This window comes from Tachypleus tridentatus, chromosome 13 (assembly GCF_004210375.1).
Source record: "Tachypleus tridentatus isolate NWPU-2018 chromosome 13, ASM421037v1, whole genome shotgun sequence".
Taxonomy (NCBI): Eukaryota; Metazoa; Arthropoda; class Merostomata; order Xiphosura; family Limulidae; genus Tachypleus; species Tachypleus tridentatus.
This window is the reverse complement of record NC_134837.1, coordinates 130,365,129-130,437,217: the sequence shown is the minus strand read 5'-3', so window position 1 is coordinate 130,437,217 and position 72,089 is coordinate 130,365,129. Positions and strand designations below refer to the sequence as shown.

At 31.8% G+C, this 72,089-nt stretch overlaps 1 protein-coding gene across 1 annotated transcript; it reads right to left on the bottom strand.

Annotated features, from left to right (window-relative positions):
• Nucleotides 1–33,898: 33,898 nt before the first annotated feature.
• LOC143239247 (cytochrome P450 2J6-like) lies at nucleotides 33,899–50,638 on the bottom strand. Its single transcript, XM_076480155.1, has 8 exons — nucleotides 50,181–50,638; nucleotides 49,265–49,392; nucleotides 47,551–47,657; nucleotides 42,995–43,296; nucleotides 42,541–42,659; nucleotides 40,520–40,775; nucleotides 37,945–38,131; nucleotides 33,899–34,851 (listed from the first exon to the last, which is right to left on the bottom strand). The coding sequence occupies exons 1-8, from the start codon at nucleotides 50,411–50,413 to the stop codon at nucleotides 34,672–34,674; spliced, it is 1,512 nt and encodes a 503-aa protein (XP_076336270.1). The 5' UTR covers nucleotides 50,414–50,638; the 3' UTR covers nucleotides 33,899–34,671.
• Nucleotides 50,639–72,089: the final 21,451 nt, after the last annotated feature.

Sequence of the window (72,089 nt, the reverse complement as noted above, 5' to 3'; positions counted from 1 at the left end):
TATATCTTGTTTTTTTATTTTATTTGGCATTCTTTTGGGTAAGATAGTAAGATGTTAATTATTATTTAAAAAATATAAAAAAAATCATTAACCATTGTAACCACGTATTACATTTTTATTATGAAACCATTTGTTTACAAACATAATAAACTTTCATATTAAACTTAAGTTGCTGAAAGTGGCATAAAAGGAAAACATTGTAATTATATTTTTTTCTTTTATAATAGTTTCTAATTTGATTATTATAATAAATAACCGTGGTTTTAATAAATTATCTGTTTATTTTTGTGAATTTTTACTTATTACAGCTTCACCTTACTGTTTTCTGATATAAGTTTAGACTAGTAAAATTTAACATTTCAGTTTATGTACTGTAAGTATATCTGTTATTCATTAGAGTAATAAACAGTATCTTGTTTACATCACTATTAATATTAATATTAATAGGTACATCACTATTAGCCAATTCCTTACAGGAAATAATGTAGAGGGAAGAGAAGATTTATTTCTGCTTTAAATTACACATATTTAAGCACTATGACAACAGACATTATACAGAGTTTATTATACACAAACAATTTTTATTTATTCTACTCATAGGTGCTCATTCTACTACTATGAGCAGAATATCGATTTTCTTATTTTATCATTGTGTTAGTGCTACAGATTTTTTTATGTAAAATAAGTCACCTTTATTATATTTCGTTGTTCATAAACTAATTGCTCTACAACTATATTTATTTAACAGAATCAACAGTAAAACGACCACGAGACTAACTCAAGTGATTTTGGTGTTAGCTTCAGACTCTGGAAGTAAATATTCGTTTGATAAAATATTTAGAAATAAACGTTTAGTAAATATACTTGTTAAGAATCATTATATTCATGCACAGAAAAATTGTTTAAAAATCTTATTTTAAGTAAATAAAAATAATTAAGCTAAAAGTTTTCTTTAAGCAAAAGTTCAAGAGAAAATTCATTCAGCATCAAGATTATACAGTTGGTAAAGGTTCAAGATCCTGCTCTTCTACAGTAGAACTGACGTTCTTGTTGTCAATCCTTTTAACTTCACCTCCAGATCTGTGTAATCAGTACGAAATTAAATCGTTAGAACTTATCTTAAGAATAAAATATTCTGATAAACGAACAACTCAGTGTTTTTTGTATTTGTTTAAAAAGTTACACCGAAGACATTCTGACATAGATGTGTTAAACAACTAAGTCACTTTTATAAAACACCTGAGAAAGAATGAACGTTATTATTCTACGAAATCTAACTCAATCTGTATGTTAGCTGTTTCCAATTTATTAATATATTATATTTTTTATACATTTCTCTTATTTCTTTTTTTGTATTTGGAACAACCAATAGGATGAGCGAAAGTTATTTTTATTATTTTACTTATGAGAAACACACCTTAGTAGATGCTAGTTTAATGACTTCATCAAGATTTAAAAACTGTAATAGTGAAATACAACCAACCACCAATTATAAAAACAATCACTGTAAATATTTACAGCCTATCACATTTTGATAAATCTTTCAGTCTTAAACATTTAAATAGATACTTTTAAAAGAAAGAAATAATGAAATAATAACGAAGAAATTAAGAGCGGTTATTAAACAGATTTAAAGTTCTCTCTCTTAATTGCATCTTAACTTGTTTACTTAGTTGTTCATATGACGTATAAGGAAATATAAAATGCTAGTTTTGTTTTTTATTGCTGTTTCACCACTAACAATGAGAAAAAGTTTTCAGATAATTCTCATGCAGTGATTATTATTGATGCAAAATCTACAGTAATTGGTAGTTGTTAGTCATGGATGAAATGAGAGATGGTACAAAATTATCTTTCCTATTTTAAAATTTCAATAACCAAGGAAATACGACCTTAGAGTTTTCAATATCTTGTAAACCAACTATGTTTATTTCTCTGTGTTTTTACGACGGTTAGCACAGTTGTTCAGTAATATATCAACAATGGAAGAAAAGTTTTGTTTGTCTTGCAGAAACCAATAAAGTGACTATGGTGCAGTGTAATTACAAACATCTGTAAGTGAAATAAGTGTGGGTATATTAAAGATATCGTATATCGCTCACCTCTAGCAAAAATCACGGGGATAAAGATCAGAAAAACGGATGTTATCAATATTCTACTGTTGCAGTGAACGTGGACGGAAATGGAATATTGCTAAGTCGTGGTGAGAACCACTAATGACGCACATAATTTCAAGTCTACTGAGATGTCAATAATAACTGTTTACGCTAGGATACAAGATGTTAAAACTGACATTGTTGTATTTCTCTGGTTAGTTAATTACTGCATTAAAAGAAGGAAAATATACTTTTCGGCTACCATGTATTTTATATTGTAACATGATATTTTCTGTCTAAATTAAATTATTTTTAAAGCATAATCTGATAAATTTTAATTATTAATGCTTTCCTTGATACGAAGGATCTATCTGTTGAAAAAAGTAAATTCCTAAAATTATAGAAGAAAAAAAGAAATACAAATGAGTCTCAATTATTTGAGTAATGTAATATGTATACCCTTAAGTTTTGTTTGAACAAGATTTAAATATGATTTTGTGATACATCTCTCAACAGTTTTCAATTTTCAATTATGTTTATTGTGTTGTATTTCACAATAATAGACTGAACGAGAAAATATTACCAGATAGGCGATGTAAGGAGCACAAATCGATGTTACACAGGCAATGGTGGCACTATTTCCCATTCAAAGAGCTCTGAGAAGGATTGGATATAGTTCTGCTGCTTGCTGATACATGGCAACAAATGCACCAATACAACTAAATTTACCTATGATGGTCAGAGCTGTTGCAGCGATAGGCAACTTTATGATGAAGAGAAAACAAAATTGTAACTTTTCTTTGAAATGGATAAAAACTGATGCATAAAACAAAGTTTACTTATACTTTCATAGAATAAATTGTGTACTTTCAAATGAAATGAAATTTCCAAATATTAGAAACTGTGAAGATTAACTGACCTTCGTTACTTAATAGAGAAGCCAAATCATAATGTTGGTGTTCGTTTTTTTGTTTAACTCACCGGATATTTGGAGTTCTATGAGCTCTTTAACTTTAATTAATGATTTTGACTAAATCACTATATTGACAGAAATTCAAGCACCCTTGTTGAATTATAAGCAGTAACAATTAACATAAAGAGACTTAAATTACTCAATAGCAATTTTTTTTTTATTAAGATTTGGCCAAATGTTAGGCCAAAGTTAAACTGTAATTAACACATTCTGTTTATTGTCCGAAACATTTATCAGTGCAGGAACCTGAAAACATACGAATATATTTATAAGAATGTCAAAATCTCTTTGTTAGATTTCTGATGTGTTTATCCACCGCGTTCAATGCTGAAGTGAAGGTGCGCAAAATGACGGATTTTTCTTCACTTACGCACCTATCATCTTATATCTGAACCGATAATTGTATCATTAACATGCACATTTTGAGTTCAACTTCAATTTGGAATATAATATTTCGTGCTAATTTAGTTATAGATTATTAACTATACATCTACCACGTCACGTATTTAATCTCACACGCAAAGACAATCTAAATATTTCCCTCAGGTAAATCATCATTGCCAGTGAAAGAAAAACAAAAAACATCGTTAATAAGGAAACCGTGATTTAAAAAAATAAACTTTCTTATGCTATTTTCAAAAATCTAACCTAACTTTTTCTTTAAAATATTCCGAATATTTTCTTATCTATCAAAATACGGAATGGGAAGCAGATAGTACAAGGCTTTTCGAAAATACGGAGAAAATGGGGAAAAGCCGACAGTTTAAGTATAATTCTTTGTTTTGTTTTTTGAATTTCGCACAAAGCTACTCGAGGGCTATCTTTGCTAGCCGTCCCTAATTTAGCAGTGTAGGAATAGAGGGAAGGCAACTAGTCATCACCATCCACTGTCAACTCTTGGGCTACTCTTTTACCAACGAATAGTGGGATTGACTGTACATTATAACACTTCCACGGCTGAAAGGGCAAGCATGATTGGTGTGACTTTATTTATAGAGTTGAAGGAAAACAAGGCAAGTGTGTTTTGTCGAAATAAATTATTTAATCACGACGACGGTTTATTTCTGGTGGAAAACTAAATGTTTCGACAGAACACTGATCAGGGGTACAAGATTATAGATTAAAGTCAAAGCTTGACCAGTATATGAGTGTGGAATAAATAAAGCCAGGTGACCTCATTTCTTTTGCATTAAACCTTGATTTTTGTCTTTGTGCTTATCAATAAACATGAAATCACTCAGTTACGGATTGCTTACCGATTACTCATGGCGTGATGTATTTCTGAAATCATATTTGCACTCTTAAAATGGAAAAATAAAGTTCTCCGTGACAAGAAGCAGAGGGGAAACGGAAAATTCTTGACCCCATATGCAAATTTACATGTAAACAGGATAAACATTTCGTGAAGATGGGGGTTGGACACTGTGTAAAAAAAGGTTTTTCCATTATCATATAAGCAGAGGTTCCTTTATCGTAAGATACCTGACATGCTTCGATTCCAAGAGAAATACATCACTTAATTATGCTTATTTGCTATTTATAATCGTTGCTATTTATAAAAAGCAGTTAATACATTTGAAAGAAACACAGGATTTTTATACCGAACTAATTAAGAGGTCAACAGTGGCCGCTCCTTATTTTTAAGTAATAGATTAGAAATGAAAACAGCTGGTTAAGAGTGTCCTCCACAAAATCTTGAGCTTTTTGTGGGAAGCCAGTTATACCTAATTATACCATTTTGTGGCCACGCGATGTGAAACATTTTTCCTGCAACGAACCGCGAACCATCTGAATCACATTTCTTGCACCCTAACCAATTGGCCATGCCCAACTCAAACTACAGCCGAGACTTTCTTTATCATGTAACATTCTGACAAATAACTAAATCAAATTTCAAGTTCTTCGTTATCCAGCATATAAAATGTAATGATGTAAAACTTAAATTAGATTGTGTTTTATATTATTTTAAATCAGATATCTCACATCACTTCAAAACACGAGAAACCCTTGAACTATAGAATTACTATATCCTAGTTTCTTCTTCTTCTTATTAATATATTATTGAATTATGAACCTCTAAATTATGGACCTTCCTTATGAACATAGAGATTATGAATTTATCTGAAGAAACTGAAAAGTGAGATACTGAACAATACACATAGAGGCTAGAAGACCTTATTTAATTATGTTAATGGTTTTAGCAGTTATATTTATTAATAACTTCTAGTTTACGTTAGGAACGATAGCCTTTCTATATCATCGTCTTTAATATATACGTTGTAGGAGTTTTGAAACGACTTTAACAACTGTTATGTTCGATAGAAAATTTACTAAGCTACTAAAATAGTTTTAAGGAACAATTAGTCTAAATAATATATCTTGTTTACTAACCTGTCAGTTCAGTGTTAGCTACACGATAAGATATCGGTGTTCTGAGTGAACTGAGTATTACAGTAATAACAATTAAACTATTGAAGGAGAAAAAAAGACATGATGATAATACAAGAAAACTTGATTCTCATACAGGTAAACTTGATCATGATACATGTAGATTTCATTATGAAATAGGTAGACTTGATTATTAAACAGGTAAACTTGATCCTAAAATGGTAGATTTGATTAAAATATAGGTAGGCATGATTATAATGCAGGTAATCCTGATTATAATATATATAGACTTAATAATAATTGAGGTACACTTGATTATATTATAGGTAGATTGTTCAGAATGAAAATAGACTTGATCGTAATATACGTATACTTGGTCATAATGCAAACTGATTTGATCGTAATACCGATTGACTTGACTGTAATAAGGTAGACTTGATTATATCATAGGTAGACTTGGTCATAATGTTGTTAACTCGCTATTATACTGCTAGACTTTATTATAATATGGGTAGACTTAATAATAATACAGGTAGATTTGATCATAATACAGTTAGACGTGATTATAATATAGGTAGACTAGATAATAATACAGGTAGACTTGATTATAATGTAGCTAGACTTGATTACAATAAAGGTAGACTTCATCGTGATATATTGAGACTTTATTCTAATACAGATAGAGCTGGTCATAATGAACATATATTTGATCGTAATACAGGTGTGTTTGGTCATAACTCAAATAGACTTGTTCATAATACAGGTAGCCTTGATAATAATATAGGTAGACTTTATTACAATACACGTAGACATGATTATAATGTAGGAAGATTTGATTATAATATAAGTAGACTTGATTACAAAAGAGGTATGCTTGATTATAATATAGGTAGACTTCGTCATAATGCAGATAGACTTCCTTCTAATACATGTAGATTTGGTCATAAGGCAGATAGACTTAATTGTAATACAGATAGACTTGATTATATAACAAGTATACATGATCACAATACAGGTATATTTGATTATAATACAGGTAGACGAGATCATAACAGAAATAGGATTGATTATAATATTCGCAGACTTGGTCAAAATATACGTAGATTTGATCATAATACAGAGAGACTAGATTATAATACAAGTAGACTTGATAACAATACTTATAGACTTGGTCATAATACAGGTAGACTTGATTATAATTTAGGCTGACTTGGTTAAAATAAAGGTAGACTTTATTATAATATAAATATACTTCATGATAATACAGGTAGACTTGAATGTAATTGAGACTGACTTGATTACAATATAAATATACATAATTATAACCAAGGGTAAACTTGATTATAATACTGGAAGAATTCAATATAATTTAGGTAGACTTGATTATTATGTACGTACTCTTGATTATAAAATAGGTAGACCTCATTCTAATAGAGGTATACCTGATTATATTATAGGTTGACTGGTACATAATGCATGCAAACTTGATAATAATACAAATAGACTTGATTATGATATGGTAGATTTCATAACAAAATATTTATACTGGATTAAAGTATAGGTTGATTTAATTATAATACGGGTAGACTTGGAAATAATACAGTTACACTTGATTATAGTGCACGTAGACTTAATAATAATACAGATAAACTTGATAATAATACAGGTAGTCTTGATTATAATACAGGTAGGCATGGTCATTATATCTTTAGACTTTATTATAATACATGTACTCTTGATCATAAGGTAGGGAGACTTGATTATAACATAGGTAGGTTTGATTACTATACAGGTACACTTGATCATAAAAAGGTAGATTTGATTATAATGTACGTAGACTTGATTATAATACAGGCAATCTTGAATATAATACAGGTAGACTTGACTGTAATACAGTAGACATGATTACAATATAGGTAAACTTGTTTATAATAGAGATAGACTTGGTGATAATACAAGCAGATTTGATCATAATACAGATTGTGTTGATTATAATACACGTAAACTTGATTACAATGCATGTACACTTGGGCATAATACAGGTAGACTTGATTATGATATAGGAGGACATGATTGTAATAAAGCTAGGTTTCAATATAATATAGGAAGACTTGATAATAATGGATATAGACAAGGTTATAGTACAGTAGACTTGATTATAATACAGGTAGATGTGGTCATAATGCAGATAGACGTGCTTGTAATACATGTATACTCGGTCATAAAGAAGATAGATTTAACGGTAATACAGGTAGACTTAATTATAGTTTAGGTAGACTTTATTATAATATAGATGGGGTTGATTATAATACAGGTAGAATTTATTATAATGTAGGTAAAGTTCATTATAATACAGGCAAACTTGGTCATAAGGCAGATAACGTGATATAATACAGGTAAATTTTGTCATAATACAATAGGCCTGATTATAATACAGGTTGACTTCATGATAATACACTCAGGCTTGGTCAAAATTCAGGTAGACTTGAATATAATATAGGTAAACTAATTACAATATATAGGTAGACTTGATCATAATACAGGTAGACATTGTTTTAATACAGGTAGACTTGATTATAATATATGTAGATAGACACGATTAAAATACTTGTAGACTTGATAATAATACTGGTAGATTTGATTATTATACAAATAAACTTGATTATATTACAGGTAGACTTGATTATTATACAAATAAACTTGATTATATTACAGGTAGACTTGATTATTATACAAATAAACTTGATTATATTACAGGTAGACTTGATTACAGGTAGATTTGATTATAGTACAGGTAGTTTTGATTATGATATAGGTAGACTGGGTTTAGTATAAATAGGCTTTGTGATAACGCAGGTAAACTTGATAATAATATAGGTAGACATTATTAATCTAAAGGTAGATTTGATTATAATATAGGATACTTGATAATAATAGAGGTATACATGATTATATTATAGGTAGACTTCGTGACAATGCAGACAGACCTGATTGTAATACACATAGACTTGATTATAATTCTTGTACACTTAATTATAATACAGGTAGACTGGATCATAATACAGTTAGATTTGATTATAATGTATGCACACTTGATTACAATATAAGTAGACTAAATTAAAATACAGTTAAACTTTATTGAAATCTAGGTAGACTCGACTATAATCAGCTAAACTTGATTATAATACAGATTGGCTTGATTTTAATACATATAGACCTCGTCATAGTACATATAGATTTGATTATAAAACTGGTAGACTTGATTATAATACCGGTATAATTAATCATAATACAGGTACATTTGATTATAGTATACGTCATAATGAAGATAATCTTGCTTGCAATACATGACTGTAATACAGGTAGATTATATTATAATATAAGTATACTATCTTAATTCAGATAGACTTGATGATAATACGGATAAACTTGATTATAATAAAGGTAGATTAGTGATAATATAGATAGACATGATCATAATATAAATAGACTTGATCCTTTATTATTGGGAGGGATGCTACTTGGATTACCTTGTTATATTCAATCTGTGGTATGAATACGGCGCAGTCCAGATTATGATATAGGTCTGGTGTGGACTTTATGTGTTGTAATGATTGTTTTTCGGGTAACATTGTTTACTTGTGCCTTAAATAAGCCGGAGATATGCAATGTAATTATTTGTGCTCCTGAGGATGCCATGGAAATGATTTGTTCATGAGAGGTTGATTTTTATTGTTGCTTTAAACTTTAGCCAAAAATCTTATTGTATTTCTACAAGTTATTGGGGTATTGTGAAGTCTGAATGGAAATCAAGAATTTAGTAGAAGACGATCACTTGTGGTTTTACTGGTTCAACCCAACTCTCCATTTGTTTGACGATCACTTGTGGTTTTACTGGTTCAATACAACTCTCCATTTGTTGCACCAACGGATTATTACACGAGTCCAATTATATAACAAAAGTGGTTTACAGATAATGACTATGCACATGTCTTATTCTAAATACGTCACTTCAAGATATGTCTTTAGTGTTTATTCGGTTGTTATACGTTATGTTAAAGATAAATAATCGTCAATAACAACATTACTTACATGAGGGGAAGCCATAGAGTCATACAGTGTTGGGTCGTAACACCAACCGTTCCGACATACCTGAGTATGTCTGATAGAAAACTCAAATTCAACAGAGCTGGCAAATCGGTGCTGTAATTTAGGGCGTACGTTTGACAGTGACTTGGCATATCTGAGTCATGTCGATTTTCCGTTGGCTGAATTAATATAATCTTTTGTTAATCACTTAAGTTAGCTTTCACTATTTCAGGAACGTAACACCAATGGTCTGGAACTGACATAATAAAAACCTGGTTATAAGTAACCCAGCTTATAGGAATGAAAAGAGGTAACAAAAAATAAAACAGTTAACGTTTCTGAAAGATTCCACAACTTCCGACTTCCGCAAGAATATCTTCGAATTCCATATTTACTTCTGGTATTTTTTCATTCTCTTTCTCTTTTTCGTTTCTTCCATTTTCGATCTTCCCTTTTTCAGTTTCTGAATGAATTTTATTTGTTGTTCTTTGGCCCTAAAACGACCTTTCCTAATTAAACTCGTAAACTGTTGGCGGGAACTAAGAGCTCATTCTGGAAGTTAAAAGAAACAGAAATTAATATAATCTTCACCAACAGACATATGTCTTCTTGAGTACCTGTGTGATACGTTTCAATAATACAGCTACAACCAACAGTTTGTGTGAATACGAAACGTTTTGAAAGTATTTTGTTTAGAATTGAGCACATAGCAAAGCAATCTCGATTTTGGTGGTGCGAGTCTCAGACACACAGCTGTGCCATTGGGGGGCCATCAAAAGAAGAGTACATATCTACTTGCATTAGTGAGATTAACATATCGGTATGCTTAGTCTTTCTCATTATGTATATATACATATATGTCTAAAGATATGTGTATAAATTGCGTCTACAATGAAGTATGTATTGCCATATTTTCCACTCAGGTTGGTTGTAACCGACTATATAAAGGAACTGTGAAGTTACAATAATTTTTTAAAATTTTAAAGAGACTTAAAAAAACGCTCTCTAAAAGAAATATAGCCATGCGTCTGGTACTTACGTTTATATTTTTGACTCCAATGGTGGGTGACTTGTTGGGCAATAAGATGCAACCGTAAAGAATCGTCAATTAGAACTACTGACCCGCCATCTATTACGTATGTTGCTGTTCTACACAGAATAAAGAGATTGATTGATGTCTCCTCCCATACCCTACATAAAGTTAGTTTAATATCGCGGCTCTAGCCTTAGACTTTACGATTCACACTCTTAATCAGGTATTCCTGGCATTTAGCCACACCAATTCAGAACGTCCACCATATAAATCCGTGAACCGTCCAGAAAGAAATGTGTACACTACATGCATCGTAAAATTTTAAAACTTGATTTTGTTATTTCTTATATATGAATTATATTAACAGTCAAACATAAGTTTTTAAGATGTGGTATCTCTTTATTTAACGTAAAATCAGTGAAAGAAGTTGTACAAGTAACATTTTTACTTTTATTAAAATATTTATGTCCAGTCTAATAACTTTTAACATATTACAATATATACTGGAAGACTTATAAACACTTGAAGGAAAGTACATAAATTTAATTAACTTATAATAACTCATAAAGGACTATTTAGACCAACATATACGATTTACCTTGAAGTTACGAAGTAGTTCTAGGATTGTACAATCAAGTCTTATTTCAATACTGGTATTTCGTATCTGTAAACGTTTTCTTATTAATCTATCTCTAACGTGTATACTGACATCCTTAAAATTTAACTTTTCCACAACGTTTACTAAAATTATAAGTAACTGTAGATAACGATTCCTATTATCATAGACAAAAAAATACATCCTTACTTTTTAAACATTGGTGACATCCTTTTTCTTGTAAGACCCAAATAAACATATTTTTACAATAAATGTGTATTAATCACACTGATGGAGATGTTAGTTCATAAAAGAAATTAGGTGTGACTATAAATGTACATTGGACATAAATAAAATGTTTATTGTATAACATACTATACTGAAATTTACTAGATACCATAGACAGGTTAAGCTATCTCCACAACCAAGCCTGCCATCCGTCCCAAATATAAAGAAACTATATTAACAGTACTTCTAATTTAGAGTTGGTTATGGTCAAACGTTCACATTATCCTGTCTCACGCTGATTGGCTGTTTCATATGACAGGGCAGCTCGAGACCAGGGAATTACATGGTGCCATAGTGCATGAGTTTGTATCATAGAGCATGGAAATGGGCAGATAATGTGTAATCACATAGCTGCAGAAGTGTAAGAGGTGAGATTATCTTTAAAGAGCGTCCAGGAGGTTTGCAATCGTATCACCAGAGGGTATAATAAATTTTGTCAGGTATCTGAGCATGCGATCTTGGTGGGACAACTGAGGATCTATTGGTCCATCTCCTCTTATATCCTATAAACGACATTAATTTTTAAAAAAATCTTTGAGCTAACCTATAACATTCACATACTTATCAAGCTTTTTCCTAAATTCACTTAAATTTACTGCTCCTACAACATCAGAATGCAACCCACTCCAGGAGACAACCACCAAATTAGAAAAAATGAAACAGTCTTAGTTGAAAATGACATCTACCTTTCTACAATTTCCTTTCGTGTCCTTTAGTCTTTGTAGGCTATTATCACTGTTAATTATAAAACAAAATGGTGATGAATGAACGTTACAAATTCCCTTTACGATATTAAACACTTCAATCAGATCCCTCCTAACTCTTCTGTTTTCAAACTCCTCCATCTCAGGCACAATTTTGGTAATCCTTCATTGAACCACTTCCAACAATTTAATGTCTTTCCTAAGGTAAGGCGACAAAGACTGAATATAATATTCCAATTTGATCTAACCAGTGACTTGTACAATGAAACAGTAACGTTTTTAGACTTGTATTTCATAGACAAATCCGAAAATCCTATTTACCCTACAACAAACAACAGGACACTGCTTGGATGGTTTTTGAGACTGAACCAGTAGTACATCAAAACCTTGTTCCTTCATAACACTGTTAAAGTTATTTTCAAATGAAATTATTCTTATAATTCAATTTATGGTAGCCCACATGTATTATATTGCAGTTATTGTAAGTAAAACTCATCTGCAATTTATTTAAATTATCTAAATCCCTTTGAAAATAAGAAGCATCCTATTCACAGCCAGCAATACACAAGATATTAACACTATCTGCAAATTTAAGTAATTTATTGACTATTTCTTTACCTATGTAAAGCCCTGAGGTATCCCATTTGTGACATTAATCAAGTTTGACTGAACTGCATTTGTAAAAAGGCCCTGTTTTATTCATCTACCCACTCTTATATCTATTTACTAATTTATTCCCCCATATATATCGATGTTTTTACAATCCTTTATATCACAACTTACTAAATGCTTTCTAAATATTCAAATACACAAATCTACACACTTACTGTCATCTGCAATTTTACAAAGAATATCAAAAGATTTGTAAATTAAGGTTTTTTAGTGAAATCACGTTGTCTATTTAATATAATTCTAAACTTTCTTAAATTACTTTGCAAAATATCTTGTAAAAAACTTTCCAAAATTTTCACATATTGATGTAAGACTAATGAGTCTGAATTAATTAGAAAATTATTTCACCTCCCTTGGATAAAAGAGTAACATTGGCTAACTTCCAATCTCTGGTGTCTTCTCGCTGTCCAAGGACTGACAAGATATATTAATAAGTGGCTTACATATCCAATTTTTTAAATTCACTGAAAACCGTTGAACAATATTAGCCCCTTCGCTAGTATAGCAGTAAGTTCACGGATTTAAAACGCTAAAATCAGTGGTTCGATTCCCCTCATTGTGTTCAGCAGATAGCTCGATGTGGCTTTGCAACAAGAATACACAAACACTGAAAAATATTATGTGGCCCAGGAGACCTATCGTTTTTTTAATTTCCAATTTATTTTCTAAACCAGCTCAGAAATGATGCGGTAGTCTTGTTTGATGTATTTTTCACTTATCTTCTGTTCATATTGTTGATTACTGCCTAAATCGCCTTTAGTAAAAAAACCGAAGTAAAGATAAAATGTAATTACACAACCATCTCATAATGATTACATACTAATCTTCCTTTACCATCCCTCAATGACCCTACCATCATCCTTACATTATATTTACTCTCAATGTACTTAAAGAGATTATTTCAATTAACATTTACGTTTTCAACAAACCATTTCTCGTACATTTAGTTTGATGTCCTCATTTCCTGTTACAAAAACTTTCTTGATCATATACAATAATCTAAATCTCCTATTTTATCAGTCAGTTTAATTTTTAATTTATTACGTTTCTCTTTAAATTTCTCTTTTAATCTCTTCGTGACTCAACCTACTTTTCAGTAGAAACTACTATCTTCTTTCCATAAGAAATATGCATATCTTTAATATTTAAACATTTTCGTCACTTGATTTTGTCACCAATTTGTGACCAAAACATCAAATCTAATAGATCACTTGCACCCAGATATTCTCCAGTTTCATTCTCTTGATTATTTCTCTGTTTGAAGTTAACAATAAATCTAATAGAACATAGTTTTATAGGATCATTTACCAACTGGTGAAGAAAGCCATCCTGAAGAATTTCCAAAAACCTTTCTCATTCATGGTTGGACTTTACAATTCTCCACTCTACATTTTTGAAATTAAATTCACCAATGATTATGACTATATTAACAACTGTAATATCAGTCTCATTGTAAAGTTTCTTTATTAGAAATCCCAACTAAAATATTCATTTGTATCCATTGATATGACATCAAATGGATTCACTCTTGTTGCTATAATCTTTGATATTCTCTACTTCCTCAAGATGTAACACACATCTCACATGCAAAGCCACTCCTTCCTCCTCTTCAATACTCTATCCATATTAAATAACCTGTTACCCTGTATTTTAAAGAAACTTCTCTCATTAAAATTATGTGCCTTTAAACATGTTTCAGTTTTTACTATCGTATTAAACTTATGCACTTTTTACCAGTGCGTTATAGTCATCTATTTTATTTTTTATACTTCTTCCGTATCGATAGTAACAGTTAAGCCTATCCCTATAACTGCTTCTGTTCTCATTTTCTATCCTAATCTATTCTTCGCCTTTTATTATTTTTAATAAATAATAATAAAGTCTTTAAATTAATATTATATTTGATTTACATCAGGTAACTTTTTTAATTATACTCTTTATTAATTAGCCCTGATAGGATTTTTTCAAAACGTTTTATACGTAAAATATTCAAACTACATATGTGACAAATGTTTCACTAATTAAAATGTGTAGCATTACAGACTAGACATATTATAATGTTGTCAATCTACATATGTAGTGACACAGCGATAATGTGTTTCGCGTATTTAATTTTTACCAACAAATTATGAAAGACTACGTATATTCAATAATGGTCCAACTATATATAATAACATTTGTACTTTTATAAAACGTAACATTTACTGTAGAAAAAACGTTTTATGCACTTAAGTAAAGTTTTCATATTTTCTTATAAGATAAATTAAAATATCGATACTGGTCAGCCAACAAAGATCACTCAAATCACTGTAACTGGTGAAACATATGGTAATTATATTGTTAACATTTTACACAACAGAAATTAAAAATTCTGCTTACTGTACATCGTTTGCACATACTTATTTAAAGAACATTTTCTATTTAGCTAAACATATACTAAGATAATCAATTGTTTGAACAAGAAGTTCTATGACACATATTATAGTTCAAGTGAGGAAGCTTTACGAAGTAAAGTTAACGTGTGACTTCACTGACGTAACTGGAAAGGAACACAAGGATTAAAATTCTGAGTTACGTTTGTCATAATCACGGTAAGATTACTCGTCTAAGTTTATCTTGTATATAAACAACAATCAGAATAACAGATAGTGTAAAGACGGACCAATTAAATAGTGTAAAACTGAAAGGAGTCTGTGAGGTGAGACTGAAAGGACTGATTATTATGACCGTGAAAGAATTCTGTAGTGTATTATTTGAAGGACTGATTAAGATAAAGCTGACCTGAATAAAGAATGAGAATATGGTTATTTCAAAAATTACTTTAACCTGAATATAATGTATAATATCAACATAGGATGCAACACATCTGTTTGATAAACAATTTACTAACTAATATTGAACACCCTGGTTAAAATAGTCTTGTTAATTAAATTAAAGAACCAAGTAACTATGACGTAGAATTAATATTTTTCATACTCTCTTTTTTTTCCAACTAACCTACTTCTAAAAGTAATTTTAATATCCACACCTTTTCTTAGTTTGTTCACAACATCAACTCTATTTACAACAGAACAGAAGAGATTTTATTATTTTACCTAAAAATGTTCATCTTTGTGTCAACTCTTAAGTTCGCGAACGAACAATCCTAAAATTTTTGCAAGGCGCATTTGGTCCATTCAGTAGCTTTGCGCTCAACGAATGACATAAAATTGTTTTTTGATCTATAATCAAAAGATTTCTCACTGATTATTGAAATTCTGTACGTTTCATGAAATTAAGAGTCAAATCCGTATCGTGAATAAAACATCTAGATTTAAACACAAATGACGATATTAGTTACGTTTTCAGAAGTCTTAAAGTAATAAAATGTACAGTTATAATCCCAATTTTTAGGCACTTTAGATTAAAAAACTATAATTATAAAGTATAACTTTCAATACTCTTAGTTGAATTTGAAATTTATATCAGAGATAGGAATCAGTGATGTAATTTGGGGCATACATTTGACATTGGCTAAGCTTTTATAATTCAGGCCTATTTTCTATCAGCCGAATTAACGTGACACTTGACTAGTTCAGAAACGCAACACCAGTGGTATGGAATTGACTTAATAAAATTCTTATTATGAACGACCTACCATTTAGGAATACAAATAGATAACAAGAAACAATACAGTAGTTTGTTTCACAAAACTCCCTGATTTCCTATTTCCACATGAATATCTTTGTATTCCATATTTTCGTTATTCTTCGTTCCCTTTCTTTCGTTATTTCTTTGGTGTTAATAATTTTTATATCAATTTCTGATTATATTTTGTTTATTATGGAATGTCGATTTTTTCCTTTTATGATAAAAATACTTTTTACCACACAAAAACGTACGACGGTCGTCGACTACAAAGAAATTTAGACTTGAGATAAAGAGAATGAAAAACTAAATTGGTGGCAGCTTTGGTGATACGGAGTTTCACGAAAGTAAACATTATAGTGGTTTAAAATTCGACAGATGTGTTGGAACATATGCACCCTTAAACCTAAGGCTAATTTAAAACAGTTGTTCTTTTCCATAAAGATAAACACTTGTACTTAAAACATGTACAATTTCGTGGAAAATTTAATCTTTACATTAATAAAACACCTGTACACGTAGACAAATGTAATTATGTGGTTTCGTTCAAATTGATAAACCACCACTTGTATGAGACTCCTGTTTCATATTTGAGTAATCGAAGTCAACAAACAATTTGAAATTATTCAAGAAACATTTTAAACAATGATTAAAACGAACGTTATACACAAGCGATCCAAATGTTCTCTTATCCCTGCATGGACCAGTTTAAAGGACTTTCAGGATATTTCCTAATAACAGGAGTATGGGTGTTTAATATAATTTAAAGGAAACAATAATTGGAAAATAATTCAAGGTTAAAATGTATTTATTGTTTATGACATATTCATGTGTTGATTTTCTGATGCTTTCATGAATGAATCTGTAACAATATGACCAGTTCTGATAATCTTAATATACTGTTTCACACAAGTTGTTTTGGTAGTAAAAAATACAAGGAATATTAGGAAGTTCATGATGTTCAAAATATATATATATGCGTTAGAAAAAACAAATCCAAGCCTCTGACTAATTATATTAGATTGTTATAACTTAGAAAGAAGCCGAAACAAAAGTAAATTAAAAAATTATAAACAAATGTCTATAACCATGAATGGTATAGAGCTCTTCTTAATTTTTGTTACGTAACTGGTCATGGCGATGTCAATATATATATATTTCTATATTAGTAGATTCGTCATAGCTTTACTTACAACTTCCAAAAAAAGTCCGGAAATATTGTTCGTAACCTTTCAGTGAAAGGTAACTTTACTTAGAATATTGCATTGCTTTAACAACAAACACATCTAGTATTGATCTTCTTGTCAGGCAAACATAACTCATCCAAACACACACTTCTTTATTAACTTTAGTAGGTTACAAATCTTATATTCGTAGAATGGTCTTTACTCAAGGTGTCCGGACTACATTTTGGATTTTCAATTAAAAATCACCTCACCTATCTTTTCCTTAGGGAAACATTACAAGGCAACGAGTATGGTATCTGATGGCCTAATATCGTTGTTATCACATTACGACTGGCTTCGATTTTAGGTTTAGTTTTTTATTCGTCAAATCTTTATAAAAAAACCTTTAATTTGTGTTCAATTTCTTTCAAAGTTGAACATTACATTAAGTACAGTTTCTGTTGGTCTACTGAGATCTAACATAAGCATGCTAGTCCATTCTAAACCACACACTTATTACGTTTAGAACACACCTTGAGACGTTTCTACATATTCAACTAATTTTGCGTTAATTTACAACTTTACATTTACTCTACTTTGTATTAATTTAGTTTTGGTTCGTTTCATAGACTGCTACAAATACACTTTAGCTACGTTTCTCTTTACTACGGATTTCATTCACAGTTTTTGTGAATTTCTTTCTTCCAACTCGTAAAATTATGTCATACTCTGAGCGCTCATGACTGTTTTTGCTTTTTGAAGCCACCTGATGACAAACTCGTAGTTCACTTAAGAAATGAAAAGATACGTTATCATGGCTAGAGAAGACTAATCTTTTCAGAGGGTTAGCAAATTCTTTACCTCTAATTTCACAACAGCGAAGAATCCAGGAAAAACAAAAACAAAATTATAATGAAAACGAAAAGAATCAATAGGATCTTGGAACCAATCTCTAGCATAGAACATCAGATGATAATAATGAAATATTTATAATCTGGAAGATTTTCTTACTTTAAGATATGATTAAAAACACCAGAATGATACCTTGTAATGAATATGATATAGTGTGACTGATAGTTATTACCAGAACAGTTTAGTGAATTTTTAATCTAATGGATGACCAAGGTTTTCTTTAATTCTTTTCTTAATAACCAAGTGAAAAGAAATTAACGTGTTGTAAAGGTCAGATAAATATTCCACAAATGTCTTAACTACAAACTTGGCCATCCAGTTGTAAGACAACAAGTGAATTGAAGGAATACTTCCCATTGAACTTTCTAATCCTGTTTAGAAACCTCGGTTGAAACAATTTATTTGTTGGCTGTGAAATTGAGTCTATTAAAGACGACGCATTTGGGGAAAATTGGATATTTTCAAGAGATGTATCAGATCTATGTATGATCTTTCCACGCTTATTGACAGCCACCATGGAGGAGGATACCATGAAAAGTGTCTAAGTTCTAGAATCATTAGTTCATCGACATATTTCACTTACCGAAAGATCAATTTCCAACAGAACTTACATACGTACTAGCCTCGCAGAAAGTTTACGTTATTGGTACTGGACTTCAATTTTACTGTACTCTTCAAAGTTTTTATACTTTTATAAATATTTATATTTCGTACGTTTAACTACTTATTATGTCAAGACATGTAATAACAGCTGTGAATTTTGGTTCTTAAACATCGTTCAAATGCTGTTAATAAGAAAATGTTAAAATCTGGTTGAAGAAATGCTGGCAAATTGCAAAGTCTGTTACCAAAAGATTTTTTTTATAATCAAACATTGTTTTAATTCTCAGATGTAGAATACTCAAAGCCATCTTCACGTGGGTACTTGACATGTGACTGATAAGCTTGAATGTCAGGTAATCTTTCATTGTGTAAATTACTCGGGTTAGACTTCTGTTCTTTCTCTAAATGTATGGAGAAGAAAAAGAAAAACTCTGAACAATATTTTTTTCTCGAAGCATAGAAGATGATGGCCCACCTACACTGTCTTCCAAGTCTAATGTGGGCATACAAACAGATTTGCCAATGTCACCCACAGACTACACACCTAACTGCATTTGGAGTGTTTACACATGGTTTTACACACACACAGAGAACTAAACATCCAATTCATCCTTATCACCACCACTACCAACAGAAAACATTCGGATCCAATTCGTTCAGCATCTGGATGTAAGACTGTTGTTAGTAAAACACCAATTCATTCATATCTTATTAATCTGATATTTACACTCACTTTCATTATAAACATTAGCTTAACTAATATTATTATTAGAAATACAAACACATTGAAGTAATTGTGAATTAAAACAACTCCATAGATAGCTTCTCTAGACAAGTGTTAATTATTGTCTATCTATTTAGTGTGGATAAGAACTAGAGAGATGAAGCTAGTCTTGGCAAAGCCCTGGATTGACGGCATTTTCCTGAGCAATAATTTTCTTTTACAAGTGTCCAAACTGTCTTTGTTTGAGTATTGTGACACTCATAATATGTTTGCCTATATTCTACACTTTTGCCATTTCTATGACTATCAGTTATTCATTATTTTACCCTTCATGATATAACATTAGCAGTATATAATGTAATTGTGACAACGACACTTTCCAAATTTATTATATGCCTTTACAAGTACAAAGCCGTTCCAGTTTTATTTAATGTTTTAATCACGTTTCATTAAAAATAAATGAACACATTCCCTATTCATTATATACTTGTGTAATTACTTTACCTTACTTTCTTTTATCTGTCTTTAATAAGTATAAAAGAACATTGTTTTACATAGATAGTTTTATTGCATTGTACTATAAGGAATAAAGTTTCGTTTTTGTTTGTAATTAAAAAGAAAGTTTCACAACAAGCCATCTTTGTTTTACCCACCACAGGTATTGAAACGCTGATTCCAGAGTTGTAAGTCTTCAGACATACTGAGGAGCTATAGAGTAAACAAACCAACAAAAAGAAGACTGGTCTCTGAACATTGTTATAGTTAGTTCACAATTATACATATTCCTGAGCATGAGTATCGTTTTAGTTTTTTTCATTTCATGTTACACTTTTTCTTTAGAAAATGTCATTTTTAACAATAACATTATCCTTATTGATCGCTATTTTACTTTGTTATTGATTATTGATCTTTCTAACTGTATTTATAATTTTATCAGTCATTACCGAATATCACGTAACGTTTCATTGCTAATATTTTTCTCTGTATTTTACTGATTTTTACTGGTTGTGTTTCCCAAAAGCCAGCAAACATATCCAAGTAAATAAATCAACACTTAGCACTTAGTGTACGCAAAAATTGTCCATGAACCGAGGAAGGTATTTAGAAAAATAAAACGCGAGATAAATCATATCATTGTAAAACTAAGTGCCACAAAAAGAGGAAAATCAATATTCATATTTATGGCAAAGCTAATTCGGCCATCTGCCGCCATCCTTAAATTTCAACTACTGACCAGGAGGATGGCAGCCAGTCAGCAGAACCCTACAGACTACCAACCATACATGTTAAAAGATTATTGTCACTCTTGCAGCGCATACACAACTTAAAATGCAGGGAATATTTTGCGGTTTTCCACAAATTTCGCCTCGGCTTGCCAGCTTCAAACTGCATACTCCCTGCTTATTACGAAACCCCGAACTAAGTCTAAAACTAACTGGTTTTGGTTCTATAAACTCCAATCAGTCAAACCAGCAACTTTCCCAGAGACTTGACTTAATCTAATAATCTTCTGTAAACAACTGTGCAGAGGCAATAATTGTATTGTACAGACAGCTGTCGTAACCATACTTAAAACCATGACATTGTCTCTATATCCTCACGTTATAGTAAACAGATGGCTGTCACGCGGCTCGGAAACAGATCTGTTATATCTGTGTGTGTGTTTTCTTGTAGCAAAGCCCCTCATCGGGCTATCTGCTGTGTTCACCGATAGGAATCGAACTCCTAATTTTAGCTTGTAAATCAGTGTATCTATCACGGTTGGTCCAAACTTGTGAGCCACAAAAGTTTTCAGAACGTTCGTGACCGTATTTAGAACGCCAGACATTTAAGCCAGGACTAATATTAGATTTAATTTATATTTAGTAATAATTCCATCTCGAGTCCTAAGGTTATTTATAAAAATTTATAAATGCGAATAGGAAATGTATTTCCCATCCTCTTCAATCTCGTGATCCGATGGCTAGAAGTTTGCTATTTATAGTGTATGACTAACGCCTTCAGGGCTTACATTTCTCATCTTTCCAACACATAAACTTTTTCACCTGCCTTCTAAGTCATCGAGACACTGGCTGAAAACAAGCTTTATTGTGTTTTAGTTTTATCGTTTGTTTTGCTATATTGATCTTTCATTTTGATGAAAATTAAAATTATACTAAACATTGGTTCGACAAAACATCATTTGGTTTTCCGTCTTCCTCCTACCTTTAACAAATCTTACAGAAGTTAAAGATGATTATATTTAGTGATGACGAGAACACCCACTTGTAGAGAAAAATATATATGTAAAAACGGCTGGTTTGGGCTGAGAACATTTTTTATGCAGAGGAGCAAACAACATTTCGATCTTCTTCGGTCACCGTCAGGTTCACAAAGAAAGAAAGAGGTAACTGACCGAAAGCTGACCACATGTAACTGAATGTAGGAATGTAGAGGGCGTACTTAGATGTTTGAATATATCTATTAATATAGAAATAAATGCGTTCCTTTGTATTGGTTTATTTTGGGCTTGAGTTGTATAAATAAGGCTTTTTTTAATTTTGCGTTTGTTTGTGTTGTTTCTTTATTTAGTATTTGGGTGTTTTCTATGGTTATGTTGTGTTATTTGATTTGCAGTGTTCGAAAACGTGTGAACGTGACTTTTCTTGTTCTTTGAATCTGGTTTCCATTTTTCTACTTGTTTCTTCAGTATAGAAGTCGTGGCAGTTATCACATTTTATTTTACAAATAATGTTGGTGTGGTGTTTGTCAGTGTAGTTTTTACATAGTATAGACCTTAATTTTGTGCCTGATTTTTGAATAAATTTGGTATTAACTGGAATGACATATTTTGTTACTAGTTTTTGTTGGTTACGTATTATACATTAAAATACACAAATAATTGTGAGCAAATACATTTTGTATGTATCATTCTAACTTGAAATGAATACAATATGCTTTTAAACATTTTCAAAACGAACTGGACCCGGTCAGTGTTTAATTTTTAGTATGTTGAAAGTTTTATATTCTATGTTGATATATCTTAGTTTTTTAACATTGTTTTTACGACTGGTAGTTTATCTGGCAACTTGTGACAACGTGTAGGCGTAAGGTTATCAAATGAATTTTTATCCACTATACACATAGAAATTAGAAACTGCGGAATATTTTTTGGAACATTCTAAAGTTCCAGTTTCTGGTAGGATGTAATCATAGTACATCCCTTGTTTTTGTACAGTTTCTTTTGTTTCTGTTCTTTGTTATTTATTCATTTCTCCCACTCATCTGTTTTGTAACACTTCATCTTCTTTCTCTATTTTCACTTTATTATGATTTTTTGTTATAGTCACATTTTTAATAGAATATTTTATCTTGTTTTTTTATATGTTTCATCAACGTGTTTTTCTAATAAGCCCAGATTACAATGACATAATAATATTAATTAACTAGGTAACAAGAGTACGAAACTGGAATACAAGAAAAACTAACTTGGGGTATTATTTAATGGGATTTTCAGAGATGAATCTTTTTTAAAAAAAACTTGAAGACACTATATGAGATCGTATGTGTTACATCTTCAGAGATGGATATAAAGTAATCTTAAAGAGAACTTCCTCTTACAAATTATTCATAAGCTATACGAAAAGAAGTTTCATCCGGGTATTTAATAAACAGAGCAGACTTGAGTAAGTGGCCTGTATTTCCATAAGCTAATTCAATTTCTTGAATTAATTGTTTATACATTAATTAAATATCTGTGACCCTACGTAGAGTTCAGTGATTCTACAAATATATCTCTACTGCTATTTCAGGGTGTTAATTCTCCAGAGCTTTATATATTTAGCCGCGTTTTGTTTGGTATATTCTGAGCACGTCCTTTTTATGTACGTATACAAAACTGAACCTAATTGTTACGGCAGTGTTATATAATCTTGTGTCTGTTTGATATATAAATATGTGTATATTTTGAATTTAAATCCATTATGCACAGACGAAGGTATTTGTAACAATGCGATATTTGTAGAGTTCCATGGCAAAATTTGTAAGAAACATTCCACTGTACCTAAATGAGTTACGTATATATAGATCTTTATAAAATTTAAACATTTATATCATACTCATGTTATATTTACCCTTTCTTTAGTCTTTAGTGATAGTTAAACACCAGAATAGCGTTAAAGGTTAAGACTAAACTCACAATTAGTCTATCACATAACGTAGATTATATAAACACATATCTAAAATATTTAATAAAATTTTATACAGCATTAAATTTCTTCATGGTTTATCTTCTTTTCTTCATATTGTTTCTGTTGATCCGTGGGACAGCGATAAGTCTAAGAACAGGCAATACCAAAATTTGTGGTTCGATTCGTATGGATAAGAGCAAATGTCTAACTTAAGATAATTCTAAAGTGTATCTTTTATGTTTTATTCACTCAAAATGAGCTTATGAGGTAAACATATTAAAATAAAACATTTCTGTTTTATACTGGCTGAACAGTATTCTATCTGCAAATTCTAATTCTAATAGTAAAATGCATTAGATAGCGAATAAATTTTTGAACAAAAATAAATGCTGAAAAATAAACATATTTATTGTAGCAGTTCTTGTAACACCTTATAATAAAATGGAAACTTAAAAAAATTAAAGAATAAAAGAAAATTAACACTTTGGCTTGCCTTGTGATTAACGTCATCCATTGTATTCGTAGGAAATGTTGAACCTAACAAACAGGTACTTAGTATTGTAGCAAAATGTAGATTAAAAGATGTTTGTGAGACACATTTGTTTTGTTTTATTCGCTACACAATGAGGAATCTGGGCTCTGTACACAGTTAAAAATTAAACCCTGGATTTGAGCATTACAAGTCCAAAACATTAACCGCTGACCCACTATGGATCATTTCTTTGAGAAAATTATTTTATTGGTTGGTTACTAAGTACAAAGCAACATAAAGGGCTATCTGCACTCTGCCTATATTGAAACCCGGTTTCTACAAGTGTAAATACGCAGAAATTCTGTTGTGACACTAGGTAGGGGTGACCTGGGAGAATAAAAAGAACACAGTCTGCAAAGAAAGAATCAAATACTTGTTTAGCCCAATAATTTGCTGCTTTCTCATGATTTATTCATTACACCATTGTATTTTTCTTTTAAGAAATTTGATAGAATAAATGTTCTTACAGATTTCTGTGATATTATTTTTTTTGTTCTTTTTCCAACACTTCTCGTCCTTAATGTTTGGACGAGATCGATATTATTTCTCACACTTTTCTTGAATATAACTAACAGTTACGTCTGCACTGATATTTAAGTTGTCATAAAATCCTCTATAGTTGTCTCGTGTAAGAACTCATGTGTTTATACAGATATCTTAAGTGAACAACACTATGATGGAATAATTGTTTCATAGCATATATTAAATTGTAAATATCAATTACGTAAATGTTAATAATAACAGTAGTTTAACAAATATTTCAAAACTTATGTACATATGTATTTTCTCTATTTCTTAACCCCTTATTTAAAGCACGTTAACATACTGTCATCAGTAAATTATTTCGTATTCGTGGTTATTTATTTACTTATTTTTTGATCGATTTTGAGTTGTTTACTGTTATTAGTGCTATTAATTTGAAAATTTAAAAAATAAACAAAACAAATGCAGAATCTCACTGAACCCAGATGGATTCAAATTACAGTACACAACATGAGATGGATAGAGTTACTTTAGTGTTTTATAACTACGAATTCGTCAGTTCATTGCACTAACAACCTGTACAAACTGTTTCTTTGGACCAACAATTGTATAATAATAATATTTTAAATCACTTATCATTTTAAAATCATTAAACACTTGTGGTATTCACGTTTCAACTAGATAAACTAAAGGTTCTTCTCAGATATATTGCGCATGAGACATTCATGTTTCAGCCAAAGAGACTAAAGGTACTTCTCAGACATGCTACATTTGTGGTATTCATGTTCAACAAGATAGACTAAAGGTTCTTCTCAGATATGTTGTACTTGCGGTATTTACATTTCCAACAAATAAACTAAAGGCATTTCTCAATAAACAGTAGATCCGGAAAGTTTCTTTCAAAGAATAAATCGAACACGAATTACAAAGAAAGAGAATCAAACGCACGTTAACAGATAAAAGATAACCTGACTAATAGTAATGTCTTTCTTATAAAATCTGACCAGTTGTTTTGTGTGTGATTCAAGACATATTTGTTTATCTAATGATTTCTGTACATAACTACACAACATGTAGAAATGAAAAGAAACGATGGTGATGATTCGAAGTGTTAAGTGAGTATTTGTTTATGTTAGAGAAAAGTCAACTTGGATATCTGCTGTGACTGTTGTTAATCTCTAGTCTTACCACTGTCCCACCGGAGTACGAGTTGAGTGAAACAGAAGTACAAGTGTAGTGTTACCCAATCCTTACTTTATATCGAAGCGAAACAAATCTATAGCTCATGCAAAGTGTTTTATACTTTGGTTCTATCCCGGAACATTAGTACGACTTTCACTCCTACGAAATAATGTCACAGAAACCAGGTAAAGTAGGTATAAATATTTAAATACTGATAAAGTGTATAAAATGAAAGTAAAAATGAATTAATGTATTGTTTCTTTCTAGTTAAGCTCAAGCCGTATCTGCTCTTCCTACCACGAATATTAAAAACAGAATTTCAGCGTTATAAATTCTCAGATTTACAGCTGAGCCACTGGGGCAAAGATATATAAACTTTAAAAAAATATGTTATATATTTATAAAAAACATCAAAATTCTTTGTTTATTTGTGTTTACAATCTCTAATTTTAAAATGATAACGTGAGAGATATAGTAGCTAGTCCACACCACCCACTGTCAACATTTGGGATACTACAAGTCAAATAGTAGGTTTTGTCTTTCACTCTAGTAAGGTACTTCCGTTCCTGTAAAATAAAGTGTAATTCTGTACAACTGAATGAAAACCAAAGATACTTAGATTCAGAGTCAGACAAGTGTAACCGTATGATCAAGCCCAGAACAACAGACACTGAAAAAATGTCCAATTCCAAATGCAATTGAACACAATACAAGGTTAACATACTTATAATTACATACTTCTTGGATAACTAAAGTTGGTGTTGCAATGTTAGATTAACTTAAGTACTTAAAGATAAAAATAAAATCATGCTATAAAGTAGTCACAGGTTAACTAAATCTAGCTGAACACCACCTGTTTTACATGATTTAAAATTCTAAATCCAAAATTAACAACCGAGGGAAACACAATAAACAGAAAATAAGAAAAACAACGTGTAAATTATTTATAAGTGATGCATCTTTGTAGAGTCAATAAAAAATGTCGAGAACTTCTGTAGAATTAGTTTTTCAATATTTTTTGGATGTAGTCTTTGTTCTTCTGAAGACAGTTTTCCACTTGACTTTTTATCAGGAACATTGAGATTAAAGAAAACTTTCAAAGACCTTACTTCAGTATCAGAGCTGTAGAATATTATTTACAAGCATAACATGTTTAATCAGAATCGCATGTCGTATCAAGATAAATTGTTATTTACCAACTAAGCTGAGATTATTCTATAATAAACAACAAACTAAGGAAATGTTTTGCATAGAAACAAAACGTGAACATGAGAGAAAAAAGAAGTAAACGTAACTGAAGATATATATAAATGTATAAAACAATATATTAAATTACACTAATGTAAGTCTCATAAACTCGGCTGACTAACATCCATATTTCACAAAATAACTGACTGGAGATTTTACACATGTTAATAAAACATGAAAAGGAATATCAACAATAATATCAAAATAAAGCGCTGGTCTGGCTTAAAGTTATCAATGTCAGCCAACATTATATGATGTAATAAATAGTGGTAAACTCGTAACTTGTTTGTTTGTTTTGGAATTTCGCACAAAGCTACTCGAGGGCTATCTGTGATAGCGGTCCCTAATTTAGCAGTGTAAGACAAGAGGAAGGGCAGCTACTCATCACCACCCACCGTCAACTCTTGGGCTACTCTTTTACCAACGAATAGTGGGATTGACCGTAACATTACAACGCTCCAACGGCTGAAACAGCGAGCATGTCTGGCGCAACGGAGATGCGAACCCGCGACTCTCAGATTACGAGTCGCACGCCTTGACACGCTTGGCCATGCCGGGCCCTTTTAAATTAAAAACAAAGCTACACAATGGGCTGTCTGTGCTCTGCCCACCACGGGTATCGAAACCCGTATTTTAGCGTTGTAAGTCCGCAGACATACCGCTGAGCCACCGGGGGGCCAAAACATGATTTATAATTATGGTTAAGTGTTACTCGTAGTAGTTAGTAGTTTAAAACTAAAATATACACTGATTTAGTATTATTATTTACATAAAGTTAATAATTTGTACTTTTATACCATACCAGGGTGAACAACTTATTTTTCATAGTGGCCACAACTGAGGGTAACGAAAACAACATTGTCATCCTATTCAAAAAAACAAAATGTTCCTGATGCAAAATGCAACATAAAGACGGCAGCAAAGACTTCACATTATTTTCAATTAAATGCTGCCTTAAAAGAGAAAGAAATACTAATTTCGCTTCAGTCATGGCTGGAGCACTGCCTGCTGTGACAGAAACTAATTTTTTACAATCCAGATTGATTTTTTTGACATTTAAAGAAATTTTCCAAAGATCTCTTTTCCACATGTTCGATTTCGTAATTCACAAAGCCCAAGCATTTTTTCCCTCACTTGAAGTTCTGAAATTACATATCAAACCCAAAATATCAACTGTGTGGTGTCTCTAACATCTGTTGACTCATCTAGTGCTAAACAAAAATATAAATACTCTTTTAGTTGTTCAAGTGACTGATTTCCTACGTTAATCGCTAACTTTATCATTCTGCGGATAATTGTTCTCGGACTTAATTGCAAATTATTAACCTTTTGAAAAATATCATATTTTATTTTTGAATCATAATTCTCCAACAGAGTTTCAATGACCACAATCAATCTATCTTTACTAGTTCAGCAACAGAAAATTATTTTCTTTCTGCTAGTATCCAAGCTACTTTATAGCTGGCAAACGTAACAAATTTCAGGTTCAAAAAAAGTACAAGTTAAGTAAGACTTTTTTCTGGGTCATACAATTGTCCTGATTCTGAATCTGACCTTTATTCCTCCAGATTAGGTACCGTTTTCCTGTACCATGAACCATATGTTTTATAATATTCTGCAAAATATCGCGTATTGAACACAACATTGCAAATACTGAAAGTTACAAAAAACAAAACAAAAATTTAGTTGGTATAACAAAACATTTATTGGTTATGAATTAAAAACACACACCTGTCAGTTTAAACAAATTTTGTTCTTCTAAGCCTCTTGTGTGGAGTGTGATCTTTTTTTATACCCCAGCAGTAGTCTGCCAACATGCCAGGGTTCCATTTTCTTTTAAATCGTCGCTCCATCACTGAAATATCCTGATGGAATCTCTCGGCATGTTCATCACTCACATCACCAAGATTTTCCGCAAAAAAATCCAAATGAGAGTGGAGCACATGAACTTTTAGAGACATGTTACATCCAATATCATGATAATGACTTAGCAGATGATTCACAACTTGCACATAGTCTTCTGAACGATGGTTCCCCAGGAAGTTATCACAAACTTTCTTGAATGACTCAAAGGCAAGCTTCTCTTTTCTCTTGAGATGTGTGATGAAGGTTTCATCAAGTACAATGTTTCGAATTTGGGGACCTATGAAGATACCTTCTTTAATTTTAGCTTGACTCAGGGTAGGGAACTTCTCTGCAAGATATGCAAATGTGGAGAATTCCTTGTCCAAGGCTTTCACAAATTGCCTGAACAAACCAAGTTAAATATGCAAAGGTGGTAAAAGAATTCTATCACTTTTCACAAGTGGTTTGTGCATGATGTTGTGTGTTTCTTGCTCATTTTCATCTCGGATCGGCCAATCCTTGCGTACATAATGTTCAGTTCTTGCTCTGAAGTTCCATAAGCACAGGAAGCAGCAAAATTTAGTATAGCCAAGCTGAAGGCCAGTAAGCATGGCCACAACCTTGAAATCTGCACAAGTATGCCAGTTATGGTCATCATACTGTATGCTTATTAGAATTGCTTTCAGATTTTCATATGATTCTTTCATGGTTGTGCTATAAGCTATGAGAACAGAAGGCAGAGTGTTACCATTGTGTAGCAGAACAGCTTTGATGCTGTCCTTGGATGAATCTATGCAAAGTCGCCAGTTGTTGTTATCATATGGTATTTCCAGTTGCTCAAAAAGTTCAGTGATGTCATTACAAAAGCATAAGTCATCCTTCATGGTGAATAATGCAAGCAGATCCTCTGTACGTTTCCTGTACAGTGTTATCTTCACTCCTTTCTCAAGAAGATTACGTTCTTGAAGCCTTGATGCCAGAAACTCACTTTTGTCTTTGGTTAAATAGAGATCCCTGCACAAGTCATTTAGAGCCTCTTGAGAAAATGGTATTGGTTTATTCTCGCTTTCTGGATGATTGGGCTCCACATATTCACCACTGGAATGTTCATCTGCACTGCTGGAACTCTGCATTTCTTGATCTGGAGGTTTGGGCACAGGCAAATTTTCTGAGTGCTCTACTGGGCGCATTGCTGATTTTAAACTTGGGTAAACAATGTGTTTCTTTTTCTTTGCTGTAGTACAGCCTGTAAAGTCTTGCTGACAGAAATAGCAATGATTAGAGTGATCTTCCTGCTCACGCCAAATCATTGGCACACCAAACTTCATGTGAACATTTTTTCCTGCATACCAGGCACTCAATGTCTTCACACATGTAAGGCAACACACATGAGGAGCCCATGACTTGTCCTGGTCTCCTAAGTCACAAACGAAGTACGCCTTGTACATTTTCTTGATATGGCGTGTAATACTGCGCTTTTCTTTAGCAAAAGTAAATTTCCCACATATGTAACAGAATCTGTTTGGATCATTTTTTAACTGTCTTGCACTCATTGTTGAAAACAAATAAGATCTGAAAGAAAAAATAAATAACGTTAAATACAAGCTTTGAAGTATAAAGTATTATGTGATAAACTCAATTAAATATAAGCACACAATAATAAACCAGAAAATATGATTTTAAACTGTACTATGCTATTTATCATATCACATTGTAGGTGTTACTAAGATTGGTCTCTAGCCCTGGGTTGAAAACCGTTTTACAATGCGGTAGAGAATTTTATTTAATAATAATGATCAAAAGGGTATACAGTGACAATTCTCCAAACACCATGCTTAATTCAACAAAACGAAGGCCAGAAATGAATTTCCCATGCCATTTTGAAATATAAAAATGGCCACAGATCTCTTGTACTTTTTTGAGTGTTGCACAGTGTTATTTGCTTCAATCACTGCAAATTTCAGCTCCCAACTTTCATTAAATTCTAGTTTCATGTGTTTCCACTCACTCGACATTATCTTTTCAGCAGTAATGCTAGAATCAAATAAATTGTCTTTATTTTCTGAGTGTTCACCGTCATCTGGATTCTTTCGTTTTGGAATTATCTACTTATCCATATTATGAGATGAAAAAACCAAATATATTAAACTCTTAAAATTGCACAATAAAAATATGTTTGCAGGCGCATGCAAAACAACGCACACTTGAACACAAACATCTAAACCATACTGACATCACAAAATGGGCGGACTCTGTGGCGGTGATGAAGCGCGCCACATTAGCCATGACGTAAGGCAGTGCAGTTGCTGATCAAATTTGCTTTAAAAAATAAATGACGGAAAAAGTTGATTTCTAAACTCGAGCTGGCCACGACTGTGTTATCCGCTGGCCACATGTGGCCAGTAGCCATGTAGTTGCCCATTCCTGTATTATTCATATGAAACAAATGTATACCCATTCTCTCAATTTAAATGTTTCACAAAGATATACCGCATTGTTTTCAACAGTGATCATAATTTTTCTAACAATAAATTAATATGTTATGTTTCTAACCAACACTGAGCTTCAAACATTTTTCATCACCAAACCAAACACCACTATATACTTATGTAGTCACTTTCAATCGGTTAATTAATATCAGGTCGTGATTGTCAAAGCGGAATTTTCATTTTTAGTTACTGGTGTGACCGAAGGACCTTGAATTTCATTCAACCTGTTCTTGAGCTAGTGCTCCCCGCTAAAACAGCGGTATGTCTACGGATTTACAACGCTAAAATCAGAGCTTTGATCCCCTCGGTGGGCTCAGCAGGTAGCACGATGTGGCTTTGCTACAAAGAAACACACAATCTTCAGCTAGTGATAATACACTCAGAGACATCTACAGAGAAACAGAGTAAGCAGTATAAACTAAGTGTATTGAGTTTTGTTTGGCTTGCTCTTGTGCTTGGGTTAGTTTCTCAGAATGTAATTAACGATGAACTATTGTAATATTTATTGGCTCTATCACAATGTATGTAATTACTTACTTTCACTTGTTTAACGCAACCTTGTTCAATGTCAATATCTTTCACTGAAATTATTTGAATATTCAAATCAGAAAATTACATGATAATCAGAGCCAAAATGAAATCGCAGTGGAAGGGTTTTATGAACATTGTTTGGCTTTACAGGAGTACACAATGATAGATTGTGATTACATGGACTGTAGTGGTACATATTTTGTGGCATAAAGCATCAGGGCTACCAATGTCAAACATACCGTAACGGTATCAATTATAAACTACTCAGGAAGTTAAAATGTTCCAAAAATGTAGAATAAAAACAATTCAAACGTTGCATTTAAACAATATTTGCTTGGAACTCAAGGTAAAACAAATTAATTGAAGTAATATAACTCAAATAATAATAATTCTCAAGAATGACACTTTCTAACACCAAAGATGATCATGTTGTCACTTGGAAACGTAGGTTAAATATGACAGTAAAATAAATGGAAATGTGAGTGTCACGAAGGTCAAACACAAACACTTTTTTCAGTTGTAAAGAAACCGATGGATAAAGTAACTACGACCATTGAAACAACTAATCAGTAAAACACACTGTTTCTGATTCCTATGGAAATAAGATTGTCCAAACAACAATTGAAAGCTTTATTTTGATAAATCAGTGTTTCTTGTTCCACTCAACTCAACTGCCAACTAGTGTGAAACCAGTGAAATGAAATGGAGAATAAAAAAGATTTGTTCATGTCATATGTGAATATTCAGATTATTAGATCGGAATTCGTATTTATTAACTTTTAATTCGTAGAGCCACTTAGCAAATCATCAGAAATTTTGTTAAATGTATCTAACATATTTTATAATTATTTTCTTAAACAAATAAACTTCTATCAAAACATCATTAAACTCGTTTGAAAACAATACCAAGTTAAAATTAACATTATCGAAATATCTTTAAACTCTCTTAGGATGCTCAAGTTAAAATTAACTATTGAATGAAAATTTGTTATAAAACAAAACACCAACATCAATTATAAACTACAATGCAACGACTGCCACGACTTCTATTTTGGAGAAACAAACAGATAACTGGAAACAAGATAAGTATAACAAAAACTTCCTTCACAAATTTTTGAACACTGCAAGTAAATTAAACGCAACGTAACCATAGAAAACACTGAAATACTAAATAAAGGAACAAGCATAAACAAACGCAAAATTAAAGAAGCCTTATTTATACAACAACTTAAACCCAAAATAAACCAATATAAGGGAACGCCTTTATACCTATATTAATATAATAAAATAAATAAATTATATATTCAAACATCTAACACCGCCCTCTACGTTCCGACACTCAGTTACACAACCTCTTTCAAACATGTGGTCAGCTTCCGGTTAGTTACCTCTTTCTTTCTTTGTGAACCTGACGATGACCGAAGGAGATAGAAACGTTGTTCGCTCCTCTACGTAAAATATTTTCTCAATCCAAACGAGGCGTTTATACATGTATAAACGTAACATAACCATAAAAAAACACCCATATTACACTTTCTTTCAGAAATTCACTTTATTTTTTGTATACATCAATAATTTGAATACTCTTTTATTAATAGTTTATAAAAGACTTTAAATTCCTCTTAACTCTTTGATAAACCATTTGGATTTTTCATGGAAAAATTTATTAAGAACGAAAATAATTTAACAGGTTTTAAAATTGTAGCATTTTGGTAATGATGATGTGTCTGCAGACATACCCATGTATTACGAGAGGGCAGATAAAACAAATAAAACTTTAGTCAGTAAGTTACAAGTAACATAAAATAATAACATATTTAACAGTGCAGTCACTGTTTCGAAACAGATGTAAGTTATCATATTTACTTTAGCATTAATAGAATAGTTCATTTAATTAGATAATATAATATTCAAAATCATCTTCATACATTTTAATGAATCGACTCTTGAAATTTAAAAGAATGTGATTTATCAAAAAATATTATTTTCTAATTCTGAAATCATAGAAATTTTATGTACCGAATAATTAGAGTATAATTGTAAGCAGTAGTAATCATGAGTTTAGTTCCACTAAAATAATGCCTCGTTTCGAGCTAACTCATCCATGATATTTTGAATTTTTATAATGTGCATAAACCTCTGCACCACAACAGAAAGTATTTTACTAACAACTGTATTATAGAGAATATTTTGCTATAAATCATACTTAATTTCATCAAATAAATCTTTATTAATATAAGATGTGAGAAGATTATTAAAAAACAGAGTTCTCTGGACATTTCATTGTTCACCGAAACTTTAAAAACTGTGGCTATCTTTTAATTAACTTCTTGGGATAAATCGAAACTTATGATGTTTGGCCTCCCAAGTCAATTCAAACACGCCGTCGAAGTTCGGTTTATCACCGTCAGGAAGAGCCACAATGAAGCGCTGGAGTATGGATGTGAAGAAGAGGAATAATTCTACAACAGCTGGTGTTTCTCCAGGACAGGAACGTTTCCCTTTTAAGTAGTGGAAACAATGTATTAGTAATTTGTGTAACAGAAAATGAGAAAAACAAAACATATTTTATAAATTTGCAAATTGCTAGATAATAATCATAATGATGCATTAATGAGGAATATTAATGCTCTTACAATAAAATTTGAAATATTACAAGCATCTGATATGTAACAATTAAACAACATGAGTAGAAAAAAACAATATTACTTAACACTGTACACTTTTCTAAGAACCTGCAGCTCATTTTTTCTGTTATCTTCAAGATTATTTATAAACTGAATTGTAAGAAACACTGATTGAAGTTGAGAAAGTGGTAGCCTTTTCTCAGTCACTAAACGATTATGGGATTACGCTGCTTTACGTTTACATCACTTTAAGTGACTATAAGAAACAGTTTCATATCTCGTTCACTCAATATTGAGAGTACGAGGTGAAAACAGATATGCAAGATGAAAAAAAGAAAAGGACCTCTTTGACATGAGTTTGTGAAAAGATCGTAAAACACAAGAGCTCAATTATAATAAAATAACGATGAAGACTAGAAGATGTGTGAGAGAGAAAGAATAAACTGAGAGAGGTGATGAAGAAAGTAATAAGCTTTCATTGAGGTACAAAACGTATTTGTAAAATTACATCCTAGAGATTAGAGTAAAAAGTAAGCCATTTATCATGTTCATATTAACAGAGCCGTTGTAAACAAAAGTGGTGACTGTAGTGATATTTGTTTGGAATCGAAACTCAACAACGAAATGGAAATCACGTCAACAAAAACAAAAAACGTAAAATCAGCTGATAAAGCATTGAAGTTATGAGAAAAATAAGTTCATTGATTTTTTGTTCTTACCTTGGCTGTTATTGTTTTACAGTGGTTCATTATTTAACAGTGTAGAATTAAAAAAAAATTAAAGCCTGAAAGTAATATTTTACACTTGGATTCAAATTGAAACACTAAATACATTTTATTTTGATTTTACTTCTTTTGTTTTCTTATTGGTGAGTGATGTCCTACTTTTCGTTAGCATGTTTGCATTTCATAATCGCTACCTAATAAATTTAAAATGTGCCTGACAAATAACAATAAGCGAGAAATTAATATATGGTCAGATTACAAATATTAAGAAAATAAAACTTATTTTACGTTGGTAATTTACTAACTTACAATAAGTTGAATGTACTGTGTTCAGCTTAGAGATCAAATATCAGGTAACTGTGTGTCTTGGATAGTCTTTGATGATGTAGTACACTGCATGAATTAAAGTTTTTACCAGTATATTGGAAGATCTAATAAACATCTACATTGACACTTCTTATATAAAACTAAAAACGAACTATATTTCAAGTCGTTAATAATGTATGGAAATAAAACAATAGATTTAACACATGCTTGAAAAATCTCAATTTAGAAAAAGATACTTTCCTACGTAATGTCTCTCAGATAGAAATGAATAGAACACCTACATATTATAGTTTGTCCAACATTTAAATTGGAAATTTCTATAGAAAGGTAGAAATAACAGTTTCATAAAATATAGTGGTTAAACCTGATTATATACAGAAATTACTCCTAACCAAATTTTAGGGAATAAAATCAACATATAAAATTAACATGAATTTATTCTACATTATCTAAGAATTTAAATAATATATATTTTCATGACTAATATTATATTCAATATATTATCAATATAATTAAATTAGGAATAATTGTTTTTAAACAAAACATCAGAAAGTACAGATATCATCCTGTTGAGCTATCAGTTTACAGAAACATCATCTGTCCTAGCAGCACTAACCCTAGAAACATAATTTGTTAAGTAATAACATCTGTCTATAGAATCTTAGTAGCACAGTTTACCTAGTGACACCATCTTCCTACAGAAGCATTATCTGCCTTTCAAAAAATACACAAAGAAATATATGAGCGAAAATAACAAACAGATGTTGAGATAAGTTGAAATGCGTATGTATTACTATCTGCTTTTGTAAAGAGTATGTAATTCAAGTTTGATTAAAGTTGTTGTCCAAAATTTAAATTGGAAATTTTGTTTGTTTGTTTTTGAATGTCGCACAAAGCTACTCGAGGGCTATCTATGCTAGCCGTCCCTAAATTAGCAGTGTAAGACTAGAGGGAAGACAGCTAGTCATCACCATCCACCGCCAACTCTTGGACTACTCTTTTACCAACGAATATTGAGATTGACCGTCACATTATAACGCCCCCACGGCTGAAAGGGCGAGTATGTTTGGCGCGACTGGGATGCGAACCCACGACCTTCAGATTACTAGTCGCACGCCTTAACACGCTTGGCCATGCCAGGCCCCTGCTTTTGTAAAGAGTATGTAATTCAAATGTAATTAAAACATTTCAGCCCTGATTATTGTAAAAACAATGTTATGCAAATTCTATAAAATATCACTTTTAAAACTTTATTCTATCTCTCTTTTAACAACGACTTCTAGTGACACTATGTTGCACTATGATGTATTTGTCTCTATTCCTCCCCTCCTCTTAATAGCCCCCTAGTGGCTCAGCGGTATGTCTGCGGACTTACAACGCTAAAAACCTTGTTTTGATAACCGTGGCGGGCAGAGCACAGATAGCCCATTATGTAGCTTTGTGTTTATTTAAAACAACAGTAACAATCCTCTTAAGATGGCCAATTAGAGCGTGTGTCAAAAGCGAAACTCTATTCACGTGATAAAAGTAATCTAACAGAAGAAAAATTTCCAATTTTCACGCATAACCATGTAAGGACTATCTGTTTTTAATTGTTCATACCTTGAATACATAAGCTACAAAGAATGTACCATCAACTCTTGTATTACTTTTATCCGACCAAAGAGAGAGGTTTGAATTTCACGTGTATAGCACAAATAACAACTGGGAGAAATTGAATACAAACCATCAAAACATTCGGTTTCATACTTTAGTCACATTAACCATTAAGTCACCTATATAACAATGTATTAATATAAAAAATCTATCAAACTTTTTTTCTGAAGTATTTGATCTAACTGAACTGAAAAGTGTTGTTAATAAATTTTAAATTAAAATCTTATAAACTGTAAATAAGACTTAGGACTAATCTCAATGATAGAGAATGGAATGAAATATTCAGGTTTCTCAAACTTTGTTCCCTCCTCGGTTAGAAAATGTTCTGGAAAGAATTCACTGGGGTTCTTCCAGTATTTTGGATCGTTGTGGAAAGCCCAGATGTTGTTAATGACAATTGTTCCTTTAGGAACGTCGTAGCCTTGAACAGTTGTGTCTTCCGTTGTACTAGAAACGAAAATTATTGAATGTAGAATTTCAGTAATAAACATGAAGTTTACGTATTTACATATAAACAAAATAAACTTAATATACACACGCGCAAATGTAAGGAGATCACAGCTTTCACAACTTTTAAATGTATGTTTTATAACTAAAGAATAACAAACTGTATCTGTAGAAATTTGTTATTCTTTCAGTTATTTTCCACAACACTCCTTATTTTCTGATGGTTTTTAATACGTTAAAAACGAAAGTATTTTACACCCTGACAATATAGCGGTCTTGGCCTGATAATGTTTTTAAACTCCACTTTGAAATTACTTTACCTAATTCCATAATATTATATCAAAAACATATCCACATTAAGACAAGTAAAAGCCACGACGCAGTTTACTCATATATTGTTTGCATTAGTTATTTTTTGTTAGCCGCAGCATATTGGCTTTTCGAACGACTCCGCGTTTGGTTGTTTTTTTATGTACTAACCTTTCGCTCCGAGCTCACTCATCTCTTGATCAATTTGTGACAAAATTACGGTTTGGAGAACAGAAGATCAAACGTTTTTAATAATGTATTTTACCACGCCCAAGTTCTCATAAACTAATTTACTCTACATTCTGCCTAAAAGGATTTCAACTGTTGCAGTGATTGTTTGCCTGCACACGAATTTTTACTGGGTGACTTTTATGTTATTGTTTATTGTTTTTATTTGCGCCTACTTGTCTGCAGTACATATAGATATATTATATATTATGAATATTGGCTGAGAAACACATGGTTACATATCTTCACTTAATTAGATTTTCAGAGTATGTTAAACTACAAAAATGTTTCTGACGTTCAGTTTATTTCTTAACCTTTTATAAAACTTCTCACATTTTAACAGAGGTCGTTATCATCCAGCCAGATATGAAAGGCTAACCAACACAATGCTAGTTCGATAAAGTAATTGATATATTATTTTTGTTACAATTTATCTTAATGTTAAAATATTTGTTTTCGCTACACTGTGACTTGCATTCAATTTTATCTCTATCATATACAATATTATCTGGTACTACAAGAATCGAGAAAAGTTCATAAACATGCTTACACTTTATCTCACGAGTTCCTGCTGAAGTGGATCCACATGGACTAATGCTTATTTCTGCTTATCACATTCAAGGTTATATGTACTAAATATTATCTAGACAGAGAGTTTTTTTAGAAACAGAAGTTTAGATAGTCGTAAAGTTTAAAACTTAAAGCTTTTACATTAAAGTGCATTAAATGAATCCAAGCAATAATTATTTTATATTGTTTTTCTCTGATAATTCAGACGGATAGAAATTAATCTAGTCTTGTGATAAAAAGCCGCATTTTAACAGTATCTTATCATGCTCATTGAACCAGTAATTATCATCACGAATATTTGTTTAGTCAAGGGTAAAGTACCGAATATGAAGATAACAGTGGTATTTAATAGGAAGAGTGCAAAACTGAAAGATAATTTTAATTTAAGAGAAATATTAACTTGTGCACCATAAAACCGAAACTTTATAGTTAAATAGCCTTTGTAGCTGACAATATAATATCAATTATTATTATTACTTATTTAATATAACTGGGTTAAGTTTACTTCCTATTCAAGTCTAAAATATATAAAATATTTGTTGTAGACAAAACCAATCAATATTTTATTTTTTAAATTGTAAAGAAAATTAATAATCGATAGCATTAATTTTATTTATGTCACAAACTAAATGACTGAAAAGGAGTTAAAACATTAAGTGTAACTAGTTAAAGTGTTCCTTTGCATTAACTGCAAGTGTTAAGAAGATATTATTATTATTAATTATCATACCAATTAATAATTCTTCTTGCTGTGTTTATTGGTTTCATAGTTTTTCCAATGATTTTTAAAACCATATGTCACTGTCTATATCGACTCCTCCTGTCATGGTCTATTTGAAGGCTGTATATCCTGTTGGTAGCACTTCTAGGTCACGTCATTGTGAAAGGCTGTCATATGTAAACTACAACACAAACCCCTCTCTTCTTTTGCATGAAGCATTCCATTTACGGGTATTACTGTCTTTAATTCCCGTTTCAACTGTTCATAAGCAAAGAAATCTGACGACTTGACTGATACATTCTTATACGTTGTGTTGATTTTTGATTTTGAACTGTCGATATATCCTGGTCCTGTAGGAAGTTTTAATCAATATGGAAATTCTTGAATACCCGTTTTACTCTTTATTTGCTTTGAATAGGCGATGAATTTTTCATAAATGCGAACGATTATATAATCACTTTGATCTTACTCATTATATCAGTTCAATCTATTACACATCAGAATTGTGGATTTCAAAATGAAGTACCTGAAATACTATTCTAAGAAAACAACAAACTTACTATCTTAAGAGACCGAGAGGTGCTATAGTCTGCCATCTTTGAACCTCATGAAGAACAGCCTGAGTGTAAGGTAGGTGTATATGGTCGCCCCAGGATGGTAACCTTTCTCTACCAATAACACTGTCCATCTCGTTTTGCACTCGTTTCTGAACATCCGGATATGCAGCCATAGTTAGGAGACACCATTGTATTGTTGCCTGTACGGTGCTACACCCAGCAATAAAAAAAGCCTGAACATTTCCGTTCAGCATATTATCTGGAAAACAGTGGCAAATATTTATTGTAGGTGTGATGGATAAACACCGTTAAGCTAGCCTATAAAGTGTGACATTAATTACTATGAGAAATTCCTACATTTACGTTAAAACTGATGAAACATCTGTTAAATCACTAGATCTTATTTATTAAAATGTTATTAAATAATTCTACAGATTAATGGTCCTCTCTTAGTTTTAATCAAACTAATTAGAAAGACGCGTACAAATTTTTCAATAGGTTTATCGTCTCGAATGAATATTTTCAATTCTATATTTTAAAATTTAATTTTTGATTGTCTATAGCTGTATTCTGTTAATCGAGTAAGTTTAAGAACGACTGTGTTATAATTACATTTGTGTTAGGGTAAATAAGTACAGTAGATTATAATGTCATCGAGTGTTTTATGGTCCTTATCTGCCAACAGTACACAAATAGACTCTGATGATCATCTAATAGTTAGTATCAGACATAATTATCATCCATTGTCAATCTTCAAGCAGATAGACACGAAAATAATATAATCAAAAAGTTTGGATGAATAAACTATGAAAAGTAAAACATTTTAACGAGATTTTTCTATAAGAAGGATTGTTATACATATTGTTTATTTTAATATAACACTCATGTAATTCGACATGTTTATTTCTTTCATATAGAATACAACTTAGTTATGTCAAAGGCGAAGTTTTTGCTTATATTCTCTCAGAGGAAATATTTTGTTACAGATGTAATCACTGGGTTCCATTTTCAGAACATAAAATTCCAAACATCATTTTAAATGAAATGTCCTTTTTTCTAAGGTTACAAGTGAATGTGATATTGATAATGTATATACTACACGTTAATCACGTGTAATTTTGTATGTTACAGAAGAGCCAAATTTGTACGTCAAAGATATTCTTTATATGAGACAGAATGTAAACACTAAATCTTCTTTTTAATACATATGTAAAAACGGCTCGTTTTTAATACAAGCAAACTCAACAAACAAATCTTAATATATCTCACAAATTAAAAAATCACAAAATCATATACTGCTGCATACCTTATATTCCCGACATCAGCACAAAAATAACGAACATATAGCAAAAACTAGTAACAAAATATGACATTCCAGTTAATACCAAATTTATTCAAAAACCAGGCACGAAACTGAGGTCTATACAATGTAAAAACTATATTGACAAACATTACACCAACATTATTTATGAAATACAATGTGATAACTGCCACGACTTCTATATTGGAAAAACAAGTAGAAAAATGGAAACCAGATTCAAGGAACATAAAAAGTCACCTTCACACGTTTTCGAAAACTGCAAGTCAAATAAACACAGCATAACCCTAGAAAACACTCAAATACAAAAATTAAGAAACAAACGCAAAATTAAAGAAGCCTTACTTATACAACAACTTAAACCCAAAATAAACCAATACAAAGGAACACCTTTATACCTATATTAAAAATAATATAATAAATAATATAAAATTATATATTCAAACATCTAAGCCCGCCCTCTACATTCCGACCCTCAGTTACACAACCCCTTTCAAACACGTGGTCAGCTTCTGGTCAGTTACCTCTCTCTTTCTTTGTGAACCTGACGATGACCGAAGAAGATCGAAACGTTGTTCACTCCTCTACGTAAAAAAAAATTTATCAACACAAAAGAACCGTTTTTACATGTTTATTTTCTCTACAAGTGGGTTTTCTCGACATCACTGAAATCTTGTTTTTGTTTAACACATATATTTACACTTACAGTTAAAAGATGATCTGTTATTTTTCATTTCTCGGTCTTTCATTTCCATCAAGAACGAATCAATGTAATCACGGACTGAGTTTTGGTCCAGGCTCGTCTCGTGTTCGTCAATCTTATCACTGAAAACAATTTCAACACGGGTTGATACGCATTCAGAAAATGTGACACGGTTCGATTTTTGTTGATTTTTTCTGATAGCAATTATTACCGTAAGTAATATACAGTAAAATAGTTTTGATGTGTGGCTTATCTTACAAAGCAGATCTCGTTTAGGTAATCAGAATTTAGAATAACTGCATTTTTCTAAGGATTTGTTTGTGTTTTTAAGTTTCAAAATATGTTAACATCGCAGAGAGTTTTAATTTGATGTTTTTCAAGTGTACTTTAACACTTCTTAGGTAAGGTATCATAAATCTCTTTGAAAAATTGTACTTAAATACGCCAAACTGCTTACCGTACAAACATTGTTAGTTTCTCCGTTGTATCTTGGAATTTTCTAAATGTATTCGGTTTGATAAAGGTAAGAAATGGTTTCATCCAAGGAAAGAAGGTTTGCAGACTAAATTGTTGAACAAATTTCGTAAATCCATCAATTCGTTTGTATAGGAAAATCCTTTTCGGATCGTTGTAATCAAACCTCTGACCAAACACAAGAGCAGAGATAGTGTTCGATATGCTTGAACCTAAAATTTCTCGAACTTCACAAACGGCGCCATTCAACGAACTCAGATACTCCAAGACAATTCCAATTTCATTCTACAATTTCATTAAATAATATCACAACAACATTATACAATGTATTCTTGGAAGCTATTTTTAAAAACCGTTATTGTTAGATTCCAAAATTCTATATTAAAGAAGATTCGTGGTTTCTTTACCTAAGATTACCAGAGATCTTATCCCATTAAAATGGCACATGGTTTCCGGAATCAGTTTGTTTATTTTAATATCAGCTGTTATGTGAGTTGGATGGTGCAGTTTATAACAGTAAAACTGATTTGTTAGTGTTAACATTTAAACACAAAGTTTATCGTACGAAGTTATAACCAAAAAATGGATTTTAACAAAATTAATAATAAAATAAGATTATTCATACCTATTAAACAATGTTTTATATTCTTTAATAAGAAATAGTTTGGTCTATTTGTGTTTTGTTAAATTAGAAATTTTTATTGTACTTGTTTATGTTTATCACGAACTCAGATAATATATTTGGTTATTTTCCAAACAGAGGTTGGTTGGTTGATTTAGTGTCTTATAACACAAAGCAGCCAGGCTATCCGCGCCAAACATTCAGCAAAAAGTTAAAAAATTTAGTTATGAATTTAGTAAAATTCATAAAAGGAAATTAAGGTACATCAAAACAAGGTTTAAAAAACACATAGATAGCATTAAAATCAATGTTTACATTTGGTCTACAACGTTAAGAGAAAAACTACAGTAATACAAGCTGTAAAGGACTATCTGTAGCGTAACTGTAATTATTATAACTCGCCAGTAATACTAACAGGTAAGTACAAAAAACCACAATTAGTCACCTGAAGTTGGTCTTTCCAGGCCTGGTTTCGAGTTATTTAAAAAAGGTGTAAAGTATAAATTAAAAACTTAAATAACATTAAAAAGAGTAATAGCCTTTAAAAAAATTAAAAACATTACCAAGGTGGATCGTGTCACTATCACCAATAACACTATGTAACGTTATGGACAAACCTTGGAACAAAACATGTTCAAAATGGTGCCGTCGTTGAAACTCGTAACGACGGCAAGAAAGTAAAATGTGGCTTGTTGTGATCTGAGTGTTACACAAACTACACATTGGTGCATCAGTTCCAGATAAAAGAAAACAATGAGCTAAGAAACTGTGACTAATGTGTAGTCTGGTTAGATCAACTTCCTCTTTCCGATCTTTACGGAAGCAAGACAACAATAGTCCAATATAGAATTTTATTCGGAAAAGCTTGTTTTCGCTTTGCTCATTCCAACTCGACTGCCAGCTAGCACGGAGCCTAGCCTTCAATACAGGACCATAGTCCAAGTATGGGACAGGCACAGCAATGATAGTGCCAGAGCCAGTAGACTTAGCTGCGGTGTCCGCAAGCTTGTTCCCGCGAATGCCAACGTGATCTAGTATTCAGAAAAACTGGATAGAAGTAGATGTTAAAGAGAAATGGTCCAGTTAGTTTTGAATATCGGCGAGAACATGGTGTGAACTAACAAGAAACGATTCCAGGGCCAGTAGAGAACTAAGCGAGTCAGTATAAATAGCGCAGTTTGAGTACTGCTTAGCTTCTATGTGATCCAGGACAAAAGAAATGGCGTACAGTTCAGCAGTGAATACAGAAACTATAGAGAAGATTTCGTATACAACCACTGGTGGGATGGGCTGACCAGTGGATACAGCAATGTTATTTAAGGACAGACCCAATTAATCCAACTGCACCTGGATACGAAGGCAAAAGGAGCAATTGGAGACCGTCTGTTCTGAGAAAGTATGACCCACCGAGGAAGGAAAACACAACACTAGGGGGTATGCTTTGGTAAGGAACGAAATTTCCAAGCATATAGTAAAGACAGTTGCAAATGGTGGAGAAGCAAAGAAGGTTCATGAGACTCTGAACTAGGGAAGTGTGGAAAGCCCCAGTGCAGAGCCGAAGTCCTTGATGATGAATGGGGTCCAGCATCTTTAAAGCCGATGGTCTGGAAGAGCCACAGATCAGTGATCCATAGTCGAATTTCAAACGAATAAGAGCATGATATATCTTTGGTATAGAGCATCGATCCGCTCCCGAAGTGGTGGAAGAGAGGACACGGAACATGTTCAGTGCTCTTGTACTTTATACCCGCAGCTGCTTGATATGTGGAATAAAGATGAGCTTACGGTCAAAGATAAGCCCCAAGAACTTTGTCTCAGGACCACTGGTATTGTTAGTATGTTATTATATTTGGTATTATTATTATATTTTTGTATTTGGTATTGTTATTTTGTAATTATATTTGGTATAATATTATATATACTATTGTATATGGTATTTTAATTATATTATATTTGGCATTGTTATCATACTATTGTATTTGGTATTGTTATTATTCTATTATATGTGGTATTATCATTTTCCTGTTATATTTGCTATTGTTAAAACACTTTTATATTTGTATTCTCATAACACTGTTATATTTCGCATTGTTATCGTACTATTATATTTGTTATTGTTAACATATTATATTTCATACTGTTATTATTATACTATTATATTTCGTATTGTTACTGTACTATTATATTTAGTGTTGTTATCATACATAAGATTTTGTATTGCTATTGTACAATTGTATTTCTTATTGTTATTATACAACTATATTTTGTATTGCTATTATTCTATTGCATTTCGTATTGTTATAATACTATTATATTTTATATTATTATTATACTGTTATATTTTGTATTGTTATTGTACTTTTGTATTTCATGTTGTTATTATACTGTTATATTTCGTATTGTTATTCTATTATTTTATTTCATATTGGTATTGTCATTATACTATTCTTTTGTTGTTGTTATTATATTATGTTATTTTGTATTGTTAGTATATTATATTTCGTATTGTTATTGGACTATTATAAAAAGAAATTCACTAACTTCAGTTTGAAACAACTGTTGTTGTTTTTTCTATAGATCAGATAACACTATGTAACAACATTTTTAATTTTTCTTTTTCTTGGGCAAAAGGTGTTATTTCCCAGCTGCATATGCCTAAAGTTTGAAGGGAATAAGGCCATTATCTGTAGTATTACAACATAAGCAATTAAGGCATAACACATTCTATCAAAGAACAAAATTTGTATTATATAGGTTAATTGTATAACTTATAGTGTTAGTTTGTTTTTCAGGTTATCCACATTCTCATGATGCCTTTAATACATTGTTATGAAAAACATTTAACCATGCTCAGCTTAATAGTTAACGTATCAAGTATTTGATCGATTAGTTTAAGGTTTACGCCAGTGTCGTGTTATTGAGCAAACTTTTTACTGTGAACTTTGAGTCCATAATAAAAGGAAAATAATGGAACTATTTCATTACTGACATCTCATCCAAGAAATTATTACGATATCAAATTCTTTCTTGTGTGATCAATTATTGTTTCCGTAGTTCGAACGAGTGTTACCTATTAAAATTTGTTTCTTGACGAGAGGTTGTTAATTAGATTGCTTAGAAACTATAGAACGTTTTAATAATAGAATATTGGACAGAGACTTGTGATTCACATCGGTAGAAATAGGACGTAGCTCGAAATCAGACAAAAACAACAAAATTCAACTTCCCAAGTCCATGAACTTGTGAATAACAACAAACAGTTTTTTAGAACAGAATGTCACATTACTAAAACATGAACGTGATAGTAAAATCATAGAAACCTTATTAACAAAGTTAACCTCACAACTACCAAATAGCCATAGCCATATACAAATAATATTGATACCAACAGAAATAAGTAAAAATACCATTTTTAGAACTTAAATACATTGTTAAATTGTTGTTTGACGTTAAAACTCGGGGAAGCGAGATGGTTAATTCCAGTGATCTAAACGCCGTAGCTCTTCTAAAAATAAACTTTACTTACAGTAAAAGTTGTAAATTGTAATAATAACACTTATTTTGTTTTATCACTTTAATTCGTCAACATTTCTCTCCTTTCGTAAAATATCTTTAACACCCTTCAGGTAACATTTTTTATTGTTAGTCCACTTTTAATAAGAACATCAGGTTGACAATATCATGTTCGTCGGAAACGTTAAAGTAACGTGTAAGAAAACTTGTCTCATAAACAATTCGTCATAAGAAGAAATAACGTTATTGAGATGGGCGATAGTAACCATATCATGTCTTTATGTGGGATAGATTTTTATAAAATAAAACACTGTTAATATAGGTACATATTTATATGAAAATCATTATATTTTTAAACATTTGCTATTTCATAGAAACAATAAATTGCATATAAAATCACAAACCTTCATGTGATCTTCCATCTTTGTTTTTCCAAAGCCAAGATTTCTTAAGACATGAAGTGAAAATCGTCGTTGTTCTTTCCACCATCTTCCGTTCACTATCCCTATATCTGAAAGGAAAAACAAATAATACAAACAATTATTTTAAATATATTCTAGTTCATTATTTGTAACTGAGTGTTTTAATTGGAGAGGTAAAACACTTGTCGATTTAACATATTAACAATGATTTTCAATAATAAAAACATAACAGATCAATAACAGTTGAGAAGAAATGCTATTATGTCTATAGTTAATGTACTTTTAAATTTTACATTAAACATATTCAGAAAAAGTTTTTACTGAGATAACCAGAAGTAAAAGATAAAGAAAAGGCCTGTCATGGACAGATTGTTAAGGAACTCAACTCGTACTCTGAGGGTCGCGGATTCGAATCGCCGTTACATCAGACATGCTCGCCCTTTCAGTCTTGTGGGTGTTATATTGTAACGGTCAATCCCACTTCTCTTGGTAAAAGAATAGCCCAAGAGTTGGTGGTGGGTGGTGATGACTAGCTTCCTTCCCTCTAGTCTTAAACTACTAAGTTAGGGCTAGCGCAAACAGCCCTCATGTAACTTTGCGCCAAATTCGAAACAAACCAAAGAATGAAAAAGGGTTAATGTTACTTGATTCTTGTAATACATTTTATTGTGGTAAAACCTACTAGGTCATTGCTCTCTATGCAAACAACAACAAAAAACATCAGAGAAAACGATTTTTTATATTACTGATATCTCAGCTACATTAATAATATTTGCTGGACGTTCTCTTGCATTAGCTACACGAACAGTACTTCGAATATCTACGAAAGAGACATCATGTTGTTTAGTTTGTACGGCGCTTTATTTTATAACATGATCGCTGTTATTGTTGTTCTGTTGAGGTTATATGGGGCGATGGAAAGAGGCTTTGTGTGCTCAAAAGCTTTTGTTTATTTTGTCTTGAATTTCACTCAAAGCTACGCAAACACTATCTGCGTCGGTCGTCCCTAATTTAGCAGTGTAAGATTAGAGGGAAGGCAGCTAGTCACTACCACCCACCGCCAACTCTTAAGCTACTGTTTTATTAACGTATAGTGGGAGAGACCGTCACATTATAACGCTTCTTCGGCTGAAATGTCGACCATGTTTGGTGTGATTGGGATTCGAACCATTGACCCTCAGCTTACGAGTCGAGTGCCTTAACCACCTGCCCATGCCGGTATCCCGAAGTTCTATAGCACATTTTATTAAAGTGTAGTTGTATTTTAGTATTGTATTAGAAATTACAGAACTGATGGATGAACTTGCTGCAATAGACACAAGTCTCACTGTGTATATACGTAATCATAACTTACTGTTAATACAAAAATATCTAATTTACTGTTTTATAATTTTCTGTTATTTATTTCTTGTGTGTTTCCCTCGTGAAGGACAATAATAATTGTAGCTAATAATAAATAATTGTAAATTTATCAAAATAATTAATAAACTATAAGACTCTGAGTTATGTCATTACTGGCATCTCATACAGTAATTAATAATCATATAAACTTATTTCATGTATCAGAACAATCATTGTTTCACAGATCAAACAACTGTTCTCCAGGATTATCTGTTTATTGAAAAAAGGTTATTCATTAGTTCGTCTGAAACTAAAGAACGTTTTAATGTAAGAATAATGCATGTGTTGTACTTACTTATAAAATCTGGGGTTACTTGAAACTGTGGATCAGGTGGTCTTCCTAGGAAAGCATCTTTCTTCATAGCTTCCTTTATAGCGGGAAAATCACCAAGAATGACAACGTTTTGACTTCCCAACCTGAGGCTAAAGTAGGTAAAAAGCAAAAGCCTCTGACTTCATTTTGATCCAGCTAACAACACAGTTTACAATACAACTAAATGTGACATTAGTAAATCAAGTAAATATAATATGTACAATATAAATATTTGAATACGTTGCCAATTTCTATAAAATCAAGATAATGGTCTACCTTTAAAACTTGTGTTATAACTGCACAATAACCCTACATCCAATACTTCAAACTTATAACATGGTTTAGATTGAAGCATAGTTCAAATACTCCAAACTGAATAATAGAATAGCGATGTTTTAATAATTATCTATCCATTTGAATAAAGTTGTTCATTATCAGTGACATCAGCAGAACTATTAGTCATGGTTTGTGAGTTCAAGTTAACAGTTTTATTATAGTTAACATTCACACTAACAACACTGTCTGACTTGAAGTGTAGTTTCAAACTTTTTATATTAAAGAAAAAATTGGTGTTATTTTATCATTAAGTTTCGATTAAGAAAAAGGTAATTTATTATTCATCAAACTATTAAATCTATTGTATATGGTCTTCTGAATTGTTATCTATGTTTGGGTTTTGATTTACGTTTTGATCACTGTATATGGCGAACAGTTGCATATATTGTCTAAGCTACTCCTAAATAATAAATAATGTAATTCGATTTCAGTGATTAAATGTATGAAAAAGAAATGCTATAATAGGATTTTATTTTCTGAAAACTTTCTATTCTCTACAAATCAATACAACTAACTGTGACATTAGTAAATCAATTAAACTTAGTTTGTACAACATAAATACCTGAATACGTTGCCATATTTCTTACTAAGTTCTATAAAATCAAGATGAGGTTTTTTGCTGAGGAAAGTAAGATATCCAACGATGGGTAGACCGACAGGACCTGGTGGATAGTTTCGTGGTCGTCCTAATAGCCAGCAAAGGAAGAAGAAAACACAAGTTGCAAAAAGGACTGTTGTTCCAAAAGTTGGCTTTAACCAGGCCCAAAGTGTTCCTGTCGAAAGGTTTTTCTCCATCTCAGTTGTTGTATGTTACTATGAACAGACAACGTTGCTTAAGAACTCAGCAAGATATGTTAAAGCACTCGAATGTATTTAAATCATGAGACGTCAAGGTTAGAACAGGGGTCCCTCATGCTTCTTTTTGTTGTTGTTTTGTTTGAAGATATAGCGATCGAATATTGTGTGTGCTGGAAGAGAAGTATTATCAATTCCTGGAGCTTTATTGGTGACTTTATTATTAAACCTAATCTCTTTATTGGTGACTTTATTATTAAACCTAATCTCTTTTCTTCTTTTTTCTTGTATTGACAAAGTCCAAACATGATAACCCGAGATACATCACTAAACGCACAAACTCAAGATATCGAACAATAGAAATAACAAAACTACGTAGGTAAATTTAACGAACAAAATGAAAAGCTTATAAATATTCAACCACTAACGTCAATGTGTCACCTGCGTGTGCTGACTTCTTTACAATAGTGACTTACGCTACTAGTTAGTATGAGACTTGAAAGGAGGACTAAGTCATCATCACTAAATGGAACATTGTAAGGAGAAGGATGATCATACGATTATGTCATCAACACAAGACGAGGTATTGCTAGAAGTGAAGGGTGACATAACTTGATTACATTACCAGCATCATTTATTATTTTATTTCTGAGTGGCTGAATTGTCTCGCAAATTTATAGTTTTTGTTTATATAATTAATGCATTGCATCGAATTGGATTCTCATGCTCATGAAGTCAGAGAACGTTTTCTAGGAAATACACACGTGCTTCGCTTTGTGCATATTGGGAGGGATGCTACTTGGATTACCTTGTTTTGTTCAATCTATGGTATGAATACGGCGCAGGTCTGGTATAGGCTTTATGTGTTGTAATGATTGTTTTTCGGTTACATTGTTAACTTGTGCCTTCGAAAAGCCGGAGATTGCAGTGTAATTATTTGTGCTCCTGAGGATGCCATGGAAATAATTCGTTCATGAGAGTTTGATTTTTATTGTTACTTTAAACTTTAGCCTAAAATCTTATAATATTATTTACAAGTTATTGTGGTATTGTGATGTTTGAACTGAACTCAAGGATTTTTTTTTCACTTTTTCCCATTATTTTAGTGGAAGACGATCACTTGTGGTTTTACTGGTTCAACGCAACTCTGCATTTGTTAAGCGATCACTTGTGGTTTTACTGTATCGATACATCTCTCAATTTGTTGCACCAACAGATTATTACATGAGTCCAATTATTTAACAAAATTGGTTTACACGTTCTTCATAACACTGTTAAGGTTATTATAAATTAAATTATTCTAACAATTTGATTTATGGTAGCTAACATGTATTATATTGCATTTATTGTAAGTAAAACTCATCTGCAATTTATAATAAATAATCTAAATCCTTTTGAAAAGCAGAAGCATTCTATTCACAGCCAACAATACACAAGATATGAATATCATCTATAATCTAAATCCTTTTGAAAAGCAGAAGCATTCTATTCACAGCCAACAATACACAAGATATGAATATCATCTGCAAAGTTAAGTTTATTATTGACTATTTCTTTACCTATTTAAAGCCATGAGGTACCCCATTTGTGACATTAATCCAGTTTAACTGAACTGTATTTGTAACAAACCTCTGTTTTTTGTTCATCCACCCGCTCTTCTATCTAGTTACTAATTTATCCCCCATGAAATCGATATTTTTATAAGCCTTTTGATCACACCTTACTAAATGCTTTCTGTTGTCTGTCTAGTATAACTCTAAAACTTTGTTAAATGATTTTGCATAATATCTTTTAAGAAACTTTCCAAAATATTCACTAATGGGTCAATAATTATTACAACACTTTTTCACCTCCCTTGGATGAAAGAGAAACATTGGCTAACTTATAATCTCTGGTGCCTGCTCACTGTCCGAGGACTGACAATATGTATTAGTAAGTGGCTTACATATCCAACTTTTAAATTAATTCAAAACATTTGAAAAATATTCGCCACCCGCTAGAATAGCGGTGAATCTACAGATTTACAACGCTATAATCATGGTATCGATTTCCCTCGGTATGCTCAGCAGCTCGATGTGGCTTTGCTATAAGAAAACACAAACATTGAAAAATATTATCTGGACTAGGAGACTTATCGTTTTTTTTAATTTCCAAATTCTTTCCTTAACCAGCTCAGAAATAATGCATTAGTCTTGTTTGATGATTCCTTTCTACTTATCATCTGTTCATATTGTGGATTACTGCGTAAATCTTCTTCAGTAAAAACAGAAGAAAAGGTAAAATTTAATCGCACAGCCATCTCATAAAGATCAGATACTAATCTTCCTTCACCATCCCTCAAGGGTCCTACCATCACCTTTACATTTTTTACTCTAATTGCATGTAAAGAAATTATTCCAATTAACATTTACATTTTCAGCAAACCTCTTCTCATACATTTATTTTGATGTCATAGTTTCCTGTTGCATGAACTTTCTTGATCATACACAATCATCTTTAATCTCCTATTTTACCAGTCAGTTTAATTTCTAAATTTATTACTTTTGTCTTCAAATTTATCTTTTAATCTCTTCGTGACTCAACCTACTTTTCAGTAGAAACTACTTTCTTCTTTCTATAAGAAATATGCTTATCCTTAATATTTAAACATTTTATTCACCTGATCAATGTCTTCAACTACCTCACATACCAAGTTTAAAATATGAAGTTCTTTTCACCAATTTGTGACCAAAACATCAAATCTAATAGATCATTTGCACTCCGATGTTTTCCAGTTTACATTCTCTCGATCATTTCTCTGTTTGAAGTTAACAGTAAATCTAATATAACATTGTTTTATAAGATCATTCACCAATTGGTGAAGAAAGCCATCCTGAAGAATTTCCAAAAACCTTTCTCCTTCATGGTTTGACCTCAGTATTTCCCACTCTACATTTCTGACTATAATATGACCATATTAACAACTGAAATATCAGTCTCATTGTAAACTACATATGTGACAAATGTTTCACTAATTATAATGTGTAACCTTAGAGACCAGACATGCTGTAATGTTTTCAATCTACATATATAGTAATATAGCCATGTTTTCTTTTGTGTGTTTTATTTTTACCAACAAATTATTAAAGACTATATATGTTCATTCATGGTCCAACTAAATATAGTAATGATTGTACTTTTATAAAACGTAACATTTACTGTAGTAAAACGTTTCATGCACTTAAGTAAATTTTTCATATTTCGTGCAAGGTAAATTAAAATATCAATACTGGTGAACCATCTAGGACCACTCAAATCACTGTAACTGGTGAAACATATGGTAATTGTAGTGTTAACATATCACACAACTGAAATGAATAATTCTGTTTACCATACAACGTTTACACATACTTATTTAAAGAACATTTTCTATTTATCTAAACACATACTAAGATAATCAATTGTTTGAACAAGAAGTTCTATGACAGATATTGTAGTTCAATTGATGAAGCTTTACGAAGTAAAGTTAACGAGTGACCTCACTGACCTGAACTGGAAAGGAACACAAGGATTAAAATTCTGAGTTACGTTTGTCATAATCATAGTGAGATTACTCGTGTAAGTTTATCTTGTATATAAACGACAAAAATAATAACAGATAATGTAAAGACGGACCAATCAAATCGTGTAAAACTAAAAGGAGCCAGTGTGTGAGACTGAGAGGACTAATTTATATTACCGTGAAAAAATTCTGTAGTCTATTAATTTGAACGATTGATTAAGATAAAATTTACCTGAATAAAGAATGAGAATATGGTGATTTCAAAAATTACTTTAACCTGAATATAATATATAATATTAACATAGGATGTAACATAACTGTTTGACAAACATATTTACTGACTAACATTGAACACCCTGGTTAAAATAACTTTGTTAATTAAATTAAAGAACCAAATAACTATGAGGTAGAAATAATATTTTTCATATCCTTATGTTTTTAAGCTATAAATCTACTTTTAATATCCACGTAATTTTGTTGGTTTGTTCACAATATCAACTCTATTTACTACAGAACAGAAGATATTATATTATTTTCTCTAAAAATGTCCATCTCTGGATCATCTCTAAGTTCGCGAACGTACGATCCTACAATTAGTGCAGAGCACAGATAGTTCATTCAGTAGCTTTGCGCTCAACAAATGACGTAAAATTATTTTATGATCTATCATCACAAGATTTATCACTGACTATTGAATTTCTATACATTTCGTGAAATGAAGAGTGAAATCCGTATCATAAATGAAACATCTAGTTTTTAAACACAAGTAACGATATTAGTTATGTTTTCAGAAGTCCGAAGGACAAAATAAAAATCTTATTATAAACGAACTACCTTTAAGGAATACAAATAGATAACAAGAAACAATGCAGTAGTTTGTTTCACAAAACTCCCTGATTTCCTATTTCCACATGAATATCTTTGTATTCCATATTTTCGTCATTCTTCTTTCCCTTTCTTTCGTTATTTCTTTAGTGTTAATAATTTTTATATCAATTTCTGATTATATTTTGTCTATTATGGAATGTCGATTTTTCTTTTTATGATAAAAATACTTTTTACCACACAAAAACGTACGACGGACGTCGACTACAAAGAAATTTAGAATTGAAATAAAGAGAATGAAAAACTAAATACGAGGCAGCTTTGGTCATAGCGAGTTTTATAAAAGTGAACATGATACTGGTTTAAAACATAACAGATGTGTTGGAACATATGCACTCTTAAACCTAACGCTAATTTGAAACAGTTGTTCTTTTCCATAAAGATAAACACTTGTACTTAGAACACGTACAATTTCATGGAAAATTTAAATTTTACATTGCACAAAAAACACAAAACAGTAAACGCTGACAAATGATATATGTGCTTTAGTTCAAATTGATAAACCACAACTTACATGAAACTTCCGTTTCATATTTGAGTAATCAAATTCAACAAACAGTTCGAAATTTTCCAAAAAACATTTTAAACAATGAGTGAAACGAACGTTATGCACAAGCGATCCAAATGTTCTCTTATCATTGCATGGACCACTTTAAAGGACCTTCAGGATATTTCCGAATAACAGGCGTATGGCTGTTTAATATTATTTAAATGAAACTATAATTGGAAAATAATTTAAGGTTAAAATGTAATTATTGTTTTTGAAATATTCGTGTTTTGATTTTCTGATGCTTTCATGAACGAATCTTTAAGAATACGACCAGTTCTGATAATCTTAAAATAATGTTTCACACAAGTTGTCTTGATAGTAAAATATGCAAGGAATATTAGGAAGCTCATGATGTTCACAATATATGCATTTCGAGTCTTTATCTCTCTTTATATGTATATTAGATAAAATTAATAATGATAAAGTTAAGTAAAAAATACAAATGAAGGACTGCTTTAGAAAAAAACAAACCCAAAACTCTGACTAATTATATTAGATTGTTATAACTTAGAAAGAAGCCGAAACAAAAGTAAATTAAAAAATTATAAACAAATGTCTATAACCATGAATGGTATAGAGCTCTTCTTAATTTTTGTTACGTAACTGGTCATGGCGATGCCAATATATATATATATTTCTATGTTAGTAGATTCGTCATAGCTTTACTCTAACAACTTCCAACAAAAGTAAGGAAATATTGTTCGTAACCTCTCGGTGAAAGTTAACAAAACTTAGAATGTTACATTGCTGTAACAACGAATACATTTAGTATTCATCTTCTTGGCAGACTGACATAGCTAATCCAAACACACACTTTCTTATTAACTATAATAGGTTACAAATCTTATATTCGTAGAATAGCCTTTATTCCAGGTATCCGGACTACATATTGAATTTTCAGTTAAAAATCACCTCACCTATCTTATCGTAGGATGAGTATGGTACACGATGACCCAATATCGTTGTTATCACATTAAAACTGGCTTCAATTTCAGAATTAGTTTTTTTATTTGTCAAATTCTTCATAAAACAACATTTAATTTGTGTGCAATTCTTTCAAACTTGAACATTAGACTAAGCACAGTTTCTTTTCGTCTACTGAGATCTAACATAAGCATGCGTAGTCCATTCTAAACCACACGCTTATTACGTTTAGAACACACCTTGAGACGTTCCTACATATTCAACTAATTTTGCGTTAATTTACAACTTTACATTTACTCTACTTTGTATTAATTTAGTTTTGGTTCGTTTCATAGACTGCTACAAATACACTTTAGCTACGTTTCTCTTTACTACGGATTTCATTCACAGTTTTTGTGAATTTCTTTCTTCCAACTCGTAAAATTATGTCATACTCTGAGCGCTCATGACTGTTTTTGCTTTGTGAAGCCACCTGATGACAAACTCGTAGTTCACTTAAGAGATGAAAAGATACGTTATCATGGCTAAAGAATACTGATCTTTTCAGAGTGTTAGCAAATTCTTTACCTCTAATTTCACAACAGCGAAGAATCCAGGAGAAACAAAAACAAAATTATAATGAAAACGAAAAGAATCAATAGGATCTTGGAACCAATCTCTAGCATAGAACATCAGATGATAATAATGAAATATTTATAATCTGGAAGATGTTCTTACTTTTAGATATGATTAAAAACACCAGAATGATACTTTGTAATGAATATGATATAGTGTGACTGATAGTTATTACGAGAACAGTTTAGTGAATTTTTAATCTAATGGATGACCAAGGTTTTCTTTCATTCTTTTCTTAATAACCAAGTGAAAAGAAATTAACGTGTTGTAAAGGTCAGATAAATATTCCACAAATGTCTTAACTACAAACTTGGCCATCCAGTTGTAAGACAATACGTGAATTGAAGGAATACTTCCCATTGAACTTTCTAATCCTGTCCCAAAACCTCGGTTGAAACAATTTATTTGTTGGCTGTGAAATTGAGTCTATTAAAGACGACGCATTTGGGGAAATTGGATATTTTCAAGAGATGTATCAGATCTATGTATTATCTTTCCACGCCCATTGACAGTCCACCATGGAGGAGGATACCATGAAAAGTGTCTAAGTTCTAGAATCATTAGTTCATCGACATATTTCACTGACCGAAAGATCAATTTCCAACAGAACTTACATACGTACTGGCCTCGCAGAAAGTTTACGTTATTGGTACTGGACTTCAATTTTACTGTACTCTTCAAAGTTTTTATACTTTTATAAATATTTATATTCCGTACGTTTAACTACTTATTATGTCAAGACATGTAATAACAGCTGTGAATTTTGGTTCTTAAACATCGTTCAAATGCTGTTAATAAGAAAATGTTAAAATCTGGTTGAAGAAATGCTGGCAAATTGCAAAGTCTGTTACCAAAAGATTTTTTTAAAATTAAACAATGTTTTAATTCTCAGATGTAGAATACTCAAAGCCATCTTCACGTGGGTACTTGACATGTGACTGATAAGTTTGAATGTCAGGTAATCTTTCATTGTGTAAATTACTCGGGTTAGACTTCTGTTCTTTCTCTAAATGTATGGAGAAGAAAAAGAAAAACTCTGAACAATATTTCTTTCTCGAAGCATAGAAGATGATGGCCCACCTACACTGTCTTCCAAGTCCAATGTGGGCATACAAACAGATTTGCCAATGTCACCCACAGACTACACACCTAACTGCATTTGGAGTGTTTACACATGGTTTTACACACACACAGAGAACTAAACATCCAATTCGTCCTTATCACCACCACTACCAACAGAAAACATTCGGATCCAATTCGTTCAGCATCTGGATGTAAGACTGTTGTTAGTTAAACACCAATTCATTCATATCTTATTAATCTGATATTTACACTCACTTTCATTATAAACATTAGCTTAACTTATATTATTATTAGAAATATAAACACATTGAAGTAATTGTGAATTAAAACAACTCCATAGATAGCTTTTCTAGACAAGTGTTAATTATTGTCTATCTATTTAGTGCGGATAAGAACTAGAGAGAGGAAGTTGTCTTGACAAAGCCCTGGATTGACGGCATTTTCCTGAGCAATAATTTTCTTTTACAAGTGTCCAAACTGTCTTTGTTTGAGTATTGTGGCACTCATAATATGTTTGCCCATATTCTACACTTTTGCCATTTCTATGACTATCAGTTATTCATTATTTTACCCTTGGTGATATAACATTAGCAGTATATAATGTAATTGTGACAACGACACTTTCCAAATTTATTATATGCCTTTACAAGTACAGAGCCGTTCCAGTTCTATTTAATGTTTTAATCACGTTTCAGCAAAAATAAAAGAACACATTCCCTATTCATTATATACTTGTGTAATTACTTTACCTTACTTTCTTTTATCTGTCTTTAATAAGTATAAAAGAACATTGTTTCACATAGATAGTTTTATTGCATTGTACTACAAGGAATAAAGTTTCGTTTTTGTTTGTAATTAAAAAGAAAGTTTCACAACAAGCATCTGTGTTTTACCCACCACAGGTATTGAAACGCTGATTCCAGAGTTGTAAGTCTTCAGACATACTGAGGAGCTATAGAGTAAACAAACCAACAAAAAGAAGACCTGTCTCTGAACATTGTTATAGTTAGTTCACAATTATACATATTCCTGAGCATGAGTATCATTTTAGTTTTTTTCATTTCATGTTACACTTTTTCTCTAGAAAATGTCATTTTTAACAATAAAATTATCCTTATTGATCGCTATTTTACTTTGTTATTGGTTATTGATCTTTCTAACTGTATTTACATTTTTATCAGTCATTACAGAATATCTCGTAACGTTTGATTGCTAATATTTTTCTCTGTATTTTACTGACTTTTACTGGTTGAGTTTCCCAAAAGCCAGCAAACATATCCAAGTAAATAAATCAACAATTCTTTGGCACAAATGGTTTTGGTTCTATAAACTCCAATCAGTCAAACCAGCAACTTTCCCAGAGACTTGACTTAATCTAATAATCTTCTGTAAACAACTGTGCAGAGGCAATAATTGTATTGTACAGACAGCTGTCGTAACCATACTTAAAATCATGACATTGTCTCTATATCCTCACGTTATAGTAAACAGATGGCTGTCACGCGGCTCGTAAACAGACCTGTTATATCTGTGTGTGTGTTTTCTTGTAGCAAAGCCCCTCATCGGGCTATCTGATGTGTTCATCGATAGGAATCGAACTCCTAATTTTAGCTTGTAAATCCGAAGAGTTACAGGTGGAACCTGTTGTATCTATCACGGTTGTTCCAAACTTGTGAGCCACAAAAATTTCCAGAACGTTCGTGACCGTATTTAGAACGCCAGATATTTAAGCCAGGACTAATATTAGATTTAATTTATATTCAGTAATAATTCCATCTCGAGTCCTAAGGTTATTTATAAAAATTTATAAATGCGAATAGAAAATGTATTTCCCATCCTCTTCAATCTCGTGATCCGATGGCTAGAAGTTTGCTATTTATAGTGTATGACTAACGCCTTTAGGGCTTACGTTTCTCATCTTTCCAACACATAAACTTTTTCACCTGCCTTCTAAGTCATCGAGACACTGGCTGAAAACAAGCTTTATTGTGTTTTAGTTTTATCGTTTGATTTGCTATATTGATCTTTCATTTTGATGAAAATTAAAATTATACTAAACATTGGTTCGACAAAACATCATTTGGTTTTCCGTCTTCCTCCTACCTTTAACAAATCTTACAGAAGTTAAAGATGATTATATTTAGTGATGACGAGAACACCCACTTGTAGAGAAAAATATATATGTAAAAATGGCTGGTTTGGGCTGAGAACATTTTTTATGCAGAGGAGCAAACAACATTTCGACCTTCTTTGGTCACCGTCAGGTTCACAAAGAAAGAAAGAGGTAACTGACCGAAAGCTAACCACATGTAACTGAGTGTAGGAATGTAGAGGGTGTACTTAGATGTTTGATTATATCTATTAATTTTGGAATAAATGCGTTCCTTTGTATTGGTTTATTTTGGGTTTGAGTTGTATAAATAAGGCTTTTTTAATTTTGCGTTTGTTTGTGTTGTTTCTTTATTTAGTATTTGGGTGTTTTCTATGGTTATGTTGTGTTATTTGATTTGCAGTGTTCGAAAACGTGTGAACGTGAGTTTTTGTGTTCTTTGAATCTGGTTTCCATTTTTCTACTTGTTTCTTCAGTATAGAAGTCGTGGCAGTTATCACATTTTATTTTACAAATAATGTTGGTGTGGTGTTTGTCAGTGTAGTTTTTACATAGTATAGACCTTAATTTTGTGCCTGATTTTTGAATAAATTTGGTATTAACTGGAATGACATATTTTGTTACTAGTTTTTGTTGGTTACGTATTATACATTAAAATACACAACTAATTGTGGAAGCAAATACATTTTGTATGTATCATTCTAACTTGAAATGAATACAATATGCTTTTAAACATTTTCAAAACGAAATGGACACGGTCAGTGTTTAATTTTTAGTATGTTGAAAGTTTTATATTCTATGTTGATATATCTCTTTTAGTTGTAGTTTGAATTGATAGTTTTTTAACATTGGTTCTACGACTGATAGTTTATCTGGCAACTTGTGACAACGTGTAGGTGTAAGGTTATCAAATGAATTCTTATCCACAAAACATATAGAAATTAGAAACTGCGGAATATTTTTTGGAACATTCTAAAGTTCCAGTTTCTGGTAGGATGTAATCATAGTACATCCCTTGTTTTTGTACAGTTTCTTTTGTTTCAGTTCTTTGTTATTTATTTATTTCTCCCACTCATCTGTTTTGTAACACTTCATTTTCTATCTCTATTTTCACTTTATAATGATTTTTGTTATAGTCACATTTTTAATAGAATATTTTATATTGGTTTTTTTTATATGTTTCATTAACGTGTCTTTCTAATAAGCCCAGATTACAATCACATAATAATATTAATTAACTAGGTAACAAGAGTACGAAACTGGAATACAAGAAAAACTAACTTGGGGTATTATTTAATGGGATTTTCAGAGATGAATCGTTTTTAAAGAAAAACTTGAAGACACTATATGAGATCGTATGTGTTACATCTTCAGAGATGGATATAAAGTAATCTTAAAGAGAACTTCCTCTTACAAATTATTCATAAGCTATACGAAGAGAAGTTTCATCCGGGCATTTAATAAACAGAGCAGACTTGAGTAAGTGGCCTGTATTTCCATAAGCTAATTCAATTTCTTGAATTAATTGTTTATACATTAATTAAATATCTGTGACCCTACGTAGAGTTCAGTGATTCTACAAATATATCTCTACTGCTATTTCAGGGTGTTAATTCTCCAGAGCTTTACATATTTAGCCCTTTTTTTTTTGGTATATTCTGAGCACGTCCTTTTTATGTACGTATACAAAACTGATCCTAATTGTTACGGCAGTGTTATATAATCTTGTGTCTGTTTGATATATAAATATGTGTATATTTTGAATTTAAATCCATTATGCACAGACGAAGGTCTTTGTAACAATGCGATATCTGTAGAGTTCCATGGCAAAATTTGTAAGAAACATTCCACTGTAGCTAAATGATTTACGTATATATAGATCTTTATAAAATTTAAACATTTATATCATACGCATGTTATATTTACCCTTTCTTTAGTCTTTAGTGATAGTTAAACACCAGAATAGCGTTAAACCTTAAGACTAAACTCACAATTAGTCTATTACATAATGTAGATTTGCTCGTCGTAAACACTTCTCTAAAATATTTAATAAAATTTTTATATAGCATTAAATTTCTTCATGGTTTATCTTTTTTCTTCATATTGTTTCTGTTGGTCCGTGGGACAGCGATAAGTCTAAGAATAGGCAATACAAGTTGGTTCGATTCGTATGGATAAGAGCAAATGTCTGACTTAAGATAATTCTAAAGTGTATCTTTTATATTTTATTCACTCAAAATGAGTTTATGAGGTAAAAATATTAAAATAAAACATCTCTGTTTATATACTGGCTGAACAGTATTCTATCTGCAAATTCTAATTCTAATAGTAAATGCATTAGATAGCGAATAAATTGTTGAACAAAAATAAATGCTGAAAAATAAACATATTTATTGTAGCAGTTCTTGCAACACCTTATAATAAAATGGAAACTTAAAAAATTTAAAGAATAAAAGAAAATTAACACTTTGGCTTGCATTGTGATTAACGTCATCCATTGTATTCGTAGGAAAAGTTGAACCTAACAGACAGGTACTTAGTATTGTAGCAAAGTGTAGATTAAAAGATGTTTGTGAGACACATTTGTTTTGTTTTTTTTGCTACAGAATGAAGAATCTGGGTTCTGTACACAGTCAAAAATTGAACCCTGGATTTGAGCATTACAAGTCCAAAACATCAACCGCTGACCCACTATTGATCATTTCTTTGAGAAAATTATTTTATTGGTTGGTTACTAAGTACAAAGCAACATAAAGGGCTATCTGCACTCTGCCTATATTAAAACCCGGTTTCTACAGGTGTAAATACGTAGATATTCTGTTGTGACACTAGATAGGGGTGACCTGGGAGAATAAAAAGAACACAGTCTGCAAAGAAAGAATCAAATACTTGTTTAGCTCAATAATTTGCTGCTTTCTCATGATTTATTCATTACACCATTGTATTTTTCTTTTAAGAAATTTGATAGAATAAATGTTCTTACAGATTTCTGTGATATTATTTTTTTTGTTCTTCTTCCAACACTTCTCGTCCTTGATGTTTGGACGAGTTCGATATTATTTCTCACACTTTTCTTGAATATAACTAACAGTTACGTCTGCACTGATATTTAAGTTTTCATAAAATCCTCTATAGTTGTCTCGTGTGAGAACTCATGTGTTTATTCAGATATCTTAAGTGAACAACACTATGATGGAATAATTGTTTCATAGCATATATTAAATTGTAAATATCAATTACGTAAATGTTAATAATAACAGTAGTTTAACAAATATTTCAAAACTTATGTACATATGTATTTTCTCTATTTCTTAACCCCTTATTTAAAGCAGGTTAACACACTGTCATCAGTAAAGACGCCTTCAGTAAGTTCTCATTTGTTTGTTTGTTTTTTAAAACCAAGTTTAAAGTTGCTGTCTCACTCTTCTTGTTTTAACCAAAACAACTTGCAACAAAAGAACCTTGTTCCTTCCAATCTCTTCACGTACCAACAAATCTATTTTCTCCTTTCTGATTCGCCAACAAAGTATGACCCGGTATGTACAAGTGTTGAGGACGCTCGACTCGTAATCTGAGGGTCGCGGTCTAGAATCTATATCACGCCAAAGATGCACGCCCTTTCAGCTATGGGGACGTTATAATTATTCAGTCAACCCCACTATTCATTGGTAAAAGAGTAGCCCAAGAGGTGGCGGTGGGCGGCGATGACTAGCTCCCTTGCCTGTAGTCTTAAATTGCTCAATTACATACGGCTAGCGGAGATATCCCTTTTGTAGCTTTGCACGAAAATTCAAAAACAGCAATCGTCAGCACTTATTTCTTCCCTTTATCAGCACTTCGTCTTTTTTTTTTAATCCTTGCACATAATTAAAAAGATTTAATGTTCTCAATACTTTAAAAACAATTGTTTTATTTATTCGTTCTCCTCTCAAATCACTCCCTATAACCCCTCTTTCTAGACATCTTGTCGTCTCCTGTCATTGTACTAAACCCTCCAAACTTTACAAATGTAAGCAATTTTTCAAGTTTGCGATAAATTTTAAACAATAAATGTAGATATATTAAAGCTTCATAAAGTAATGACAAATTATCGTGCAAAAGGTGTAGAAGTGAATAAGGCATGTTTTGTTTAAATAGTCCTTGTACGTTTGTCATCAGGTTGCTTTCTTTTTGTCCACCAGTGTCTCAGCGGTATGGCTGTGGACTTACAACGCTACAAACCGGGTTTCGATACCCGTGGTGGGCAGAGCACAGATAGCCCATTGTGTAGCTTTGTGCCTAATTCAAAACAAACAAACAAGCTTTCTCTTTTTGTTATTGTTTTGTTTATCATATAAAACGTATTTAGAAAATACTTTCTTTACTCTTGTCTTATACTTGGCATGGCTAGGAGGTTAAGGCACTCGACTCGTAATCTGAGGGTCGCGGGTTCGAATCCCCGTCGCACTAAATATGCTCGTATTTTCAACCGTGAGGCGTTATAAAGTGACGTTCAATCCCACTATTCGTTGGTAAAAGAGTAGCCCAAGAGTTGGCGGTGGGTGGTGATGACTAACTGCCTTCCCTCTAGTCTTACACTGCTAAAACAGGGACGGCTAGCATAGATAGCCCTCGAGTAGCTTTGTGCGAAATTCCAAAACAAACAAACAAATATATTTATAAAAAACATCAAAATTCTTTGTTTATTTGTGTTTACAATCTCTAATTTTAAAATGATAACGTGAGAGATATAGTAGCTAGTCCACACCACCCACTGTCAACATTTGGGATACTACAAGTCAAATAGTAGGTTTTGTCTTTCACTCTAGTAAGGTACTTCCGTTCCTGTAAAATAAAGTGTAATTCTGTACAACTGAATGAAAACCAAAGATACTTAGATTCAGAGTCAGACAAGTGTAACCGTATGATCAAGCCCAGAACAACAGACACTGAAAAAATGTCCAATTCCAAATGCAATTGAACACAATACAAGGTTAACATACTTATAATTACATACTTCTTGGATAACTAAAGTTGGTGTTGCAATGTTAGATTAACTTAAGTACTTAAAGATAAAAATAAAATCATGCTATAAAGTAGTCACAGGTTAACTAAATCTAGCTGAACACCGCCTGTTTTACATGATTTAAAATTCTAAATCCAAAATTAACAACCGAGGGAAACACAATAAACAGAAAATAAGAAAAACAACGTGTAAATTATTTATAAGTGATGCATCTTTGTAGAGTCAATAAAAGTTGCCGAGAACTGCTGTAGAATTAGTTTTTCAGTATTTTTTGGATGTAGCCTTTGTTCTTTTGAAGACAGTTTTCCACTTGACTTTTTATCAGGAACATTGAGATTAAAGAAAACTTTCAAAGACCTTACTTCAGTATCAGAGCTGTAGAATATTATTTACAAGCATAACATGTTTAATCAGAATCGCATGTCGTATCAAGATAAATTGTTATTTACCAACTAAGCTGAGATTATTCTATAATAAACAACAAACTAAGGAAATGTTTTGCAAAGAAACAAAACGTGAACATGAGAGAAAAAAGAAGTAAACGTAACTGAAGATATATATAAATGTATAAAACAATATATTAAATTACACTAATGTAAGTCTCATAAACTCGGCTGACTAACATCCATATTTCAGAAAATAACTGACTGGAGATTTTACACATGTTAATAAAACATGAAAAGGAATATCAACAATAATATCAAAATAAAGCGCTGGTCTGGCTTAAAGTTATCAATGTCAGCCAACATTATATGATGTAATAAATAGTGGTAAACTCGTAACTTGTTTGTTTGTTTTGGGAATTTCGCACAAAGCTACCCAAGGGCTATCTGTGCTAGTCGTCCCTAATTTAGCAGTGTAAGACTAGAGGAAGAGCAGCTACTCATCACCACCCACCGCCAACTCTTGCGCTACTCTTTTACCAATGAATAGTGGGATTGACCGTCACATTATATCGCCCCCACCGCTGGGAGGGCGAGCATGTTTGGCGCGACTGGGATGCGAACCCGCGACCCTAAGATTATGAGTCGCACGCCTTAACGCGCTTGGCCAATGCCGGGCCAGTAAACTCGTAACAGCGAACTAATTTGTACAACTTTTCAGCCTGAAAACGAACTATGCTTTGTGGTAGCAATGACAAGAAAGGTCAAGCAACTACAATACTTGAGGGAGTGACCACTGTAGAATGAGATTGGTGTCTAAGATAAAAGACTAATAATATTTTGAGACCTTTCATATGAAAGGTAAATTTTTATGAACAATTTAAATATACCCAAATAAATATGATTTTTTCTCTAGTTTCGTTGAAGTAAATGTATGAGTTGTTTCAGTTACAACACGATTAATATGTTGAGAAACAAAATTGACATGTACAAGTTGTTAGTATCAGAACTTTCGTTCTGAGCTAAAATATCCCTAATTTTAAAATGATGGAACCAAGAGATGGCTTCTATACTCAGTACAGAAATGGAATTTGAAATGCCATAATGAATTGAATATAAAACCTTGAAATCTAACTCAACTCTTCCACAAGTGCGTGACTTTCCTGTCAGAAAAAGTATCATTATTTGATTACCGTTCTTCTAAAGGTAAACGCTCTTGTGTTGGTGAGAATTTGGCCACAGTTTATATGTATTTTGCTGGTGAAAAACCAAACTATAATGATTTTTTGAAGTGTTTTTTTGTTTGTTTGTTTTGGAATTTCGCACAAAGCTACTCTAGGGTTATCTGTGCTAGCCGTCCCTAATTTAGCAGTGTAAGACAAGAGGGAAGGCAGCTAGTCATCACCAACCACCGCTAACTCTTGGACTACTCTTTTACTAACAAATAGTGGAATTTACCGTAACATTACAACGCCCCCACGGCTGAAAGGGCGAGCATGTTTGGCGCGACGGGGATGCAAACCCGCGACCCTCAGAGTACGAGTCGCACGCCTTGACACGCTTGGCCATGCCGGGCCCTTTTAAATTAAGCACAAAGCTACACAATGAGCTATCTGTGCTCTGCCCACCACGGGTATCGAAACCCGGATTTTAGCGTTGTGATTCTGCAGACATACCGCTGAGCCACCGGGGGGAAAAACATGATTTATAATTATGGTTAAGTGTTACTCGTAGTAGTTAGTAGTTTAAAACTAAAATATACACTGATTTAGTATTATTATTTACGTAGGGTTAATAATTTGTACTTTTATACCATACCAGGGTGAACAACTTATTTTTCATAGTGGCCACAACTGAGGGTAACGAAAACAACATTGTCATCCTATTCAAAAAAACAAAATGTTCCTGATCCAAAATGCAACATAAAGACGGCAGCAAAGACTTCACATTATTTTCAATTAAATGCTGCTTTAAAAGAGAAAGAAATACTAATTTCGCTTCAGTCATGGCTGGAGCACTGCCTGCTGTGACAGAAACTAATTTTTTACAATCCAGATTGATGTTTTTGACATTTAAAGAAATTTTCCAAAGATCTTTTTTCCACATGTTCGATCTCGTAATTCACAAAGCCCAAGCATTTCTTCCCTCACTTGAAGAACTGAAGTTACATATCGAACCCAAAATATGAACTGTGTAGTGTCACTAACATCTGTTGACTCATCTAGTGCTAAACAAAAATATAAATACTCTTTTAGTTGTTCAAGCAACTGATTTCCTACGTTTATCGCTAACTTTATCATTCTGCAGATAATTGTTCTCGGACTTAATTGCAAATTACTAACCTTTTGAAAAATATCATATTTTATTTTTGAATCATAATTCTCCAACAGAGTTTCAATGACCACAATCAATATTTATTTACTAGTTCACCAACAGAAAATTATTTTCTTTCTGCTAGAATCCAAGCTACTTTATAGCTGGCAAACGTAACTAGTTCTATCGATGATAACAATCATTTTAGGCCTCCCTTTGGTTCATGAAGCTGTACTTTCGACGGTTACTTTTATTAATACGATTTTTGCTATCAACTGAAAATTTTACATTAAATTCGTTGTGAAGATTTTAAAAGTGTTGCTTAAGATTGCATACTTTATCATACGTAAAACCATTGTTACACGGAAGACACACTGGTTTATTATTTGCTTCAATCACTGCAAATTTCAACTCCCAACTTGCATTAAATTCTCGTTTCTCCAGTCACTCGACATTATCTTTTCAGCAAAAATGCTAGAATCAATTAAATTGTCTTTATTTTCTGAGTGTTCACCATCATCTGGATTCTTTCGTTTTGGAATTATCTACTTATCCATATTATGAGATGAAAAGCCAAATATATTTAAACTCTTAAAATTTCACAATAAAAATATGTTTGCAGGCGCATGCAAAACAACGCACACTTGAAAACAAACATCTAAACCATACTGACATCACAAAATGGGCGAACTCTGTGTGCGGTGATAAAGCGCGTGACATTAGCCATGACGTAAGGCAGTGCAGTTGTTGATAACCAAATTTGCTATAACAAATAAATGACGGAAAAAGTTGATTCCTAAACTCGAGCTGGCCCCAACTGTTTTATCCGCTGGCCACATGTGGCCAGTGGCCATATAGTTACCCATTCCTGTACTATTCATATGAAATAAATGTATACCCATTCTCTAATTTTAAATGTTTTACAATGGTATACCGCATTGTTTTCAACAGTGCTCATAATTTTTCCTACAATAAATTAATATGTTGTGTTTCTAACCAACACTGAGCTTCAAACATTTTTCATCACCAAACCAAACACCACTATATACTTATGTTGTCACTTTCAATCGGTTAATTAATTTCACGTCGTGATTATTATAGTGGAATTTTCATTCTTAGTTACTTGTGTGACCGAAGAACCTTGAATTTCATTCAATCTGTTCTTGAGCTAGTGCTCCCCGCTATAACAGCGGTATGTCTACGGATTTACAACGCTAAAATCAGGGCTTCGATTCCCCTCGGTGGGCTCAGCAGGTAGCACGATGTGGCTTTGCTACAAGGAAACACACAATCTTCAGCTAGTGATAATACACTCAGAGACATCTACAGAGAAACAGAGTAAGCAGTATAAACTAAGTGTATTGAGTTTTGTTCAGTTTGATCTTGTGCTTGGGTTAGTTTCTCAGAATGTCATTAACGATGAACTATTGTAATATTTATTGGCTCTATCACAATGTATGTAATTACTTACTTTCAGTTGTTTTACGCAACCTTGTTCAATGTCAGTATCTTTCGCATAGGTAGTATGCGTAGATGTATTATCGTTAATAAGGAATATGCTATTATTATCTATGAATTGTAACAGGTGTTTGCCATTGAGAGTTTGTAGAGTTACATCCAAAGTTTTTATGTTTGGAATTCAGATCACATATTACTATTGTATTTTGGTTGTGTGAAAAGATGTTGTATATTAGATTTATGTCTATACACTTAGTTGGAGAACAGTATAATCCTGCTATTGTTATTTTCGAGTGGTGTTCTAAGAGAATATCAACCACTATATTGTACTATAACAATGACGTAGTCACTGGTATGACCGAAGAACCTTCAGTTTCATTCCAGCTGTTCTTCAGCTAGTGATAATACACTCAGAGACATCTATAGAGAAACAGAGTAAGCAGTATAAACCAAATGTATTGAGTTTTGTTCTGCTTGATCTTATGCATGGGTTAGTTTCTCATAATGTATGTATCTTCAGTTGTTTTACGCAACCTTCTTGAGTGTCAGTATCTTTCACTGAAATTATTTGGATATTCAAATTAGAAAATCACATGATAATCAGAGCCAAAATGAGATCGCAGTAGAATAGCTTTCATGAACTCTGTTGGGCTTTACAGGGGTACACAATGACAGGTTGTGATTACATAGACTGTATGTTGCACATATTTTAAGGAATAAAGCATCAGGGCTACCTATGTCAAACATACCGTAACGGTATCAATTATAAACTACTCAGGAAGTTAAAATGTTCCAAAAAATGTAGAATAAAAACAATTCAAACGTTGCATTTAAACAATATTTGCTTGGAACTCAAGGTAAAACAAATTAATTGAAGTAATATAACTCAAATAATAATAATTCTCAAGAATGACACTTTCTAACACCAAAGATGATCATGTTGTCACTTGGAAACGTAGGTTAAATATGACAGTAAAATAAATGGAAATGTGAGGGTCACGAAGGTCAAACACAAAGAAATTATTCAGTTGTGAAGAAATCGATGGATAAAGTAACTACGGCCATTGACACGACTAATCAGTAAAACACACTGTTTCTGATTCCTATGGAAATAAGATTGTCCAAACAACAACTGATAGCTTTATTTAGAGAAATCAGTGTTTCTTGTTCCACCCAACTCAACTGCCAACTGGTGTGAAGCCAGTGAAATAAAATGGAGAATAAAAAAGATTTGTTCATGTTATATGTGAATATTCAGATTATTGGATGGGAATTCGTACTTATTAACTTTTAATTCGTAGAGCCAATTAGCACATCATCAGAAAATTTCTTAAATGTATTTAACATATTTTATAGTTATTTTTTTAAACAAATAAACTTCCATTGGTGGTTGGTGGTGTTGACCAGTTACTTTCCTTTAAGTATATACATGCTAAATTCAGGACAACTAGCGAGTAGCCCTCCAGTAGTTTTAAAAGAAATTCAAAGAAAACCAGCCAACCAACCAATAAACTATAAAGTGTTCAGTATTTCAACGTGTCACAAGTTCTTAATATTAGAACCGTCGCTGCTGAGCTATACAGTTGACTATATAAAAAAAATATATTTTAAACTATAAATATTCTTTGTTATAAAAATACTTCGCCATTTATATCTTAATATAATCTTTATTTTCTAAAGTTGAAATACTCTAGTTTCATTCGTTCTCTTTTCACTCTTTGGACGATATAATTTTCATATGATTATTATACAACACCGTTCAGGAATCCATTAGTAGTCATCGGTAATATAGGGTTAATATTTCTACAATTCTACAACTTAGTATTTGATTAAAACAATACACTTTAAAGTTGTTTGGTGAATGATCCAAATTGATTCGTAATCCTCTTTTAGGCCCAGTACAACATCAAGTAGGGCCAACTTAGAGAATTAGTAAAGGTGATGTTATGTATAAAATATCATTAAGCTCTTCTGAATACAATACCCAAGTTAAAGTTGGCATTATAGAAATACCATTAACCTCTTTTAGGATACCCAAGATTAAATTAATATTATTAAAATATCATTAAGCTCTTTCAGGATACTCATGTTAAAATTAACATTATCGAAATATCATCAAGATCTTTAAGGATACCCTAGTTAAAATTAACATTATTGAAATATTATTAAGCTGTTTTGAATACAATACCAAGTTAAAATTAACATTATTGAAATATCATAAAGGTCTTTGAGAATACCGAAGTTAAAATTAACTATTGAATGAAAATTTGCTATAAAACACAACACCAATATAAATTATAAAGTACAATGCAACGACTTCTATTTTGGAGAAACAAATAGATAACTGGAAACAAGATTCATATAACACAAAAACTCCTGCACACATTTTTGAACATTGCAAATAAATTAAACGCAACATAACCATAGAAAACACGCAGATATTAAGTATGGAAACAAAAATAAACTAATGTAAAATTTAAGAAGCTCTACTTATAGAACAATTAAAAATAAAATGGAACAATATAAAGAAACATATTTATGTCTATATTAATTAATAACCTAACATCCAACTGCATCGCTCCCCAAATCTCTTACCCGTTTATACTCTCGTCTCTAAGAAATATGCCCGGCAACGGTCAGCTGCAAACTCTCTCTTTGTTAACCTGAAGATGACCTAGGAAGGTCGAAACGTTGTTCTCTGCTTGTCAATGAAAGTGATAATACTCATTCCAGTCGTTCTGAGATACAAATTATTACAATATGAGAGGAACAGTTGTGGAAACTAGGTATGTAGATGGTTATATATAAA

What these genes read in the sequence shown, in the direction of transcription:
- LOC143239247 (XM_076480155.1), bottom strand. Translation starts at nt 50,413, where the DNA reads ATGGAGAAAAACCTTTCGACAGGAACACTTTGGGCCTGGTTAAAGCCA. An exon ending in AGTAACCCCAGATTTTATAA is followed by an intron (nt 47,658 to 49,264) that starts GTAAGTACAACA and finishes TTTTCCTTTCAG; the next exon opens with ATATAGGGATAGTGAACGGA. An exon ending in AAACTAACAATGTTTGTACG is followed by an intron (nt 42,660 to 42,994) that starts GTAAGCAGTTTG and finishes AATTGTTTTCAG; the next exon opens with TGATAAGATTGACGAACACG.